Source organism: Musa acuminata, chromosome BXJ3-8 (assembly GCF_036884655.1).
Source record: "Musa acuminata AAA Group cultivar baxijiao chromosome BXJ3-8, Cavendish_Baxijiao_AAA, whole genome shotgun sequence".
NCBI classification, from domain to species: Eukaryota; Viridiplantae; Streptophyta; class Magnoliopsida; order Zingiberales; family Musaceae; genus Musa; species Musa acuminata.
In genome coordinates, this window is record NC_088356.1 from 41,321,572 (window position 1) to 41,382,519 (window position 60,948).

At 40.6% G+C, this 60,948-nt stretch overlaps 7 protein-coding genes and 1 pseudogene across 20 annotated transcripts; 3 read left to right on the top strand and 5 right to left on the bottom strand.

The window, feature by feature from the left end:
• Positions 1-2,550: 2,550 nt before the first annotated feature.
• Positions 2,551-6,069, bottom strand: LOC135586512 (protein IQ-domain 26-like). 2 transcript variants are annotated; one of them, XM_065163493.1, is made up of 4 exons: positions 5,933-6,069; positions 4,216-4,713; positions 3,627-3,833; positions 2,551-3,543 (listed from the first exon to the last, which is right to left on the bottom strand). In XM_065163493.1, exons 2-4 carry the CDS (start codon positions 4,633-4,635, stop codon positions 2,842-2,844), a joined length of 1,329 nt encoding a protein of 442 aa, XP_065019565.1. In that variant the 5' UTR covers positions 4,636-4,713; positions 5,933-6,069; the 3' UTR covers positions 2,551-2,841. The 2 variants fall into 2 exon arrangements, with proteins under 2 accessions (XP_065019565.1, XP_065019564.1); XM_065163492.1 differs by lacking the exon at positions 5,933-6,069 and adding an exon at positions 5,244-5,371.
• A 975-nt stretch (positions 6,070-7,044) lies between these two features.
• Positions 7,045-9,632, bottom strand: LOC135644425 (small ribosomal subunit protein eS24z-like; annotated as a pseudogene). Its single transcript, XR_010498474.1, has 5 exons — positions 9,468-9,632; positions 9,351-9,392; positions 9,123-9,287; positions 7,396-7,482; positions 7,045-7,223 (listed from the first exon to the last, which is right to left on the bottom strand). The product of XR_010498474.1 is annotated as a small ribosomal subunit protein eS24z-like (transcript).
• A 2,830-nt stretch (positions 9,633-12,462) lies between these two features.
• Positions 12,463-17,101, top strand: LOC135584504 (transcription factor MYBS3-like). Its single transcript, XM_065163453.1, has 3 exons — positions 12,463-13,101; positions 16,004-16,212; positions 16,310-17,101. The coding sequence occupies exons 1-3, from the start codon at positions 12,771-12,773 to the stop codon at positions 16,841-16,843; spliced, it is 1,074 nt and encodes a 357-aa protein (XP_065019525.1). The 5' UTR covers positions 12,463-12,770; the 3' UTR covers positions 16,844-17,101.
• Positions 17,102-19,140: 2,039 nt separating this feature from the next.
• LOC135644112 (uncharacterized) lies at positions 19,141-20,066 on the bottom strand. The gene has a single exon (XM_065161567.1). It carries the CDS (start codon positions 19,964-19,966, stop codon positions 19,334-19,336), a length of 633 nt encoding a protein of 210 aa, XP_065017639.1. The 5' UTR covers positions 19,967-20,066; the 3' UTR covers positions 19,141-19,333.
• A 10,968-nt stretch (positions 20,067-31,034) lies between these two features.
• On the bottom strand, positions 31,035-34,948 carry LOC135644844 (uncharacterized). The gene is made up of 7 exons (XM_065162765.1): positions 34,418-34,948; positions 33,383-33,421; positions 33,149-33,219; positions 32,636-32,700; positions 32,455-32,544; positions 32,271-32,363; positions 31,035-31,696 (listed from the first exon to the last, which is right to left on the bottom strand). Exons 1-7 carry the CDS (start codon positions 34,846-34,848, stop codon positions 31,280-31,282), a joined length of 1,206 nt encoding a protein of 401 aa, XP_065018837.1. The 5' UTR covers positions 34,849-34,948; the 3' UTR covers positions 31,035-31,279.
• A 767-nt stretch (positions 34,949-35,715) lies between these two features.
• On the top strand, positions 35,716-43,168 carry LOC103995138 (uncharacterized). 9 transcript variants are annotated; one of them, XR_010498888.1, is made up of 13 exons: positions 35,716-36,103; positions 36,361-36,576; positions 36,690-36,801; positions 38,001-38,279; positions 39,990-40,045; positions 40,552-40,699; positions 40,860-41,033; positions 41,229-41,662; positions 41,775-41,892; positions 41,973-42,067; positions 42,182-42,288; positions 42,384-42,519; positions 42,670-43,168. XR_010498888.1 is itself a non-coding variant. In XM_065164606.1 (13 exons), exons 8-12 carry the CDS (start codon positions 41,486-41,488, stop codon positions 42,454-42,456), a joined length of 570 nt encoding a protein of 189 aa, XP_065020678.1. In that variant the 5' UTR covers positions 35,716-36,103; positions 36,361-36,576; positions 36,690-36,801; positions 38,001-38,279; positions 39,990-40,045; positions 40,552-40,699; positions 40,860-41,033; positions 41,229-41,485; the 3' UTR covers positions 42,457-42,500; positions 42,670-43,168. The 9 variants fall into 9 exon arrangements, 3 of the variants coding, with proteins under 3 accessions (XP_065020678.1, XP_065020677.1, XP_065020679.1); XR_010498889.1 differs by having other exon boundaries at positions 42,428-42,519; XR_010498890.1 differs by having other exon boundaries at positions 42,428-42,500.
• Positions 43,169-43,846: 678 nt separating this feature from the next.
• On the bottom strand, positions 43,847-52,068 carry LOC135645821 (homeobox-leucine zipper protein ATHB-15-like). Of its 2 annotated transcripts, none has more exons than XM_065164604.1 (20): positions 51,712-52,068; positions 51,017-51,612; positions 50,641-50,914; positions 50,396-50,555; positions 50,197-50,297; positions 50,011-50,101; positions 49,696-49,791; positions 49,514-49,627; positions 49,367-49,450; positions 49,098-49,253; positions 48,915-48,989; positions 48,596-48,702; positions 48,313-48,505; positions 47,332-47,478; positions 47,088-47,165; positions 46,475-46,609; positions 46,013-46,338; positions 45,387-45,492; positions 44,598-44,747; positions 43,847-44,121 (listed from the first exon to the last, which is right to left on the bottom strand). In XM_065164604.1, exons 3-20 carry the CDS (start codon positions 50,850-50,852, stop codon positions 43,975-43,977), a joined length of 2,478 nt encoding a protein of 825 aa, XP_065020676.1. In that variant the 5' UTR covers positions 50,853-50,914; positions 51,017-51,612; positions 51,712-52,068; the 3' UTR covers positions 43,847-43,974. The 2 variants fall into 2 exon arrangements, with proteins under 2 accessions (XP_065020676.1, XP_065020675.1); XM_065164603.1 differs by having other exon boundaries at positions 47,293-47,478.
• A 2,937-nt stretch (positions 52,069-55,005) lies between these two features.
• LOC135584489 (uncharacterized) lies at positions 55,006-58,571 on the top strand. Of its 3 annotated transcripts, XM_065163106.1 has the most exons (4): positions 55,007-56,208; positions 57,626-57,712; positions 57,994-58,101; positions 58,188-58,571. In XM_065163106.1, exon 1 carries the CDS (start codon positions 55,063-55,065, stop codon positions 56,152-56,154), a length of 1,092 nt encoding a protein of 363 aa, XP_065019178.1. In that variant the 5' UTR covers positions 55,007-55,062; the 3' UTR covers positions 56,155-56,208; positions 57,626-57,712; positions 57,994-58,101; positions 58,188-58,571. The 3 variants fall into 3 exon arrangements, with proteins under 3 accessions (XP_065019177.1, XP_065019178.1, XP_065019176.1); XM_065163105.1 differs by having other exon boundaries at positions 55,006-56,208; positions 57,116-58,101; XM_065163104.1 differs by having other exon boundaries at positions 57,626-58,101.
• Positions 58,572-60,948: the final 2,377 nt, after the last annotated feature.

Consider the following 60,948-nt stretch of genomic DNA (forward strand, 5'->3'; position numbering starts at 1 on the left):
TTGGATTTAATGGCCCCTATTCCGATGATCCAATACTGTCCTACCGATGAAATCTTCTTTAATATTGTTAATCTCTGAGATCATATCAGTTTAATGCTTTATGTTTGAAATGCAAATAATATATCGCCAATCATACGAGCACAGAGAGGGAAGCCTCGTTTGCCGAGCCGACGAAGCTGTAAATTATTAGCGGACAACAAATGGCCTGCCTCCGAGAGCTAATGGAGGAGTAGTTTACATGAACCTGTGCATGGCATGTCAGTCCTTTTTGTTATCATGTGGTTCAACCTCGATTTTGGTTAAACCAACACGGCACAATAATTCATACAGTACGGAAAAAGAAATTAGTAGTGCAAAGGATCGATTGATACAATCAATTCGAACATCTTTAAGAGCGAGTCATTGTTTTACTTTGGTAATACAAATGGCTTGAGATGCATTTCCACCACCAACAACAACAATAACAAGCAGATGGCTACTCCTGATGAAGGACATGATAAAATTATTGAAGGATCAGAGGAAGGACGGGATCTTCTCCGTTTGGTCCCTTCATGTTTCAGCTGCATCCACAGATCCATTGTGATGTGGCCAACTTCTCCTTTCAGTACACAGAACCGGAATCCTTTCGACTTCATCCACTGGTAGTCTTCCTATCGACAGACCGGAAAGTTGTGTGGGTTTATACCGCTGCGGTTGCTGCGTGTGTGTCTTGATCCGGCGACGGAACATGAGAACAACATCTCCCACGGATGGATGATACCTCTCTCTCTTTTCTCTCTCTCTTACGTGGAAAACTGTGAACGAAAGGACCAAGTACCTGACAAGTCCCGTGGCCGGTGATCGAGGGGAGCCGCTCCTCCTCCTGTGTTAGGTTGCTCGGCCGGTACACATGCAGGGCCACCCATATGGTGGAGGAAGATGGCAGGAAACTTCTCGCAGACGCCAAACATGTTCCTTTCGGAACGAGGGGAAATAGTTTCAGCTCGCTCGACCTCCCATCTACGGGGTTCTTTCGATCCGAAGGTGACACCGATGGTCCTACCGAGCTCGTGGCTCAGCCTCCGAGATAGTAGGCTAGTTATCGCTGTCTCTCTGTGCTTTCCCTAGTCGTCACTGATGGCTCGGCCGAGACATGCATGTGAACCGCACCAGGAGCGAGGCTCGGTGTGCAAGCCATGGTCCCTCGTGCTTTTGGGGGATAGTAGTAGTAGGGCAGACAAGGTTTAGGAAAGGGTGCGTGATGAAGAAGACGGAATATTTCAGGTTGTGTGTGCACACCCTCCAGATAAGGACCAAATGATTACTGAAAAGGCACTTGAAAAGGAGAGGGAGAAGGGTCAGACCAGCTTCATGCATCAGCATCAACCTACTGCTCCATCTCTGGCCTCCCACATGATCATCTGCCTGAAATTAAGTTTCAAATCCAAGGCAACTTTGATCGTCCATACAAACAAGAGTGTCCGAGTCGATTTTGACGTACTGTTGTTGTCTACGTAGAGCCACAGAACTGATATGCACGTACTGCTTGCTGTGCGAGCAGAGATGCAGAGGTAAGGAACACCGACTCGAAGAATAATCTTGGTGATGCAGAATCCCGATACATCTAGACATGCATGCGTATGCAAGAGACAGAGTGCAGCCGAAATTACTTGTTTGAAGCTCTTATCTTCTCGGGAATGAAATGTACTTGGGATACAATCTCATCAAAAATTATTCCACTTAGGTTTACGAGACAGGCAGCCATCTTCCTCTCGAACAAAACACATCGAATACAGCAGCAGTCTGCAGAAAAGATTGTTAATCGAGTAGATGTCTTCATCTCCATGTTTTCCAGTTCTTTCATCATCCAAAGATGTTAGTCTAACACACCGTAACGAGGGAGGAACATGCAGATCTTTGCTCGAGTTGGGTACTTAGATCCGACATACGGAGGCAATTGGATGGATTCTCTCCGGCTATAATTATTATTATTATGATGATGATTCGGATCCAGTTTGGATGAGGCTGTTCGTATTCAAATGATGCTCGGCCAACCTGCGTCGACGGGCGCCAACCGGATAGCTCCAAAGAAAATAAATCAGCTGGGGGATCCACACCCACGCAACGCAAAGAGGGGAACAGAGGATCGCCAACACCCGACCTACTCGGTGTGCCCACCGAAGTGGCCGCTGGAGATTGGAGAAGGACGGTGGGGCCCCGCCGGAGCGATTGTGACCTCCATTCTGGGCCCAGCTAATGTGCAGTGGTGGCTGCTACATCGACATGGACACCAGGTGGGCTGGTCTCCTTGTCTCATGAGATAGCTACTTCATCCGGAGAGCTTTCTTTCAGACATTTTTGCCGAGTTCAAACAAACCACTTGGAGTTCTTCAGTGTGATGATGATTCTCGAGTACGCTATTTGTTTTATATGAGTCAAAATGTTTCGGCTGCATCTCTACAAATAGAGTCCGCCGGCTGCTTCGTGGTTAATGTTTGATGCTTCGCCATTGAATTAGGATGTATAGGTTGGAATCAAGAGTATGCTTTAAATCTCTTGGGACATCCAATCTAAACAGACCAAAAGTCTTGCTTTGATTTCTGCGACTGATGAGCCAAACATGGAGATGATCCCAGAAAGCAAGAAAACCACATTCTTAGCCCCTCGCTCGCTCGCTCGAAGGATTCAGATTCACATTGAGAACACCCACTGAAATGAGTGAATGTGCTAAAAATTTACTCCACACCATGTTATCGATGTTCTCATCCAAATTGTTCGCACAAACAGGAAAAGAAGAAGAAGAAGGCGAAGAGAGCGCTTTGTCTTTCCTCTTGTGCTGAGCTTGTGAACCCCATTGCATCTTCACATTCTCCGCAAGTATACTTCCCTCTCTGCTTCCTTGCCCGGCTCTGAGGACCTATCCAGCCTGCCGATCACTGCTCTCTTGAAGCTGAAAGCAGCCTCTTGAATTTGAGAGCGGGGCTTGTGCATTCCAATACCACCAAAATTAGCCCTGGCCTCCAAGTTTACCTCGCCCAAAGGCTGCCTCTTTCTCGTCTCTGCTGATTCCGGCGGGTGTCTCGGTGCACCCTGAGACCTCACCTTTGCCTTGGATGACTGCGTGTTTGCCATGTAGCTGGGGGAGCTTGTCACGCTCGAGTACGGCCGGAAAACACTCTCAGCACCACACACGCTCTTCGCCGGAGTTACGGCCACGTTGCCGAACGAATTCATGTATCTGGGCGTGCTCTGCGCCGTGGCTGATAACCGGCACTTCTCACCGTTGATGCACCAGTCGTTCTCCTGGAGGTTCCGGCGGCTGGGAATTGAGATCCGCGCTGGAATTTGGCATGGAAGCGGGGAGGAGAATGCATATAGAGGCAGGTCATCTGCCGGATCTACGGCCGGGAGACTGGCTCGGCGAGCGGATCTCGGCTTAGTTCGACACGTATCGATCTCGACGATCTTTGGGCTTCTCGCAAGGATAGGACTATCGATGCTCGTCGAGAACCTCCTGTTCTGGAACGACGACGTTTGCAAGCCTCGCGGATCAGCAAACTTTTCCTGTGACAGAGCAACACAGAAACCGAAGCTTAGTACTGATTGTTTCGTGAGAAATCCAGCTAGAATAAGGATTCGTATCATACTAATGATCTCCGGCGGCGGATCTCCGGCACAAGATTTCCATCATCAGGCAGAAGGTTACGTGCTCTTCGAGCTCGGACGGCGGCCTGAGCTCTCACGAGAGCTTGCATGCTGTGAAGAGTTGCCGCGGCTTGCTTGCGAACAAGAAATCCTCTGACTAAGGCTTGTAATTTGACCAATGCTTTGAGCGCTCTGAGTGCTTTCCTTGCCTTGCAAAGAAGAAAATGGAGGCATTAACGACTGAGCGAGAAAGCTAATACAACAGAAAGCTTTGGCTGTTTCCGTTCTGCGAGGAACAGAGAACGGGAAGAACATTTACACGGATCATCGAATTGGATTCGGGACATGAAACCATCGAGCGTTGTGGATGGAAACCGAGATAAATGATGAAACCGGAGATATCATAGAGAATTAGATAGTACTCATTTGGACAGAGAGCAATAAAAGCTATGCATTCTTTCGACAGATAACAACTAGTCGGCAAAAACAACAGGAAAGATTTTTGGAAAACGAAACGTAAAGGACTGCACAGAGCATCAAAAGAACGGAATTGATGACCAAATCAACATGGAGTCTCGTTAGATTCCATACCAAGTAGCCTCGGAATGCTGTTTGGATCCTGACCGCCGCCAGCCGCTCAACGCCGCCGCCGCCGCCGCTGAACACGGCGTCCACTCCGCTGCTGGTGAGACGCACCATGGCCACTGCTGCCTCGGCGGCAGCTACCGCGGCATCGGCCGCAGCAGCCGTGGCCGCGGCCACGGCGATGGCGTGCTTGCTCTGCTCCTTCTCGCTTTCAGCGTAGAAGGACTTGAACCACGCCGCCTCGATCGCCGCTGCCGTGGAAGCATTCTGGCCCGGCGCCGCATCGCCGGAATCCCTCGACCTTCTAAAGCTCCATCTTTTCTTCTCCGTCCTATCCTCGGCGCCATGACCGGGATAGTCCTTCGGCTCCTTGCTCTGTTTGCTACTGCTCCAGAGTCTCCGCAGCCACCGCGCCGCCCGACCCATCTCCCGGCCGCTGGAATCAAAGGAATTCCTCCTGGGAAACTAATGGTCTCCGGCGACGAAGCTTCCTCCCTCTACGTCCTACAACCAGAGAACAAGAGCGAATTGAATGGGGGATATGTAGAGAGAAAGAAACCTCTTGGAGGTGGTAAAAACACTGAAAAAGGAGCCACGAGTCGCAGAGATGAAAAGATAAAAGAAGGCGCTCGTAATGTATGAGGAGTTCGAAGAAGAACACAAGTCTCAGACCCGCCGCGGTGAACAACTCCAATAGAAGACAAAGGGATGGGGTACACACAGGTGCATTCCCCACCACCCAAACCCGTCGATCGATTCGCAATCGGAGGAAGACCGCACATCGGAAACCCATTACAAAACAAAAAGGAGAAAAGAAAGTAGATGAGGGAGATGGGTAAATGAAGTCAGGATTCAAATGAAGACAGAAGCGAAGGCTTTGGTCGTTTACTTGATATCTGCAGCTGATTTAGAAGCAACAAACGAAAGCACAGCAGGAAACAAACTGCAGGTATTTCCTTATATATCCTCTACACTCCAAAACCCCAGCAGAAGAGACAGGGAGAGATCGTAGGAAGAAGAAGAGAGGAGACAACCTTCCACATGGCGAGAGAATGGTTTTTCCCTGCTCCTCTCTGTACCTTGCCGAGAAGACGAGAAGAGCGCAGCGAGCAAGAGCGCTCATCTGCCACGCACTACTCTCTCTCTCTCTCTCTCTCTCTCTTGTGCATAAACCACGTGAAATGCCCGAAAACCACGGCCGTCACTCCATGAAGAAGGAAAAGAGAGAGAGAGAGAGAGGAACAAGGAAACGGACCGGCCTCGGAGGTTCGAAAGCTCGCGTTTTGCTCCCACAAAAGCTTTGCGAACCAGCGTCCAACCGTCCCAAATCTATAGCTACGGTCACCACAGTGACACTAGTCCCACCTGCGATCGACACTTTTTTGTGCCGTCGTCTCCCTCTCTCTCTCTCTCTCTCTCTCTCTCTACACGCTGACTGTCCCGTGAGTCACCCAGACCTTCACATTTATTACACATGCAGATTACTCTCCGACCCTTCTGTTTTGCGTGCTCTCCTGCTACCCACCATTCCCTAGTTCACAGTTTTTTCTCATTCTTCAAGGAGCCGCTCAGGTCGCAGAACGAACCTTAAGACGGAGAAGGAAGAGAAAGAACACCGAGCGAGCATTCCTCTGTCGTCGATGCTAGCTCGGTCTTTCTCTGCCGTGGCACACGGGCCAGACCTCGAATCTGTAGACGCGAAGAAGAACAAAAGAAAGCTTACTCTTTCACTCGCTGCTCCACTCCGAGGGCGCTGTCTCCTCCGCTCGAAAGCGTGGAATTCGGTGCGGAAAAGGAAAAAGCTTGCCAAAGAAGTGCGACGTGTGGGGTCATCGCATCCTTCTCTCGGCGGATAAACGAGGAAAGATGGCAACTTTCGGGGACGACGACATCGAGAGTTGGCATCGGTCGGCGGTGGAAGAAGGTTTATTTATACACGGAATTATGGATTTGAAAAGCGAATCTTTCCGGATTCTTGTCCAATGATTTAATTTCGAGTTTCCTTAATTGTCAAAGCAAAACATTTATGAGGAGCATTATTTTTAGAATAGGTTCCCTCGTGGGTTCCACGTTTTGTCTCACCTATCTACTAAACCTCCCTAATATACTACTACTCGTTTCCTTGTGGTGAGTCGGAGACGGATGAACAAAGCGTGGGGTGACATCACCGTGATTTAAGTCGTCTAATTAATACTCCCTGGATTTACGGAATTCTGTCAACGGGATCATATGCGAACGTTGTTCCGATGAAGCGAGCGGAGGGAGACCGCTTATGGAATCTTGTGATACACACTGACCGCTGAGATTTTTCTTGAATAATTAATTGGGCTTCATAATAATAAGCAAGAAAACGAAGGACCCGTTCTTCGTGATTAGTGCTAAGACGCCATCTCTTGTTGATGGGCCAAAGGGCGCAATTGATGAGCAACGTGCAAGCTGACGTCAATAAATGCATAGCAGAACAAAATGTATGTCTTCTTCTACCCCCCAGCTTACTTTATTCATGAGAATTAAGTTACCCTATGATAGCAGAACAAAATGTAGCTGATATAGAGAATGCGATGAGAATGTATACGATATCATCGCATAGGGAAGGCAGCAGCAGCAGACTGGATGGACTCTTTTTGCTTTCTTTCTGTCCCAGTAGCAATTGGAAACGATTTTAATTATATTTGCAACTTCAACTCCATTAATTATATTTACAACTCAATTAACTGATGATAAAGCCATGCCAAATCCTTCCATTGAACTCATAGTAATCAATCCAATGATGGATCCACTTTAAAATGAACAGCATAAGTGAAACAGACATGGTGCTGCGAGTGAATGACAAACTGAAGACTAAGAAAGCACCAGACTTGCACATTTCTACACTCAGATGCAAATATCATCTTTGTCCTTGGGATCAAAATCTCGCAACTCAAATATATAAGAGCACATGAATGTCCCGATTCTATGCTAGCAAGTATTATCGACTGGCCGACCCAAGCCTCGGCAGCATCTCCAGCCTTTGTCTGGACACAACATAAAAAATGAACTGTAAGCATTTTTTTCAAGTGCATCAAAATCAGCTCAACAAGTTCTTCTACCAAATGCAATTAACAAGCAAGACAGTTTGCACCGGACAAATGTATCCAAGTACAAACTCATTTGTTTTGGTTGTAGTTGTGAAAATGTTTGGCTCACCTTCTTGACTCCACAAACTTTATTTGCTCTGTTCTTTCTTTCCTTTAATTGCTTCCTTGACTTCTCAACCTTTGTGGCAAGCCCATTCTGCCAACCAAATACTACAGATATCAGGTCATCTTCTCAAGGGGGGAAAAAAAAAAACCACAGTATCAATGAATATCAGCCACTCGGTGCAGCTCAGATCAGTGAATATCAGTTGTCTCTCAGATTCTTTTAGAAACCATTGCCAACAGTATCAATGAATACTCCTGGTCGCTAAGTGCATCAAGTAGGCCACAACACAATGATTTCCAACCTCCAGACAGTACCAGGCCAAAACTGAACTTTAGAACATCTTGTTCTTCCATAAACATGTTGAATCCACGACACACTGGATTATCAAAGTACTCGAGTCCCAAGGCTAAATTAGTTATGATTGAAGTCTAAAATGACTTGTGAAAAATCCACATTATGCCAGTCCCACATCTAATCGTGGTACGTACGCCTCAATGCCCCGGTCACAAACGTAACAAAGTGTGCTATAGTCTCATATAGGTTTAAACCCCCAAGAGCATTGCAAAAGCACATAACATGCTTTGGCTACTATTTAGCATGCGTACCCTGTCAAATATTAAAAAAGAGTGACCTCATTCATGTGAAGTAGATTGCTGGAAGCTCAAATATCAGGTTTAAAGGGAACATCAACATGAACAGATAGAATTTTTTGTAGATGTTAATTGCCAACTCTTCACCCAGAACTGCAAGAAGACTATAGCTGGGCATTTATATGTTTAACAAAAAAAGATGAAAAATATACATGCATTTAATTTTTTTTGTGTTGACTAGAAGAACAGGTAATAAGATGACTTCGAGTCTCAAGATAAACATGACTGTAGTCAGAAGCCAAGAATCAATTCAAGAAATCCTAGATAAAGAACCAGAAGAATGTAATAGAAGAATGAAGGTTCCGATTGGGGAGGTAAACATGTCCCTGCATGCTCCTGAAAGAGAGAGTAGCTACAGAAAGAATGAGAGATCAAGGATGTATCTGATTGCCAAATGAACTGAAGATGATGGAGAAACTATGTACAGATAGGAACTTGAAAACTGAAAGTCAGAGGTGGTGAGAGAGCAAAGTCAGACAAAAAAAAGGTCATGCACCAAAATTAAGATAAGAAGATGGAATATTTGAGGCTTGACTGAGTTTGAATGATCCATTGGGTATCAGATTCCCAACACAACTTGTCATCCCCTGGTGAATTTCAGTAGATCTCAAATCCACTCAAACCAATTGCAAATGCCACAAAACCAACTAGAATATCCTGTGTCTAATTCCACCAATACAGAAACCTTGTTACCACAACTTGATACAGTTAAACCTATGCAATAAAAAACTGGAACTTCTGTAACTTGCCGGTATAAAAAGGGTTGAGTGGAAATCAAATCATAATCCTAGCTATCAGAATGTTGTGTTGGAATAACATTTTGGTATCGATTTGGATCATACGTGCACTAGTCGAAATTGAGTCTACCGCTACAAATTTAGCATGTCAAACACACTTAATATCCAAAAGTAAATCTCCACACAAGGTAATAAGATGGCAAAAACTAAACAGTAAAAAATATACAACGATGGCATTGAAGCAAATTAAATAGTAAAAAAGAAAAGATCAAGCAAACTAAGGAAAACATAAACCAACATGGCAAAGGCAAAGATGGGAAGGGGAATTGATACAAATGCATACCCTGATGAGACGATCTCATACTTCTTTGCATTTTCCACCGTATCATAGATCAAACCAAAAACCGGTGGATTTCCCTCCTCCGAAGTGCGTTCTGAACTTGAACACGAAGATCATGTTCGGATCGTTGACCTCGTACAGCTTCGCCAGCTTCTCCTTCAACTCCGCCTACACAATAACCAAATCATACAAAGTACAGCCAAATCCAAAACCCTAGCCACAAAAACTGACCTTGGAGACATTGACTCTTCCCGGGTGAACAACGTCAATGACCTATAACCAAAGCAATATAAGGACAACAAAACGGTTGTACGAAAACAGGAGAAGTATGCGGGGTTCAAAACTGACGAATTGCTTCCTGGAGAGAAGGCGATTGGTCATAAACTTCCGCGTCCGAATAGTGACCGCCTTCGCGTCCGCCATTTTTTCTTCTTTCTTCGCAGCGGAAGAAGCGAGCTCCCAGCGGTGGCGACGACACGGCGGGCAGCGACGCAAAAGAAGAGAGAGAGAGAGAGAGGGAGTAGAAGGTGTTCGGTAACTGCTTTTACGTAAACCATAGCCCTAGGGAGCGGTGCGCCCGTGGGCCGTCTTTAATCATAGAAGTGGGCTTATAATTGAGTTGGCCCAACAAACTAAATCTTCAATGGGAAGAGACCCACACCCGATCCGTTTGGAATTGGATCGTCGGATCGGATCTGACACTCGACCCGTTTCTACTTTGCTGTTTTTGGTCGAGAAACTTCCTCGGTAATTGCACGAGTCACGCTTGAAATTACGTATGGAGGATTTGGCTATTCCATAAGTTATTTAACCTAAAATCCAATTTTAAATAAAAATATTATTAATTAATTATCATCTGACACATAATTTACCATGTGGGAATGCCATATTAGTGAGGTAAATTTGACGTGTTGGCCAAATAGTAATGAAGCGTGGACAGTTCTTGTGTCATTTACCCCCTAACTTGTGTTGACACAGAGTAAAGTTGAGATATGATGCAAGTTTTAATTGGAGTCTTTGTTAGTGGATTTAACTATACTGTCACATGTGGAGCGTTGTATGACTTGACTCGACCATGCTGTTGCCATTACATAGTGCTTCCCAACCAAGTTAGAAATGATATCATCAAAATGAGCTCTATGGACTCGTTGTCATTTAGCTCATGTTATCATTTAGTATAGTACTTCTTTGTGATTGATTTGATATACGTTATCAACATAAAGGAACGTTTTAACTAATTTGATCATACTGTCATCGTAGAGAAACGTTTTTATAGTCACATCTCGTAGTTATAAAAAAATAAATTTATTTTATGATTCATAATTTATAGAAGACTCTTTTTTATCTTTAAATTTAAATTTATATTTTCACTGTACTAAATAATTTTTAATTGAACCATATTTTCTTAGTAAGGCTAAGTGATGAAAAAATCTCCTCTGCGTAAGTTTCAGATTTATTATAAAGTAATAGAATAGTCTAAAAATAAATATAAAATAAAAATACACTAGCAACTAGGAATCTTCAAGAAAACATAAAAATAATCTTTAATATTTTAATATATATATATATTAATAATTTATATAAAATAATAATATATTAATTTATTATAAAACTCATATAATAAAAAAAATGATAATTCTTATAAATAAATAAAATCATGCATAAATCACATATTTCGATGATATACACAATAGTCATATAACAAAGATGTATATCATATCTAATAATGTACTCTCCCAACATAGAAAGAATGAACGGACATATGTTTTATAGAATGAATTTATTTTAATAGTATATTAAGTGATATCCCTTACATGTTTAAATGGGGATATGTTCCTTCCAACAATAATTGAATAAATTATCTAACCATCTAACAACCTGTTAATCTCTAAAAAGAATCACTTTACTTGCCCTCGATAGAGATACATAATCAACCATGATCATTTATTTATTCATGCATCCAAAATGTTACGAGAGACCATATATGATCTTTTAGATTATGTTCATTGATGACTTTGCATTATAATGGATCTACAATTCATTTAACAAGTTATATGTACTATACGATAATATTCACATCAATATTATTAATTTAATCTAAAAATAAAATATTAATTATTTAAAAAATATATTCAGATAAAAAATTTAAATTTATTAAATCATAAAAATGATACATTAAATATTTTAATAATCCTTAATTAATTAGAATCCTGACTTAAATAACTAAATTGATTTGAATCAAATTCAATTAAATTAGAACTTAGTAGAACCAATCTCAAATAATTAATATAAAATTATTAATTTAATTAATTTTTATTAAATTAAATAGATTTGAACAAATTAAGTTAGTCTGAATTATCTAAAATTGATTTGAATCAATCAAACAAATCAAATCAAATCAATAGCACAATCAGAGATATAAAAAAAAAACTTATGGCACGCACGAGCAGAGATATAAACAACCGTATGCCTTTAAAAGATGGAATTCTTTTGCGTTTTAGGTGGGCAGTCACATACGCTCATCTGACAGATGATAAAGTCGCATGCAGATTCTGAAGCCTCCCATTCAAAGACAATGTATTCTTTTCCTCCTCCGGAGCTCCATAGTACCCCTTCTTTATCAAAAGCTTGGTGGGAGATTACTTGACTCATTGGACCTCCCACCTTCCGTGGCCATCACGATCGCATCGCCCGCCCTTTGCTTCATCCAATCAACCAAAAGGTTGTCAGCCAAGAGAAAGAGCCAATGTCATCGCCCCAAGCGTTGCACCACGTGCTCCTCGTACCCGTCCGTTGCTGTGTCTCCCACTCCACCACCAAGGCGACGATAACATTTATGTGTGACGACTTGACGCCGACGTATCAACTTCCCGGTGACACCACAATATGAAAGTTATTATCTTCGATCACTGCATATTCCCAAGAAATATACATACAATGAAAATAATGCAGGATTATTTCCATACATATATATGCCCACACCCCGCCACCCGCTCTTACCTTTGACCACCTTCTTCATCTACCACGTGTCATGACTGCTACTGTGAGGACGACGGATGGCCGACGGCTCGTGCCTCCATGAGCACCACGTGACTATTCACGTGGCGCAAATTCCACCAACTGGCTGCCACGTCCTCTCCATACCCGCATCTTAGGGCGTTGATCTCAGCTACCCGACACAAAGGTGCCACGTTCCTAAAACAGCAGTCTTTGTTCGACCTGCTCATATTTACCCTGTTTTTCTACCAGCCAGCTCTGTTATTGGTACATATCTATAGGTGGGACCCACAGGAGACGCTTCCGGAGACCGTCAGGGAAATGGCGTTACGTTCTGAAAGTAGAAACCACGGGCGAACACAATCTCATCGAAGCAATCAGGGGTGTGAGAGACGGACGGTAGAGATGATGTGGGTTGCGACCGGTGGCGCTTTTTCCTTGCCGCCATCGCACGGGCATTCTCGGAATTAGCGACGACCCTCGTGGGGGTTACTGGAGCGGTCGCCTTAATACCAAATTGGCCCGTCGCCCCAGCGCGAACGCAGCTCCCTCTGCGGAGACGGAGAGGTCTACGTGACGTGGACGCGTGCACGGGGAACGGCGGCTCCGGAGAGCGGTGGAGGAGGAGACGTCCGTGTACGGGGCGGGGTGGAGATGACGAGGCGATGTTCGCACTGTAGCAACAACGGGCACAACTCGCGGACGTGCCCGGCGCGGGGAGGGGGCGTGCGCCTCTTTGGGGTGCGGCTGATGGAAGGGATGGGGACCATGAAGAAGAGTGCCAGCATGGGGTGCCTCTCCTCTTCCTCGGCGTCCGCCGCGTTGTCCTCCCTCGCCGGCGCTAGCGCCGGCGCCGCCTCGCCGTCCGGCGGTGCGCTTGGTGACCACCACTACAGCACCGTCGCCGCCCCCGCCTCCGGTTACGCTTCCGATGACCCAGCCCGTGCGTCCTGTTCTTCCAATTGCCGCAGCGAGCGCAAGAAAGGTCTGCCTTTTCCCTTCAAGTTTGCGTGGTTGAAAGATTGATTTTTCCCTTTCACTACGTAGTTGCGGTAATTTGCTTGTTGCTTTTTCCAAGTGATATATGTTCATTCAATCCATTCGCTTTCTATACTTCAATTCGCATTCTCCTCTTCTATTTTCTCTTTAAATGATGGACTTTCTTCATCAGTGTGTGCATGTCTCGTTCTCTTTGTGACCTGTGTTCGTTCTATCTGCTTTTTACTTGGATATTGATTTTGGGGTTTCTTGTGCTCCACATGTATTACAGCCGTCTTTTTGGTGGATATGCAAAGAAACCTTGTAATTTCTTCTGCTTTTAAGTTTTGCGGTCACACTGATTTCTTCCGTCTTCACTATGATCAATGGGATGCATATTTTTATACGCTGGAATGCGTGGTTTATTTAGGTCTTTGTCACTTCCCTGTTGTTGTTGTTGATCATCCTCATTAGTGTGGGCTGCTTGGAACCGCCCAATGTGGCCAACACTAGGAAGCATGGCCCATATAATAATATCCAATGGTTTAGCGCCTAATTATGAAACAACAATGGAAAGTGATGAGGCTGACGGTTGATAGTCAACAAAATATAGTTGCTTTGTTTGTGGGTCTTGGCATGGTTGGTCTTCTTTCGTGTGATTGTTTCATCAGGGAATCAATAGTTCACCAGGTCTCTGAGGTGTACTCTCACAGAAGCTGCACTTGCTTTTAAACTGATCTGGTTGTTTCCGACTCTAATCTTTGCGTAGCCTGTGTTTTTATGTCTCCATTTGTCTAAAATTATCCTTCTCAGAGATCAATTCTGACGGGTCAATCTATTTGTTTATTTGTTATTTAAGTTCTTTTACACCATTCTAAACTTTCTTTGGCGTGAGGTCAAAACACATGATCAATTGCATCCGTTGCATGCATTGGTTGATTCCGTCTGGTATTCTTTTTAATTTGAGCAATGTTCATGAGAACTTCATTAAGAAAAGTGCTCTGTCGTGTCGTGTAAAAAGTTCACTTGGTTTACTGTTTTGGCAGATATTGGTATTGACTCTCTAGCTGATCGCCTAGCAACTTCGAAAGCTCAGTGCACAATTTCGGAATCGGGTCCGAGTTTGGAAATCAGATCTTGTCAAAAAGTCATATCTAGTTTGGTTCAGGGTATGGTAGAAATATTTTAGCCCAACCTGGAACCCATCTCATCCTACATTTTGCAACCTGTAACATGAAAACATATGATCTCTAGCAAATTCACCTTGCAAATTGCTACTGTGATTGGCTAGAAAGCTGACCTATATGTAGGTGGGTGTCGATATGCAGGGTGCCTTAATGCATTGGTCCTCTTCTTTCATGTCTTCTTAAAATTTTCTTTGGAATGAGGACTGCCGAGTCCATTTATTGCTTTCTACACTGCTGTTTTACATTGGTTCCTCTTCTTTCATGTCTTCTTAAAATTTTCTTTGGTATGAGGACTGCCAAACCCACTTATTGCTTTCTACACTGCTGTTTTACATTGGTTCCTATTCTTTTATGTCTTCTTAAAATTCTCTTTGGTATGAGGACTGCCAAACCCATTTATTGCTTTCTACACTGCTGTTTTACATTGGTTCCTCTTCTTTCATGTCTTCTTAAAATTTTCTTTGGTATGAGGACTGCCAAACCCATTTATTGCTTTCTACACTGTTGTTTTACATTGGTTCCTCTTCTTTCATGTCTTCTTAAAATTTTCTTTGGTATGAGGACTGCCAAACCCATTTATTGCTTTCTACACTGCTGTTTTACATGTGGGTTGACATACCTCAGCTTTCTCTGACATTTTCCTGTATCTCACTGGTTTGTATCCTCTATTATAGTTCATAAAACCTTGGTAGGAAGTTGTTTCATTTGAGTATTCTTTAAGTTCCTTGCCAAAGGATCTTGTCTCTTGAAGATTGACTTTTCTTTTTTCACTTGAGATGTTGGGCTTCTACAAATATTTTGACGAAGAAATTAAAGGTATGAAAGGTATTATTGCTTTTTTGAATCCAGGACTGACTATTGGAATTTCGATCATTCTCTGTTTGGTTGATTCTTCATCTTTAGTAAACAGTGAGTGGCATGACAAGAGTTTCTACCACATTGCGCCACAGTTTATATCAACTTTATTCAACTAGGTCACTGATTTTTGTTGGCTTCAGTCAGTTGAAAAGAGATGGTCTAGGACATGAGGTTCCCTCCAATATATGGTCCATAGAAGGTTAATGTATGCAGTCTTATCCCTGCAAATGGCTCTTGGCCAAAAGAGAACAAAAGAACTCTCTAGATTACAAGTAAAAGCTAATTATTTCAGCGTCACATGTTCTCCCAGCATTGTGAATCTATTGTTTGTTGCTTTGACTGTTAGGTGAAATGTGTTCTTTCTATCTTCTTATTTAAAGAAATCCAAGAAGGTATTTGAAGATCTGTTGCATAAAGATTCATAACAAATAATGGGTATTTGTCAGTTTCTTTATGTACAAACATCATTCTTGAGACAATTAAGCGTAAATAATCACCCTAGTCGCAGTTGGACGGGTAGTGTAGGTCTTTCTAAGTTTGTCTCCCGGGCTGTTTGACTTTCAGTATATCTTAGTAGGCACTGGTCACAAAACTATTCTTAAGTTTATTTCTGTAGAGAAGAGGCAGATGGCATAACATACGATACGTCGCTTATATGTTTCGAGAGACCCTGACCGATGGGTCTGGAATGGCATCTGATTCTGTTTGTTGGATGAATTCCCTGGGGATATCTGGTCTCAGTTTCTTGTGTAATAAATTAGGGAATTGCATTACCACTGCCTGCTAGATTTCATTTTTGAAGACTGGCAAGTCATACTGAAACTTGGCTTACCAATATGTATACTAACATGCACCGGATTGCAGGGGTCCCTTGGACCGAAAATGAGCATCGGATGTTCTTGATGGGCCTTCAGAAACTGGGGAAAGGTGACTGGCGTGGAATAGCTCGAAATTTTGTTGTGTCTAGGACCCCAACACAAGTTGCAAGCCATGCACAGAAATATTTCATCCGACGGAGTAATGCCTCAAGAAGGAAGAGGCATTCTAGTTTGTTCGACATTGTACCTGAAATGGTATGGCTTCTATGTTGCTTATTTCACTCTTTGTTGATTCTGCATCAGTTGTTTCCTTACATAAGCCTTTTTTTTTTGTGTTTGAATGCACATGCAGCCAATCGACGAGGCTCCTAACCATGAAGAGCAGTTGTTGCCGCATTCTCCTAATGAACTGGAGAGCACCAGTCGGTTGCCAACTTTGCATCTTGGTCTACAAGGACCTGAGCCTGCTGAACCCTCGACAACCATGCATGCTGCGCAACTCATAGAAAACATTCCACGAATACATAACAATCATCCAGTACCAATGCTGCTACCGACATTTTACCGAACCTTCATACCTGTTCCTGGACCTTTCTGGCCGTCGAATCAGATCACCACTGCCAAAGAGGAAATGATGAGGGAAACCCACAAGATCGTAATGCCTACTCCTGTTGTCCCAAAGGAGCCTGTGAATGCGGATGAGGTCGTCAGTATGTCGAAGCTCAGCATTGGTGAGGGCCTCCCACATCACATGGATCCATCTGCTCTCTCCCTCAGACCGAGCGGAACCTCCTCTAGTTCGAGGCAGTCTGCCTTCCACATCGACTCTTCCATTGCTGTGCCTGATCTGAACCAAACTAACAGCAGTCCTATCCATGCAGTCTGAGGCAAGACACAAGTGGTGCATGAGTTTGTTCTCTTTGCTCTCTGACAACATAACTTCTGTTCTAATATCTGTATCAGCCTCTAGTATACCCAATTCTCTTCCAAGTTGTTGTGCTTCTTTTGTTAATATTTGAACTCAAATTCTTACTGAATAAGGGTATCCAGGAAAGTTGTTATTTGTTTGCTAGTTTCAGTTCTTGTCGAAGGGACATACTTTTAAACATAGGGAAGTGATATATCATGCAAGCTTTGGGGTCAACTGATTGTGGTCATTATTCTTACGGATTTTGGAATGCACCATTGTGGAAGCTTTCGAAGATGAGCATTATATGTCATATGTCTTATATGGAAGGTTCCATGATTAGTGTTATCTCGGTGTTTTGGTAGATTTTGAAGTACTTTTAGATGTATTGTTGAATGACAATTTGATTAGTTTTTGTATAACATTCTTGATTAGTTTCATATTGAAAGTGGATAAGATTAAGATTGGTTTATAAGAGTCTGATGAGTGTATTATTATCAACTCTCGCTTAAACATTTTAGTCCATGATTGAAAGATCGAAATAGAGTTATTGACCAAAAGATCGAAATGAAGTTATTGGCCAATTAGCTCATCAGATTCGGATCGTGATATTTGGTATCAAAGTCGATCTAACATTTGGGAATAGTGAGGGAGCTCGAGTGGGGGTGATTGTAACACCCTTGATTAGTTTCACTTCGAAAGTGAGTAAGATTAAGATTGATTTGTATGAGAAGGTATAATATGTGAAGGTTACATTGTGTTGCGAGTAGAAGTTAATAATGTTGTTCATGATGTACGGAGAGAAGGAAATAAAAGACTGACCTCGTGTTAAATGCCCACCGCCTCCACCACCGCCACCACAACCGCCACCAAGTCTTCAAAGAGGTCTTTATGTGGGTCACTGTCTGCCTCTCATTTTCGATGGCCAAATCATGAACCACTTCACACCAATGGAGTTCTAAAGCTTCACTCACGTCCTACCCAACTCGTTGGTCCAAGTGCTGCATGGTAAATGCATTCCTCACAACGCATTAGAGTTTTCCTGTCCTCGTCTTTGCGAGACCATGATGAAATTATAATTTGTATCAATCTAAACGTATCTCAAAGCATTAGCTATAGAAATTTTACTCTAAGAGTTCTTAAGATGGAGTACATTAAACTCCAAAACCAAAAGGGAATTTCCAAGGATTATCAATCAATCAATAAATCAAAATTCGAAAGAAGATTTACATGATTCAATAACTTTTATCTACGTCGATAAAGAAAAAAAAAATCAAATTCTTTATCATAAGGTACAAACCCCCCCTTTTTACACTCGCATTTTAATTTCATTATATATCATCTCATATAAATTTAAAGATTTTTTAATATTTATAAAATAATCGAACCTTAATTTTTATGATTTCTTTCTCACACAGAAGAGTCATTTTCAGATATATTGTATGTATATATCAACCAATAATTTTTAATAAGAAAATATTATATATGTATATATTATATTATGATGCTCGATATTTTGATCCTTTTTTCAAATATATATATTATTTATTTTTCGCTCTTTGAATTGTCAATTGCATGCAACCAATAGGACAAATTTAGGTCAATCATTCTTAGAGGGTAAGCAATGGAAGGACACAGGAGACCCAACCCTCCACGGAAGGAGACTTGTCGTCCACTCGCCTCAAAAGACGTCAAAGTTGGAGGGCAGGTCCTCCGCTAAAGGAGAGGGAAGCCACCAAAGTTAATTGCCTTCGGAGGCTCGGGACGGAGCTTCTCCATAGTAATCATTGAAAGCAGAAACCGAGACGTAAAGTAACGCGGGGTCTCGTCGTTCTGGAATTGGAATACGTGTCCCACGCAGTGTGCAACGACGTGTCTCTCCCGTGAACACCTCTCCATCTCGTCACCGAATTAGGACGACACTTTGATCTCGATGAGATGGAGAGAGAATTGTGTTTTGATCGCGCCGAGGACAGAGGCTATAGATGTGGGATCCCTTTTTCTTTTCGATTTAGTTTTCTTCATTTGTTTCGCCGATCTTTGAACAAGAAAAATAAGATCTGTCTCGTCCGATTTAATGGCAAACATCCCTTTTGATCTGCCGACAGCGAACGAACAAGCGGCGTTGACATTATTCCAGCAAATATTTATTTCATGAGAATTCTTTGTCAGAGCGACAAGAATTAATGTTCTAATCATCACAACCTTGCAACGTCTAAGAACAGAAACACTCTTTGTTTACATGAGTTTACCATATTGGATCGAGTCTCGTAATATATCCACCAGTATTTTTATCCTTTATTGAACAGTAAGGAACACAAAACTAGCATATAGTCCACGAACAGGCACTCTCAGCTTCCCACTACGGACACCAAAGCAGCAAAGAAGCTCTGAACAACGGTAGATTCGTATGCTACCCACTTTATACGGCCTCATCAGTCGCAGCAGATAAGCTCCGTGAAGGCCGCCTCAGGCAGGCTTGCCGAGGCGGCACTGGGATTCCGGCGTCGGCGGGACGCTCTGCTGGAGGCGAAGCTGCTCGTAGAACCTCTTGATGAACTCCTCTGCCTCCCGGTCAACGCGGCCGTCGGCCTCCCCGTCCTCCTCCCTTATCGGGAACGGCGAGTCTGTTATCCTCAGCTGCCTCACCGCTGCCGGGCTCTTCCCGAAGCTCCACATGAGCGCAGGCGACGGCGACGCCACAGCCGACGACTCGGCATCAGATATCTCCGCGTTCAGCTTTTCGAGCTCCCTGGCCATCGCGGCGAAGTCGAGGTCGTGGCCGTGGTGGCGGTTCTTCCGCTTGGCGGAGAGGAGGAAGGAGGGGTAGGAAGGGGTGTTGCTGCAGCTGAACTCCACCTCCTTGATGTCGTAGAGGGAGAGGTCGGGATCCATGGAGCGGCCCGACATGTCGGCGCTAATGTGGCGGTCATGATGGTGATGGAAGGTGACGATGTTTCCGACCGCTTTTCTAGCGAGCTTGCCGCGCTTGAGGAGGAGATGGAGATCCATCATGAGCTTGTGCTTGGATAAGCCCTTGCGCAGCATGTAGTAAGCAGCTCTTATCATGTGCAACAGTCGCTTGGCCAAGGAGGGATCCATTTGGCCGAGTTCGTTTCTCTCGGTGGGGGTTCGTGCAAGTTTTCTCTGAGAATACAAGCGAAGGGAGAGGAGAGGAGAGGAGAGGAGAGGGTTTAACAGTCTTGACGAGTGAGAGAGGAAGGCAGGCGACGAAGGTATTTAAAGGTGAAAGAAGGCACATAAGGTGGCCAACAAAAATGTTGGCGTGCGGGAAATACTTGGAAATTACAACACATGGTGGGTGATCGTCTCTGCAATAATTGATGCTGAAACTACTACCAAGCTCTCGAAACGGCGGCTGTGTCCACAAACTTACATTGTGAAGGGGTCAAACACAACCACTGGAACCTTTAGAACCTGAAACGTGTGTACGAGTGCGAGTGTGTGTGTGTGAAAGAGAGAGAGAGAGAGAGAGAGAGAGATGGACTTGTGATGCAGACCAGGCCACACGTAGCACACATACGAGGCAAGCAATAAATATAAACGAAGTAAAAGAAGAGTCTATATATACAAGTAAAAGAAGAATACATTTATCGATCTATCTCAATGATTGGATATCCACACGTAGCACACATACGAGGTAAGCAATAAATGTAAACGAAGTAAAAGAAGAGTCTTTATATTCAAGTAAAAGAAGAATACATTTATCGATCTATCTCAATGATTGGATATCCACACGTAGCACACATACGAGGCAAGCAATAAATGTAAACGAAGTAAAAGAAGAGTCTGTATATACAAGTAAAAGAAGAATTCATGAATCGATCTATCTCAATGATTGGATATATATCAATATTTAGTGGAGAGTCGAAATAGGTTGATATAAATTTCTGAATGTATCTGACGCTCGTAATCAATAACTACGAGCATAAACCGAACACCAGCAGATTTAGAGCTTCATTTTGTATTAGAAACAAAGCTATTTCACTAATCCGTGGCCAAAGTGTGTCCGTAGGGTAAGACTTCACCTCGAAGAGATCATTAGCTTGGAATCCAAGTCGAAGAGAAATGAGAATGGCTTAAAGTCCGCAGATCAAATTACGGTAATCCAACTTTTGCAAGGGTAGAACGCAGCTGGTCGCTGCATGGTCGGCGGTCAGGTCTTATAACTTAATGGCCAAGTGAAGAACTTTGTCCGCTTCTCCCACCTTTTTCTTTTGGGAAAGTAGGCGAGGCCCAGAGCTCCTGAGCTTTCCCAAGCTTGCTCGGCTTGATCTCCAGGCCAGTATGATTCATGTGGTGAAGAGTTGTTGGGCACTGACCTCTTATTTGACCTCTCTTTCTTTGATGCTTCGTTCGGATCATAGCACTACTACGCAATCTGATTATAATGGAGGCTCGAAACGCACTCACATGAAGATTCTATATATGAAGGTAAATTAATCTATGTTCTACGTTTCAAGCTTATTTTGCTGGGTGGAGCACAGTTGTGACCAACCGAGTTGGTGCTCCTGGCATAGGTCCCTCCCGGTGGCAGTAGAAAGTAGCAACCATTCAGAGAAACCAATTTTAAACGCAGTTGCCATCTTCCACGCTTCCCAATCCTGTGGGTAGGACGCAGATGTTTGCAACGAACCTCTTCGATTCGAGGGATCCCATACCGGACATACATGACATCAATTCCCGAGCTCATGACAGGATGGACTCTCAGACATGCTGCTTGTATGTTTGGAGGTTCGGGCTATGGGCTTTCAGTGTTTGCAGAAGTGCCAGGAGTATCTTTGTTTCTTCTTCCTCCAGCCTACACCATGTGCCGCTCACGAACAAACCACTGAATGCCAATATGTGCTGTAGCGATCAGTTCTACTGCTGCAGTCTTATCCATGAAGAATCCTAAAGCAGAAACAAAGGACCATTGTGTAATCCATTTGGTTTTCCTGAGCAAAGCAAAAGAAAAGAAAAGAAAAGAAAAGAAAAGAAAAGAAATCCTTGGCGTGGTTGATCTTAACCAAAGCGCAAGCGAAAGCCGGCTTTAAGCTCTTGGCATGCAGTGCCTGTATACCTTGATAATGACATTTGTTCCAACGAACAGCTTTTTTCGGCAGATAAGTGAAGGTGGTGTCTTTAGGCCCCTTGGATGCTGAATGGAATATGTTAGACACCTCTTTCCTTCCATTCTTAAAATTTATGATTTTTCAGTAAAACCGCGACGAAGTCATCTTCATCGATCGTGAGAACTGAAATATATTTAAATCATGATCATGCCAAAAAAAAAAATCTGTGGTTTTTTGTTCATGAATTCAGCTCATAATGGGTTCTCATAGCCCATCTTCGATAGAAAAACAAGAAAATGAAAGGGATTATCTCTAGTTTGTTATATGGTTCTTACCCTTCACGTTGGAAGGGGTTTTCATGAAAATTTTGATGTTCTATTTGATTGTGATTCTATTTAATTCCGTTACGTGTTATGACATGTTTGATGGGATATAAAGAGAAATAAACTTTTGTTTATGAATAAATACTAGCAGGCCATAACATGCAGCGGAATTAAATGGAATCGCAATCAAATAGAACACCAAGATTTACGTGAAAACCCCTCTAATATGAAGGATAAAAATCACGGGGCAAACTAGAGATAATCCACTATAAGAATAATGAATATACAAATCTTAATCTCTTGCCCAAAACCCTAGCAACAATCACAAGAGAATAATTGAGATATAAGGATTACGTTACTGTGCACAATATCTAAATTCTCCCTAAGTAATCACAGTAAGAATCTACTGTAAATATGATCTAACCTGAGATGAAAATACTACTAGATGATTGAGAATAGTCTCTCTGTGTTGTCCTTGTCTTCATCCCTTTCTTTCTCTTGTTTTTTACCTTGTTCTCCTCCTTTTCTTTAGAATCACGTGGCTACAGTATTCACCATGTTGCTACAGTTTTCTGCTCATTTTCTGCCTCTAAAACGCAGCCACCCGCACCCCCTAATATGAATTAGGGTTAGGTTAAGTGATGAGGTAGGCTGTGGGCTGATAAAACCCACCATGGGCTGAATGTGGGTTGTCAGCCCAACAACCTCCCCCTTCAGCCCATAAGAGAGGTTGTCCCATGACTCTTTAATGTGAATCCATGCTGACCAGCTGTCGGCATATCTCATGTCTTTCTTTTATGTCTTTGTCAACATGTCTGCTCCGTTATTATTTGTGTGAATTTTCTGAAGCTGTAATTATTTTTCTTCAAATATATTTTGAATCTAATGGTACCTGACATCTATGTGCTTTGACTTGGAATGAAATATTGAGTTCTTACATAAATTGATGGCATTCTGACTGTCACAATGCACAACATAATTTTTCTGTTTCAACCATAATTCTTATAAGAATTCTTTTATCGATAATATTTTTTTGCATACCTCTGTAGCAGCAATATATTCTGCCTCAGTGGTGGAGAGAACAATATACTTTTGCAATCTAGATTACCATGACACAGCTCCCCCTGCAAAAATAAATACATAATATGATGTAGACTTCTTCATATCTATATCTCTTGTCATATCTGCATCTGTGTAACCTGTCAACATAGGTGGTCCACCTCCAAAGCTTAAATAAACTTTAGAGCTCCCTCTGAGATATCTAAAAATCCACTTCACTGTTGCCTAGTGCTTTTTGCTTGGATTTGCTAGAAATTTGCTAGTAACACCTACTGCATATGCGATATCCCACCTCGTACATACCATCGCGTATATTAAACTTCCAATTGCTGAAGCATAAGGAACCTTTTGCATTTTCTCCTTCTCCTCATCACTTGATGGACTCTGTTCTGAGCACAACTTGAAGTGACCTGCAAGATGAGAACCAACTAGCTTTGCATTACTCATACTGAACATTTTCAATATCTTCTCAATGTATTTCTCCTGTGACAACCAAATCTTCTTGTTTTTTCTGTCATGGGAAATCTGCATGCCCAGTATTTGCTTTATTGGCGCCATATCCTTCATTGCAAAAGACTCACTTAGTTCATTCTTCAACATTTCAATTGTAGATATATCTTTCCTAAGAATGAGCATGTCATCAACATAAAGTAAGAGAATAATAAAATTCTCACCAAACCATTTGATGTACACACAATGATCTGAAGCTGTTTTTTTGTATCCATTTTCTATTATAAATGAATCAAACTTTCTATACCTTGGAGCTTGCTTTAGTCCATACAAAATTTTCTTTACCTTTGACTTTGAAGCCTTCTAGTTGCCCCATATAAATTTCCTCCTCTAAATCACCATGAAGGGAAAGTTGTCTTCATATCTAACTGCTCAATCTCCAAGTCCTGACTAGCAGCAATACCAAGAGCAACACGAATAGAAGACATTTTAACAACAGGAGAAAATATCTTTTCAAAGTCAATACCTTTCTTTTGACTAAAGCCTTTCATAACCAATCTAGCTTTGTACTTTGGTTGAGAACAATATTTTTGAGTCTTCAACTTAAAAACCCACTTGTTCTTCAAGACCTTCATTCTATTTAGTAGTAGTACCAAATCATAAGTGTGGTTCTTCTGAAGAGCATCCATCTCTTCCTACATAGCAACTAACCACTTCTCTTTCTGCTTACTTTCAACTGCTTCTTAGTAACTCTTTGGTTCACCTGCATCAGTAAGCATCACATACTAATCCGTAGAGTATCTTTTTGAAGATTGACGTTGTCTAGAAGATCTTCTCAACCGAGGTTCTGCGGGAAGTTGCTCTCTAACTTCTTCTTGCTTAGCATGTCCTGTAGGTAGATCAATATCAAGCTCTATACTATCTTCCTACACATCTCTCCCATCACTCTGATATACTGGAGGAGTAACTACGTCACAATCTGCTAATCCTTCTGCAGAAGTCTTGACTGGTGCCTTCTTCTTCAAATCCTCAAAGGTTTGATCCTCAAAGAAGACTACATCTCTGCTTTTAAACACATTCTGCTTTTCTGGATCCCAAAGCCTATAACCAAACTGATCATATGAGTAGCCAAGAAAAATACATTCTTTAGTCTTACCATCCAGGATCTCTCATTGTCTGGAATATGTGCAAATGCACGACAACCAAACACTCTCAAATGCTTGTAGGAAACATATTTTCCTAACCATACATACTCTGCAACATCACCATCTAGGGTTGTACATGTTGATCACATCAATTGCAGTCCTTAAAGCTTCATCCCAAAACTTTTTGGGTAGCTTGGCGTGTGAAAGCATATATCTGATCTTTTCCATAATGGTGCGGTTTATCCTCTCTGCAATAGCATTATGCTGAGGTGTAGCAGGAATTGTCATCTCATGTTGGATCTTGTGACTTGCAATAATCATTAAATAATCCTATATACTCACCACCATTATATGATCTTATGCATTTCAATTATCTTTTTGTCTCCCTTTCAACCCTGACATGAAACTCTTTGAAGACATTAATAACATGATCTTTGGTCTTCAAAGCATAGGCCCAAACTTTCCTGAAAAAATTATTTATAAAAGCAACAAAATAAAGTGCAACACTTATACCAGGAACATCAACATATCTACCAAGAGTTTTTGTCCTCAAAGGACCACATACATCTGTATAAACACGATCTAAGGCATGTATTTTTCTAGATATAGCAGGACTAGCAAATGAAACTCTATGTTGTTTACCAGCCAAACAATCAATACAAGGGTTCAAATGTATACCTCTGAGATATGATAATATCTCTCTCTTGGAAAGAGCTTGCAGCATCTTCTTGCTCATGTGTCCCAATCGCCTATGCCACAATTCCAAGCTGAAGTCTTTTTCTGTAACATTTAACTACTCACCATAAGCTTTAGCTTGCAACATGTACAAAGTATGACATTTCATTCTACTAGCCACAATAAGAGAACCCTTACAGAGCTTCCATTGCCCTATGTGAAATCTGCTATCATATTCTTCATCATCTAGCCTTCCAACTAAAATTAAATTTAGCTTCAAGTCAATCACATGCATCATATCCTTAAACACCAACTTGCAGCCAAGGTTGGTCTTTAAATGGATATCACCTATGCCAATGATGTCTGTCGTGTCATACTTACCCATCTTGACAACATCAAAATTTTCAGACCTATAGGTAGTAAAAAACTCCCTCCATGGTGTAGCATGATAAGAAGCACTTGTGTCAATCACCCACTTAAGATCCTGATACACACAAGAAAAAATATCATCAGAAGAAGACAAAATCAAATAATCATCACCCTGTAGTTGTGATATTATCTTTTGACTCTGTAGACTCTACTTATTTTTTCTTTTTCTTGCTCTTTTTAGGTTGCTTGCATTGGTTCTTGAAATGTCCTTTCTCACCACAATTATAGCAAACAATATCTTTTCTTGATCTTGACTTACTTCTACCTATGCGTGAACTGTTTCTAGACTTTGACATTCCTTTGTTCTTTCAGATGAGTGCTTGTGAATCATTCTGAGATATTGTTGAATTCTTTTTTCTCAACTCCTTATTCAACAAACTGCTTGTTACTTGATTCATAGTCACAACACCATCTGATGCAGAATTATTGAGGGAAACCACCAATGTCTCCCAACTTTCTGGTAATAAACTGAGAAAGTCTTCTGATAAAAAAAGCTTTATTGCCAACTATTTTTCTCTCATAGAGACTTTCCAACTTTTTTCAAAGAGAATATGCAGAAATTTTAGTAGAAACATGGTGAAAGACACTATCATCAAGCCATTGTCGAATAAACCAAACTATTTTTTGGTCTAACCTCTTCCACTCATCATCGATCATAGTTGTGGGTTTTGCACTATCCCCTTATAAAGGTCCATACAAATCTTTGCAATACAAGATATCTTCTATCCTTGGTTTCCATATTATCTAATTGTTTCTATTCAAACTAATCATGCAAGAAACACTATTGACCTCCATATTCAAATACAAAAATTAAATTACCATAATCCTGCTTTGATACCAGTTGATGGGATATAAAAAGAAATAACCTTTGTATATGAACAAATATTAGCAGGCTATAACACGTAGCGGAATTAAATGGAATTACAATCAAATAGAATACCAAGATTTACGTGAAAAATCCCTTTAATGTGAAGAGTAAAAACCACAGGGTAAATTAGAGATAATCCACTACAAGAATAATGAATATACAAATATCAATCTCTTACCCAAAACCTTAGCAACAATCACAAGAGAATAATTGGGATACAAGGATCATGTCACTATGTACAATATCTAAATACTCCCCAAGTAATCACAATAAGAATCTACTATAGATCTTATTTAACTTGAGATGAAAACAATGCTAGATGATTGAGAACAATTTCTCTGTGTTGTCCTTTTGTGCCTCTAAAACATAGCCGTCCACTCCCCCTAATATGAATTATGGTTAGGTTAAGTGAGGAGGTGGGTTGTGGGCTGAATGTGGGCTGTCAGCCCAATAATATTAGCATTTGTTCATATACAAAAGTTTATTTCTTTTTATATCTCATCCCATAATTTTTCACTACCAGAAACAAAAATCATCATAAATTGGACATGAAAGTATGTTTTTTGGGAGGCATAAATGAAGATGCAATCGATCACCATACCAAAATGAATAAATCTAAGAGTAGATGGTTTGCTTAACGAGGGTCACATGATATAATGTAAGATTAAAATAAATGAAACTTTCTTGTGCTCCTGACCGTAGAATGACAGCACAGCGGTAGAATGATTAAAGCTGTTCTTACACTCCATGAAATGCTTTGCATCTAACTAAGATGACAGGATAAGCTTGACTATTGAAAATGACAAATTACCACCTTGCTTGATTCTTTTGCTGATACGATGGAACTGATTACTGAGTTGAATCCTGCTGTATGGTTGCAATTGTATTCCATCATCCATCTCATCTAAATGATCGAAGGGCATTGCAGTCATGGCGAGCCTTTCTCAAGACTACGGTGCTCCATCTCACTCTATTTTCCTTCGAGTAGAAAAGAGAAATCAGGAGGAAATGAAAGGCTGTTTGATGGTGGCGGAAGGCCTCATTACGATGGACTCGGCAAAGTCGAGAGAGTGCTTCTTCGTTCCTACTCGGCACCTCTGCCTTTCTTTTGACTAATGAGCTCAAGTATTGTAAATATTTCATCTCTCCCTCCTCAATATTTCTCTCTCTGCAGCTCACTTGATGAACCTGTCAACAAATTAGTAAAATTAAAAATTAATATGTATCAGACTTTTCATTTGTTTATTGAAAATTAAGATTCAACTTATCATCAAAAACGGTTCACAGCTTTCATATATTCAATCAACTTCGTGCTACCCTTAAGCTTTAGCTTCCTTAGGTAATAAGAATCTTAATAGTGATGTAAGAATAAATTTGTAATTTAACAACGAATCCAAATTGTCCACATAGATAGTAACGTAGGGATGAAATATATTTTATTTGGCAAAATAAAATATAAACAAAAATATATAAAATATATTACCGAAAAAATCAATAATGTCAACATTATCATCACTATACACCAACCTACATACCAAAAGTAAAAGTGAATCCCTTTGGATTATATAAAACGGATTGACATATAAGGATATTAGAAATAAATAGATTGACATCCCCTAAGGGAAATATATATAATATGCTCATGATTCCTACCACTAGGTTAAAAAAAAACTTAAAATAATGAAATAATGATAATTAACTATGTATTATTGAGGGGGTGATACAAAAGGGGGTGAAGGAGGAGGAATGCATATTTGAAGCTTTTTCTTCTTTAAACCTGAAAAGAAATTTTAATTAGTTGTATATAGATAGATTAATAAAGATTAATATAAATCCTTAAGTTATTATATAGATTACTTGTACTAACAACTTCAGTTGTCTCTTTCCACAAGTCTAAAGGATCTATATAATGTGATGTTACTTTGTATATACCAAAAAAATTAAATATTATAAATATGGGATATTATATCTAAATTTTATGTGATAAAAAGGAAAGATAAATTCATTCATAAGTATATCACAAGATACATTAGAGAGTTTAATATCCTTGTATTCCAATCAAGTAATATGATATTAATTTTAAATGAATTAAAATCAAGTATGTGATGGAGTGTAATTCGAGTGTAACTCTAATGTAACAAAAGTGTAAATAGGAGAATTATCTCCAAAGCTATCCAAGCTTCTAAAAAACTATCATAATTTTAATATGTTTAGTATTATTTTTTATAGTTATCCATCATTTTAGGATTATTAGTTATCAAAATAGAGGATTTCTATATTGAATTTGTGATAGAGTGCATATAACCCATATAACTAAAGTGTATGTATTGAAACTCTTCCAAAATCTATCCAAATTTCTCCAAAGAATAATAACACATTTTTAATATATTTTTTTGAATTTGTCATGTAATATAATTCGAGTGTAATCCGAATATAAATATCTTCAATTATTCTCAAGCATACTCAAATTTCTTTAAGACTATAATAATATTTTTTTTTTATTGATAAAAGAATCACATCATTCACAAAAAGGAGATGAAGTTGTCATTGCTTGTTGATGCCATTGTTGTTATCCGGGAATGATTGGCTTTGTGGCGAAAGTTAGACCACCCAGGATTATTTGGCTTTGAGACAGAGACAAGTTTCTTATGCGAAGTCAGACGCAGTACACGCTGAGTTGTTCTTTTGAGGATCCAAGGAAGAAGGAACTATGATTCAATTGCATTAGGGAATTTTGTAGAATTTGGAATAGTTCTCTGGAATAAATTGTGTAGTGAAGACAGCAATCTATACTAATGTTTACTAAGAGTACAGAGTTTATCCAGTGACTGGTGTGGCGTGACGATTATTGTTGAAAGAAAAATCAATGTGTTTACTGATGTAGGTGTTGGTATTAGAACTGGAACCATGTACAAAGGGTGAGACTTGTTATATGATTTTTGCTTTTTTCATGTAATGGCAATCTTAAAACAAGTTATGTGCATTGTTAGGCTACTTTTAGATGATCATGGTTATGTGGGTTACATGTTCTGCGCCATATGTTTTACAGAAGAAGCAACACATAATTTTGTTGCAAGGTATGGTTGTGATTTTAGTTTCCCCCTTGGAAAGAAACTGTTGTTTTGTTAGCAAAAGAGATATCATCTTTTGTTTTGTTATCAAAAGAAACTTGAATTAGGGGATTTGAAACTATATTTGTTCTCCTGAAGTGCACATGATACATCAAACTTGTGGTATGGTTAGTTGATAAGCTCAGGAAGACTTGAACTTTTGGAATTTGGAGGTATATTTGTTCTAAGTTTGCAAGTTGGTGTGTCGATAAGCTTTGGAAGTCTTGCATCACATTTTCCAAAATCTGGCTTTTAATATCCTTTTAGTTTCTCTTTCAGATTGGTTGCCAAGTAAATTTTTGTTTATCGCCTAACATATCGACTCTTGAAGGGAACAAGGGACTTTAAGTTCTCGTATTTGATTAGTCTGTTTTGGATACTTACATACTCCGAAGAAGAACCATAGTATGTCATCTGGTAGATCTATGAGTCGTATGAAACATGATAGATTAATCTTATCTTAGTTGCCAATGTAAAAATTTGTAGCTAATATCTGAACTCTATGTTGATCCAGTTTGCTACATGGTCAATTGCCTAACCCTTCATACTGGTCGTTAGCTCTGCAGATCGAAAACACTAGCAATGTTGTCTTTGAAGACACAACTGAACCAAATCTTAAAGAAGACACTACATCTGAGCCTGGTAATAGCAATGGCTTTTCTGGTGGTAGTGACAATCCAGATTCATGGAATAATGGTGGCAAAGAGTCGGAATAATGTGGAATTATGGTGGCTGCCCAAAGGATAAGCTTGAAGATCCTAAGATGTAGTAGTTACTTGTATTCAAGTATAGTGATTAGTTGAGCCGTGTGTCTGATTCTGGCACTCTTGCTGTAATTCTAGCGGCTACGTATGTTCCTTTTCTCCTACCACTTTTTTCCAGGCTTCTTTTCAGCTACTCACATTAAATGTTTATATTGACCGAAAGGCCTCTAAAGAGGTTATTTGTTTCCTTCCAACCAGATTACAAACCTGAGGATACTGTGAATTAAATGCTTACCATATGCAATCTCAATTAGGAGCAGCAAGCAAGATGGTTCACTAAAAACCACAATTCATATACAAAACTTGATCAGCTGTCACAATATTGGATGTCAGGACCTGCAATTAGATCCATGCCTCACAACATCATCATACATACAAAGACATTTACTTTATGACAAGACCCAGTCGCTTCTCTCTCAGAAGGGGGAAATGAAGCATAAATGACACTACTGTCAACCATGCATGCCTTTGCCCGGTTTTCTGTCACTCAGTAGCTTTCAGCAACGAACTTGGATGTTCATAAGCTTTGCTGCTCCAACCTCCTCAGCATCCAACCGATTATGTCTGCACCAACTTCATTGCGCTCGGGCTCAAATAGAAGGTCATGTAGAAACCCCTCATAGAGTTTTATATCCTTCTGCCTCGAGGCAGCCACGTTGTACAGATCCTGTGTTGCCATGGGATCGGTGACTCTGTCTGCAGTCCCATGCAGGACTAAGAAAGGTACAGTCACATGCTTCATGTTCTGCATAAGGTAGGACGAGATGCGCAGGATCTCATGGCCTGTTCTAACTCTTATCGGCCCAGTGTAAACTAATGGATCTGAGTACTTGGCCAACAGAGCTGCTGGATCCCTCGACACAGGAATGCCCCTTTTGTTAGCTCCCTTGAATTGCAACTTTGGGAGCACAAGCGAAACTATTGGAGCCACGACCTGCAACAGGTATACATGTACCCCCACTTGAGTGCTCATATAGTTTCGGCCGAGTAGCCTCTTTAACAAACCAAAGCTTGGACAAGCCAAAAATCTATGTTTGACAAATACTGCTCCAGTGCATTTACCTCTAGAAAGATGAGAAAAAGAAAGCTAACATTGTTATTCTTCTTTTTCTTTTGATCTACGCTTTGTCTGTGCACTAATGGTTGACAATAAGTGCTCTCGTTTTTTCTTTCATTATTATCTGCGCCATCAAAGTCTCTTTTGAATTGATTATGAGAAGCACAAAACTCTGGATATCAATAATGACAATGCAAGGATGTCTTAGCTGAATGAAGTGAACGAATAAGGTAAACTCACTCAGATGCTTCTTTATTTAATATTTGCAAATAAGATCCTTGAGCATCTCCATAGTACCAGCTATAGCCATTATGTGCTCTATAATGATCAGATGTATTCTATTCAAGGGAGGTTCCAATAAAACATGAACGCTTAGTTCAATGATGTACATCCAAATGGAACAAATTAACTGCATTGCATATAAAAACAGGCTATGAGAGGAAACAATTACCCCAACTATTGGATGAGCTGGCTTTACACGGAGTGCTGGGGATGTCAGTATTATCCCTTCCACCATAGCCTCAATATAGGGATATGAAGCTGCCTGTCATGCAACAAGTTTATTAACGATATCAGTAATAAATGTGCAATAATGATAAGGATGAGTGGCAGGACCTTTTTATAAATGACATTACCTTTAAAACCACAGCTCCACCAGTTGAGTGGCCAAAAAGGAAACAAGGTACACCAGGATATTCTGATTTGATTTTCTCCAGGAATTTTCCCTGTAAAACATGAAAACAAATCAACTTAAAACCAGCATCAAGTGGATTCATATATACAGGCATCAGGGAAATAACAATAGCTTGCACTTACTGTGTCCTCGACAACATAATCTAATGAAGGCACATATCCATGCAATCCATCACTGCCACCGTGGCCTGCAAAGTAATTTGCTACCGTCAGGTTCATCCAAAATTTATCTATTCTAGATAGGCTTTGAATATCTACCTGGATTTTGAGTATCACAATCATCAATCAGTGCATCTATCATGCAGTCTTGTCATTTCTCAATGGTCAGATAGATGAGAAACTAGTGCTTTTGAGATAACGTATAATTCTTGGACTAAACAACATTTCACTGAACGACACTGATCTCAAGGTCATGGAAAACAATAGTTTCAGTTAAGGAAATGATCCCATACGACTACTCTTAAGTTTAGAAAAGAAGATATTGCTTAAATAATATCCCTACTCATGCTGAACTTTAAGCTTGTTCAGGCATTCAGGTCACCATTCAATTCACTGAAAGCGGGACACATACAGCATGGACAAGCTTTGTGGAAAAAAATAATAGCAGTAAGAAAAAGACTAGCTAAAACCATATACCTATCCAGTCCATCGCGTATACTCCAAAGTTGCATGCCATTAACTGTTTGGCAAAGTGTGAGTATCTTCCACTGTAAAAAAAGAAAAAGAAAAAGCACTGTTATGAAAATTAAACTACAAAGTTGGATGTATTATGACAAAGCTACTTAAAAATTCTGCATACATGCTTCTGTATTCATGTGTGTCATTTTTGTGTAGCTGAAGTAAAAGGGAAGATAATCATCTGCTCCTTACCTGTGTTCATTCAGACCATGTATTATCACCACAATTGCCCTGCAGATGAATAACAACTCTCGTTAAACCCTATCAAGCAATGATCACAAAACAGATTAAAGCACAAATGTCGTAAGCCTTGGATAGAAAAATGACATGATCACAATATAAAGATTTGAATATTTAAAAAACCAAATACTTTTCAACAGAGCTTAGGATATTCCAGCTGGCCTTTCGAAGTCTATAATGCAATGTGAAAGAACAATGTAATCGAGAATTGACACATTACCAAATTATCTAATTACATGTGGAGGAGAAACAAGTAGCCATGCAGAGCAAATTCCACACAAGGAAAAAAACTATGCTACTCCGAGATGTTACAGACATATGTTGTTCCGCTAGTATAAATAAAACATGATTGGACACCAAATTAAAAGGACAATTGGTTTCACATCTCACATCCATAGAAGTCCGAAAACCAGAAGTCCAACTATCACAGCTTATAATGATGAGCTGCTAGCCAATTTGCAATGTTATAGCATTCAGTAAAATAAAATAAGCTGGTCAGCATATCTTGTAAAAGGTCCTTAGTCCTAGCAGAAGCATAAACCGAGGACAAGAATGACCAAAGAAGAAACAAGTGCTCGACGGAAGGGGGAAAGGCCTACTGCTAGAGTTCGCTCTGAAATAACTGCAGCTATTTAGGCCTAATAACTAAATGATCACACGCCAAACGAAGAGTAGCTTGCACTGTATAAACCTACAATTCGATGTTGAACGTCACATCGTTCTCTGTGATCAACAGATTCTACAGAATTAAGCTATACTCCAAAGTCCAAACCCAACAAAGGACCGACTATTTTCCACCGAAAAACACACCAAAAAGGAAGAAAAAAGACGAACAAACTCTAAACATCCCAAACAAATAAAAAATTCTATCATCAGAAGGGGAATACCCAAAAGTCAACAGGATTGACATAAAAGGACGAAGGGTTTCCTAATCCCTCTCCTCTGACGTTGTATATGAAACAAAATAGCATCGGATCGAAACCTCACCTCAGATCCCCTGAGGCAGGCAGCCACGAGCGGCAGAAAAGCGCGCTTCTTCTTGGTCCCATGAACACAAACGTCTCCCAGCGGCACGCACCACCCTCGTCGGCCTCCTCCACGGGGGGCACCATCACCACCTCCTCGGCAAGTTCCCTCCGCCGGCGCACGTCCTCCTCCTCCGCGGCTCTCGACCACCTCCCACCACACGTGCGCCGCCGCGGGGAGGCCGCAGAAGCCGCCGCCGACGCGGTCTTCGATGTGAACGGGCCCCCGCGGCGGAGAAAAAGAAGGAACCACAAGACGAAGGAGTGCAGGAAGAGGAGCACGCGGAGGAGGGAGGCCGGCGACGACACGGACCGCCGTATGTTCCTGAAGACGGGGATGATGCGGCCGCTGGCCCCGGAGGTCAGCTCCTCCATCTGCGCTCCCCTCTCCATCCGTTACCGTCTCTCCTCCCTCCTCTTCCTCCTCGCTCCTTCTCTTCCTTGCGTGCCCGACCATTTCATCAGACGGACATATATAGGGCGAGGGGACGAGGAAAGCAAGAGCTGGCTTTCCTTTGACCATTTTTACAAGTACACCCGACGCCCATGGCACGCAAGGTTTTAATGACCCGTTATGTTCAGATATAACGACACCGAGACCGTCGCATAACTGTTACCAACACATATCAGACAAAAAAGCGATGAGATCACCGGACATTTTCCTTCCAAAACGGCTCACGAGTCGAAAATAACGGGTTGCGAAGTTTGTTTCCGTCCACTCGTACGCGTCGGGACATGTCGTCGTAACGGTAACATATGTCGTTATCCTCGAGCGGTGGCAAGTGTGCGTGGTCCCTCTCTCTCCGACGTGGGCCCCGCGGCCTCGCTTGTGGTTGGGGGTGTGAATATGGGACGGGATTTCCCACACGAAATTGTGATGGTTCCTGGCGACACGTGGACGATGAAGTCACTTTCGTGGACAGATCGTACGGCGCTTATTTGGCTTCCACGTACTATCTCACATCCGCATCCGATAATACGTTTAGATCAGATGCCCGATCCGAATGGTGCAGAACTCTCATTTCGGATTGCAAAATAGGCAGGTAATGGTCTGACTTGAAACCAACCCGTTAACACCACAGCCAAAACTCAAAGCAGCAGTATGTGTACTTGCCTTTCTTGTTACCCCGTGATGATTGGGCAAAAATCTGGGCCATCGTAAACCCCTTTGATGCGGGCCCCTCACTGTCTCACAAGTAGGTCCGATGGGTCTTTCTGCAACCTTCTGTATAAGGATTCCATAGAATGCCTTCGCCGCGGCCTCTTTCTCCCTCTCAAGCTCACACTCGTCTCCTCTGCGGCGCCTCTAGCGAAGCCATCGTCCGCCGTCTTTCGTTGCGCACCACCGAACCCCCGCTTCCGGTCGCGACCAGAATCCATTTTCTTGCGGCCTCATGACGATCCTGCGGCTCGCTCTCACAGCCCACTCTGCCCTTCCTTCCTGTGATCACAAGCCCTTATCATCCTACGACACTTCCGCTCCGTTAATGACCCTTGCATCTGGTGGTGGGAGGAAAACTGCCCTAGGGTTCTCTTTCCAAACTAAGAAGTGTGCGCCGATGTCATTGTCTTCGTCTTCCCCGTCGACTCGCTCGGCTCGTTTCATGGTGTCGAGCCACGAGCATGATGATGAATCTTCCGCGGAGGGGTCCGTACCAAACTTTGATCTTTATTTTGTTTGCAGGAAGTTGTAGCATTAGATGAACAACATCTTTCAGTGGCATTATGTCAAACGGTCGTGCTTCGAACGAACGCATGATGCCTTGATTCCAAAGTGATATCTTTTATGAACAATACCTCGTTGCTAGCCTGCGTTAAAAGAAAAACAAATCTGTTTATCTTTTTCTTCTTTAAACTAGGACGTATTATTTTAATAAATCGATTATTATTTTCTGGTTGCCGCAGGCATGATGGATTGACCATCCGTGGGGTACCGGAGACGGTTGTTGGTGTATTGGGAGGAGGCCAACTAGGTCGAATGCTCTGTCAAGCAGCAAACCAAATCGCAATCAAAGTAGTGACCTTGGATCCTCTTGAATCCTGTCCTGCAAGTGGCATAGCTTATCATCATGTAGTTGGGAGTTTTGATGATGGTGATACAGTTCATGAATTTTCGAAAAGGTTGTCGGTCCTGGATTTTTTTACTAGGGCCTTGGTATCTGTCAGAATCCGTCATTGCTTGCATGTTTGCTTGTTTTCTTGATTGACATAACAGTCTCTTGATTGGCAATTAGGTGTGGAGTGTTGACAGTGGAAATCAAACACGTTGATGCGGTTACTCTTGAGAAACTTGAGCTACTAGGGATAGACTGCCAGCCTAAAGCCTCTACCATAAGGATAATACAGGTAAGTCTCGCTTTCTTCTTGTTTGCCTGTCTTCTCAGGATAGTTATCAGGGTAATTGCTTTTGTGGGTACTATAAGTATGATAGGATTTGTGTTAGACCAACTCTTTCATCTTTCGACCCTGCTATTCTCCGAATGACCTGTCAAGCTGACTTCCATACGTGCTACCTAATTAATGGTGATTACAGAAGTTGCGAAGTTGGTAAGATATTGTCAAGCTTGATCTATGTTATCATAGTAAGATAGGGTACAATAGATCCATGTACAAGCACCTTAGAGAACATGCTTTGTTAACATTCGCTGCATGGATAATATTCCTTTGTCCAAATGGTATAAGTAATGGCAAATTAGGATAAGATAGACAGAATGATTCATGGCACCTGCAAAAATTAGTATCTTGCTGAAATCAGTTGGAAACTTAAGATGTTTTCTTGCATTTTTAGTCCAAAGAGAACCTTATTGGAAGTAATCTAGTCATAAGTGTAAAGTTGCTTCAGTTCTTTCTGTTTCTTAATGTTGAAAATTGAAATGCACTAGTCCAGTGTCTTAATTTTCCGAAGGGTTGTGACATTTTCTTCTTTTCTTGAATCTCATAAATTGGCATCAATAGGAAAAAAAATTTGAGTCTTAAAATTGTTCGTTAACTAACTAAATATACTTAGTGAAATATATTAAGATGTATAGTCTGGCTCTATATTGCATTTTCTGAAGACTGACATATCCTCTTGGTTTCTTCAAAATTGGTTTTAAGACTTTGGTGTAACAAAACCATGTTAGTGGTAGCTACCAAGGCCTCCTTGGTATTTATGTTTTCAAAATGTTGGAGATATTAAATTATGAAAAGAGAAACTTTCTTCCTGAATGATTACTTTTACATCAAGAATATAAAATAACATTATTCTCTTTTTATATGTTGCTTTTTGTAATTTTTTAATTTGTTAGAGACATTATCATCAAGTTTAAATGTTCTTTAATTCTGATAAATATTATATATATACCTATGTATCTTATCTAGATCCGCCTTAGTTGTTTTTCACTGTCAAGGAACACCCTCAATCCATTTCCTTTAGAGGCTTAGTTAGATTTGGAACTGGTTGTATGATGCTTAGCCACTTCACGGCCATTCATGAGCATTCTCAATAAGCTTGGGTCTCTTTTGTGAGATTTTTTTAATTTAAATTTTTTTGTACATTATTGCAGGACAAATATCTTCAGAAGGTTAATTTTTCTCAGCATGGGATTCCACTTCCTGATTTTATGGAGGTTGATTGAACTGGTTGCTTGTTTGCTGAAACAACTTGAAGTTTAACTAGTCCTTTGTTAATTAATAATTCAGTGCAGAAGATAATCTTGCACATGTTGAGAAAGCTGGAGAATTGTTTGGTTATCCTTTAATGATCAAAAGCAAGAGATTGGCTTATGATGGGCGTGGCAATGCTGTTGCTCACACCAAAGAGGAACTTCCTTCAGTTGTGACTGGTAAAATTTCGTGGACAAACGCCAAAGAACTTTTTAATTTTGTAAAAGAAGTTGGTGGATGGAATCATTAAATAGGTTATCTAGTGAAATCCAAAGTGTTTACATTTTTTGTTGATATGTTAGTATCTTTTACAGTAGGTAAGAACTGAAATGCTGTTTTAGGACCATGGGAAGCATGGTAGAAGACAGAAGCACCATGCTGTGCCATGCCGGAAAAATGTCTGGCTATTATCAAGACATATATATATTGAAACTAAAAAGTTCAAGCCATATTGTTCCATGATGGTGTGTGCTCATGTCAACAAACTGTTATCTGCTAACATGGATTAATACACATTTTAAAAGTGCCCATGTCAAGCAATGTCTCATATCAGTCTGCAAGCACCAGCTTGGCCATCCTTGCTCACAGAATAGCCATCCTTGTAAGCTTGTGAGTCAAATTTCAAAGACTGTTATCTTGCTTTCTTTAATGGAAGACAACTGAAACATTAATGCTTGTTATTTAGGGCCATGATCATTGGTCACGAGATGTACTGTAAATCATGTCAAAATTGATTGGTGCTTTGACTGAAGCATGATATTTGTATTTTCAGAATTTCTATTCCATATGGCTTATGTTTATTTTATTAATATAGAACTGTTTAGGTTTTTAACAGTTTCCAATCAGGAAAGAATATTGTACTTGTGCATCTTGGGATGCATTGAGAAGCAAAAGCAATTTCTTAGGAAAACTTTTGAAAGGAGAGACAGAAACACAAGTTACCTGTGTGATTAGGCAGAATGCTTACACATATCTTAGACCAAACGTTCAACATACGTTATAGAAAAAAGGGCTCATCCTAGTCTCTTATTGATTCTGTTTCTTTTGGGATACTGAGCATTTGAGACTGCTCCATGTGGGAGGTACTTAATCTTTTTACTTTTCTTTTATAACTCTGAAGAAGGGCATTTCAAATTTTTTAGTGGAATCACATTCCTGCATCATGGTCTACAACTCTTTATAAATATAGCTTGCAAAAATGTCTAGGCTGTTGTTTGGCTTCCAAATTAATTGATTGGAGGTAAATTCTTGGAGTTCAGAATCTTTTAGTTTCTCGATATCTTCTCAGTAAACTATTATCACTATTATAAAATTTATTTCAGCCTACATTTTATCAAGGTTTTTAATCTCATACTATACCGATATACCGAGCTTTGCTTGGTACGGTATGGTACGACATACCATACGGTACGCCTAAAATAGGTATAAAATCCTTCAAAAATATCTGAAAAATTAAAAAAAGTTAGGATAGGGTTTTAAAGTTAGAAATAAATATATATTTAGTATAGTTTTAGCAAAAATAACTTAAATTAGGTAAGAATAGTGCCACATATCTTTTTGGGGCTTTAAGGAGTAGTCTTGTACTATTACCATTTGGTAATAGTCAAAATTTCGACCGTTACCGTCCGGTACAACACTGTATCGCTCGATACGGGGCCAGATGCCTGATACCGCCCATATCGGATGGTATGGTACAGTATTGCAAACCTTGCATTTTATATGATTTCAGTAAGAAATTTTGTCATCAACAATTTCACACATCTTGATTTGAATTAGTGTGCAATCTTGGTAGCACTTTGTTCTTTTTAGTAGTTTAATGCATAGATCTGTTGCTTTTTCTTAGATCTTGATGTCCATCAACTAATACATGCTTTCATGCTTTGTGGCAGCATTGGGAGGATTCAATCATGGTTTATATGTTGAGAGGTGGATGCCATTTGTGAAGGTTGAGGTTTACTATTTTTTAAGTGACATTGAGGTTTATTATGATTTATTGACTGCAGACATATGTAACTAGTTTATTACGAAACTGACTTTTTTTTTTAGGTTGCCCTTATGCCATGAAAGTCTGAATCTTTCAGTTGAATCTTTGTAATGCTGCATTTTTTTAAATAAATACTGTAATATCATTTGAATTTGCTAGTATTATCATTTGTTTACATGGACAATCAGCCTTGTTTGATTTGAACATTTGATCATATATGTGCTTGCCCATGAATCTGAATATTTGTGCATGAAAATATAAGTATATATATTTTAATATAAACACTTTTGTCATATAGATGCAAACAACTTTATCATTTCTTCTGTGAACTTCATGATGCAAACAAGTTTATATTCTGGAGTAATAATAACAAAATCTGTTGGCCTTGCTAATAGCTGGCCTTATTTTCTAAGCTTTCTCTATCTGCTGCAAAATTTTCTAATCTTTATGGACACCACTTTTTCTAGGGATAACATCTGTCACATAGTTGAAGCTCCCGCCGGTGTACCAGACAAAATAAAAAGACTTTGTGTTGACATTGCTCAAAAAGCTGTCATATCATTGGAGGGAGCAGGTGTATTTGCAGTGGAATTATTTTTAACAAAAGATGGACAGGTTATCCTCTTTCATAACTTGTTTGAACTCTAATATATTAGTCTATCTATTTTACCTTTTGATCTCATGTTAAATTAAATATCTTCTGTCTGCACATTTGATGTTGGTTCTAGATAACATTGCAATTATTGACCCAAACCTTTAGTTTTTTTCTCAATAGGTTTTGCTTAATGAAGTAGCTCCTAGACCGCATAATAGTGGACATCATACGATTGAGTCATGCTATACTTCACAATACGAACAGCATCTACGAGCTATTCTTGGTCTTCCTCTTGGTGATCCATCAATGAATTCCCCAGCTGCAATCATGTACAACATACTAGGTGAAGATGAGGTAATTATCTTGAAAATATTTTTATAAAATATTATTTAAATTCTCAAGAAGTTGAGTTTCTCAGTGCAAAAGAGACTAGTTCATAAGCTTTCATTCCTTTGACCTACATAGAGTTGATGCCAAATAATTCTTTTGCATTCTTGTTTCACGTCCTTTAGCTATTCTTTAATTTTGTTGGAAATTGTCTACTGCTAGGGAGAGCCAGGGTTCTATTTAGCTCATCAACTGATTGGAAAGGCGCTTAAAGGCGTTAAATACATAAGGTTGTTCTATATGCATTTTCTGGATTTCAAATTTTGAGGCCCATAACTTATGGATCATTGTGCATTCCCACAATCTGATTACCTCTCTATTTCTGATGTGTTCAATCATTTTATTTCTTTCACAAGAATAATTTAGTAGTTGGTGTAGTGCTTCATATATTTCAGGTAGCATTGGTGAAAAATAAGTACATGACGAAAGTTTCAGTATATGGTCATCGTTGTTTGGAAGTTCTGATATTTGATTTAAATGTATGCTTAATGGGTGCAGTTACTCCATGTGTTGCTATAATCATGGGTTCTGATTCAGATCTTCCTACAATGAAAGATGCTGCAGAGATCTTAAAAAATTTTGGTGTGCCATATGAGGTAAGTTGTATCACCATGATAAAGCTGCCTTTGATTTCTAGGCACTTCTTAGAAGGTGTATTTCTTGTACTATGCAATAAAATGATTTTGTTACTGTAAAAATTCATTTCAGGTAACAATTGTTTCAGCTCACCGCACACCTGAGAGGATGTACTCTTTTGCATCATCTGCGAAAGAAAGAGGTATTCAGATCATAATAGCTGGTGCTGGTGGTGCGGCACATCTACCAGGTTCATTGCACATTTCTGAGAAGAAATACTCCATTTTGGTTTAAAGCAATGGAGAAATTAAACACAGCATTCTACTGCAGGGATGGTGGCTTCACTGAGTCCACTACCTGTCATTGGAGTCCCGATAAGAGCCTCATCACTGGATGGAATTGATTCCCTGTTATCCATCGTGCAGGTAAATCATGTGGTTTGTGGATGTTGGATTTTTTGTTTCACCAAAGTACTTTAGTTGTGGTGGTTGGTTTAATATCCTGGGCTTGGTGTTTACTTTTTATGTTGCTCCATAAAGAGGCCAAAAGGTATTCCAGTTGCAACAGTCGCAATTGGGAATGCCGCAAATGCAGCTTTATTAGCAGTCAGGATCCTTGCCACTAGCGATGCTGATTTATGGAACAGGTCTGTTTCCGTGTAGTGGACACGTGATCTGAATTTTTTCTGATTTTTATATTTAGGCTCATTGCTTTGCGTTTTTCATTCCACAATTTCTGTAGTGTGATCAAATACCAAAATGAGCTGAAGGATACTGTTTTGGCAGAAGCAACAAAGCTTGAAGCAGAAGGCTAGGAGAGATATCTAAATCTATAACACTCCTCCAGGTGCTCATTCTGGTATATGAGCCTCTCTTGGGTGTGTTTACCTTACCTAATTTTTCCTTATTAGTTACTTTGCCAATCCCAGATTTTAGGCTTAATGACATGAGCTTCCGTTGTTGATTGGTTGTCTTGGTATTTTTCTCATATGCATCTGATCAGGGGATTGAAAGTGTCTTATTTTCAGGCCAAGATCAACTGCTTCTTATCTTGAAGTAGTTGTTGATCTTCAACCTGTATTCTCTGTGATGCTGGGAGTTCCTCCCTCGCGAAATAACTTGAAGAGAAGCAATTTGGCAAGCTTTCCATGTTGTCCAGATATAGAGAAAATGTTTCCATTTGAAAAGAATGAGAAGGCGATCCAATACATACGTTTCTTGATACATGGTCAGAATGAAGATCCCTAGGTGGTCCCCCTCTGGAATCCTGTGTTGACTTTTCTTCACTGATCTTTACAATCTCTTTTGATGGGAAAAGACAAGGAACTTGTGATACCAAGATTTCTGTTTGTGTTGGAGAATTCAGACTGTAGCAGCTTATAATTAAGAAAGAACATCATGTACATCTGCAAATCTACAAGCAACTTCAACTTACACTGTAAATATCATTGTGTTCAGCAAACCTGGCAATGATTTGTTATTTTGTCAGACATAATTATGCTATCCATTTCAACTTGTTTCAGGCTTTTATGAGCCATAGTATGAGCTCAGAGTGCTGAGTGCTTCATATTTCATTTCCTCATAAGCTCAGATTCTTCATTCCACCATGCAGAAGCAGATTGCTTGTGTCTTGATCATGGTGAGAGATTGGTCGAGAAGACACACCCAGCCACCTTTGGTGGCAATGGTGGTGGGTTCAACTTTATTAGGAATTCTAAATGTAGTTTACGATTATTACACCATTCATAAACCTCAAAAGCTAACACACACATGTTTACCATTATTACAGATGATGGGCATCTCACCTTTGGAAGTAACACTACAATCTCTGCGCAATCTGTTTCATTTTTCACTAACATGTGAACTTTCTCAAGAGAGGAGCACATAGATACATGTGATGAACATCATTTATGCACATATCTAAGTTCTAACCGTTGTCGTTCGGAACATGCAAAGATATATCAATCAGACAATCGTATCTTACCATAGAAATAAAAATACAGCCAAGTTTCAAGATCTCAGTTTTCTCCAGGCAAGTTTGAAGCTAAAGAAGACAAAATATGGAACACTAAGAGCATCAGGACTCAAACTGTAATTTAAGATGATGAATGTGGAATGATAAAAAGATGGTCTTAGCCGACACCTCTCCTCCCGATCAACCGTTTGGGGGCGAGATTGATAAGCTAAACTAGAGATGCATAGAACTCCAGAAAATTGAACATTTTTAAGTTTGCATAATGTAAACAGCAATATTAACAAAAACAAAAGAAAAACAAAAAACAAAAGAAAGAAACTATGCAGGGCATCTTTTTTTCTCATCGGAAAGAATATGTTCAAACAAAGGACCAGTTTACAAACATGGAGCATATGCAGTGGACATTGTCTTCGTCATCGAGCACTTTCCATGCGACTGCTCTGTCATAGGAAACAGGCCTACCCATGCTAGATATGCACAGGCCAGCTTGGAAGCAAACGAAACCCTGCAAATGAAACTTAAAATGAGAAATCCGAACATACGAGCAGCACTAAAATCAAATATTAATCTGTCTGCACGTGGAAGTCCAAAACTAGCTCTGTAAATTGCATAGGGTTTCATGTGTAACAGTACAACACAAATTTAAAATAAGACTAATTATAATTCTTTCTATATGAAAGACAAGTCACTCGACATGCTTAATAGGATTGCAAAGACATCAGAAATCCACCCACACAAAAACAGAATTTGACATTTAAAACCAATCAGGTGGAAAATAAACCCACCACTCAACTTGTAGCAATGGTGTATCCTCTAAAATCAAACAAAAACTAGGATTCTGAGCCAATTCAGCTTTCCAAAGAAAAGGAGCTTTCTTTGAATCACTGGTATTGAAAATAGTATACACATGCAATGTGAATATATGTTTTATATTTCTAAAACATGATTCGGTATAAAAAAGATTACTGGGAGGACATGAACCTGTTGAATTATATGAGGGAATTCTGTGCAAAGGGTCTTCCTTCCTTCGTCAACAAAAATCTTCTCCAAGGTGATATCCTGCAAAGCAACCAGTGTAGTCTCTAGCATGTCAAGACCAGCCTGGTTGGCAAAGGTGAAAACTGGAATAGTCTGCAAGAAATCAACCAAGAATTATAAGCATTTTAATGGTATAAAGGTCAATTACTAAATAAATAAGATAAACCATTAAAACGAAAATGACAGGCATATGTCTTTGTTGGATGTTCAGTCTAGAAGTCACAACACACTTTTTTGCTCCTGGGCATTTTACCGGATGGCCATTCACTCACTTTAGCAGACTACAATGTGGTGATGATTACACTGGACATTGAATTATTGTTAAAGAAACAAAACAATGACTCAATTTTACTCTTTTTCTCTATTAGTTCCTATTCGTGTTACTTACTTTTTTGGAGAATCATGTTACTCTGTGTAACTTCTGACAAATAGGTTTAGAGATCCACACATTAATTACCTTGGTAGGCTGGTGCCACCCTAGATAAGGATGGCATATTCAAGTCAGATTTAATGGTGAGAAGATGTTATAGTGGAGACTCATGCACTAACATGGTTAAAAAATAACAACAATCCATAATATATATATTTTTGTACAGCTAGAGTGCACAATGATAATTACGTGAGGTAATTCTTGTAAAACATAGCAGTCAGAAAATTAATAGGGAAGTTTGACGTAGATATCATGAACAAATTTTGGTTACGGCTATAAAAGAACTTAGAAGGAAGGCAGACCTTCATAGAATAGCAAACGATTGCATCTGAATGATGCCATAGCATCTTCAAAAGAGAGTCATTACCATCAGTAGATGGTTTTACAAGTTCTACTCCTGAATGAGCCCTGTAGCAAAGGGACAACAAAGTTAGATGACATTAAATTAAGATGGTATTTATAAATCAGGAAGTCCATGAAATGCAATTTGGGTAGCAATTGAATTACATAAAAATCTTTGTTGGCTTGGCAGTTTGGGAAAATCTGTGAAGCTTCAAATGCCAGTACATGGATGGGACCATGAAAAGCTAAAGACATCTGGTGCTAACACTAATCAATCTCTGGTAATAATTGATTGAGAAAATTTTATGTTTAGAATATAATTTGGATTAGACAGACACATAAGTCATTTTACTGTAACAAATATTATAATGAAAGTATGTGTATGTTGTGAGTTTACATGTATACATAGTTGTCTCAATTCTGCATGCGTGAATATAAACATTGAAAAAATATGAATATGTTCAGCTACATAAACAGCTTGTAATTTATGCAAACAATTTATACCTACTCTTACACTGTGCCATTCATGTGGTATCATGACAGTGTAACATATAGTGCAGTAGTCAATTGCTTATAAAGATGAAACCTGTAGCTGTGACAAATCCGATGAGCAAGTGTGACGGCTTCGGGATTTCCTGGTGGTATCCGGAGGTCAACATGAGAACCAAGGCATGAAGGTGAGAGAGCTAAGGCAAGCCTCTGGACAGAGGCTATGATGTTGCGAATGTATTGTCGAGCCATGGACGCCACATTCTCTTGGAGGTGACTCTCAAAAGCAAACTGAAATGCTATAGTCATTACAGATTTGGTGCTGCCACAATTGCCTGAATAATCATTAGATGCTCGACTGCCTGTTGGTCCAACCTCAAGAACAGAAGCAAGGTCCAAGGTGCGATTGGGACTGGTAGGATCCTGTAAACAGCACCAATAAAATTGAACATATGAAAGTCATTAGTATGATTTAAGTGTCATCTACAGCTCAAAAGATAAAACAAATCATTAAGAAATTTTTATGCAACAATTAATTGTAGAGTCTCAATGTCCTTACCATCTTAAAGTCAAGAGGAATAACACGAAAACCAGAAGGCAATAATGGAGCTTCATCAGCAAAAGATGCATCTATTGGGGCAAATATAAGCTCAGAACAGGTACCAAAAGCATTCCCATCTACTCCATTGCAGAGCTGCAAAGTCCATTGTCATCATGAGTATCACTATACTAATCTGTTTGCTCATTTCCATAAGAGATGAATTTTAAGAAAGAAATGATATCTTATATCGGAAAATGTTAGGATGAGGATAATATGTTTCTGGGTAATATTTCACATTTTCTATATGTCCATAATTCAGTTGTCAAATTTTTACATCTTTTCCATAAAAAATATCCTGAGATTAGGGTGTAACAAATTGACTCCACTGTAAAGCAGCACAAGCCACTTCACTAAATTAAACTTAGATCAACCTGTCATAATGGACAATAGTCTTCACATAAGTATTGCAACCTTATATAAAAAGTGGGCAATGGAAATTGTAGCTTCCAGATGTTCATTTCAATTATATTACTCTCTCTAGATTTTTTCCTTTAAAAAGGAAAAGCCAATATTAAATGATTAGCGTCTTACTGCAGCAGCAAGCAAATTCAGAAGAGAACTGGAGACCTACCTGCAACAGGTACAGATCTTGGGGCATGAGTGTTTCCTGATTATGGCCAAAGTTTTCCAACTTAATTACCTCTAAGAACTGGCAAGAAAAAGAAAGGAATTAGAGATTAATTTCGATCATAATAAAGCTAAAAATGTAAACGAGGTTTAGAGATAAATGAACATCTCCAACTAGCAAAATTAAATTAAAAATGATGGTAGCATACATCTTCATGATCAAGTGTGTGAGCCAAAGGTAGTATGACCTGGCCACCGTAGCATCCAGCGCGAGATACAGGTAAAGCCCAGGGAGTGGCCTTGACAGCTGCAGCAGAGTAGGCATCAATATTTCTGTCTGCCCATTCTGATCGATGCTCCCGAAGAAACTTTAGGAGCATTGGTGGAGATATATTCTACACGTACAAAGAAGCACGAAAATGTCAAAAGAAATGTTGTTTCCAGTGGACCAGAAAGCAAAGCCAAAAGAAAACAGACAAAGAAAAATAGCATTCTAGAAACTAAGCAACAGATATTTGGATGAACCATTTATAAGATGTTAATCATGTAGCAATGTCTTCTTTGGTATAGACAAATTAGAACCGCAGAATGCCTAGCACCATAAGTTAATCATGATAGGCATTGCAAACCTCTCTGGCAATGCTATGAAGATAGTTCATGGAATAACATATTATTTACAAGGATTGTGTCAAGAAATTTATCAATACCAAGCTGCAAGCGGGCAGGCATCACACCCAATATAGGGCTAGCTAGCTTGCTTTTTTGTCATTTGGCCAGCTGTTTCTAGTTTTATGGTAACTTTGTACGCTGAAGGTAAAAAAAAAAACAGTATAGTAGAGGATGCAAAACAGAACAACACTGTATGCTTACTCATGTAAGTCTTCTTATATAATAAATTAAAGAAAACCCTCACAAATTGAAATCTGTCACCAGATCAGAATTCAGAAAGATGGAAATTGCATGTTTGGTTGCATCTCTTATTGTGACTAATACAGATAATACCAGAAGCTGCATATTCTAAATGATATAGAGAAATAGCTTATCGTCTTAGGAAGTGACAATAAGTCAAACATATCATTATTTACATTACTGTCCTGCAAGATAATTGATTTTGTACTGTACATCTTTACTTGGAAAAGGAGAATAGATACATGGATATACATATACATATGTATATGTATATGTGTGTGTGTATATATATATAATAAACGAAAGTTAAGCATACTGACCTGTAAAAGCATGGATGCCTTTGCACAGAGCACAGAACTGCTTGTTGATGCAAATCCATTTATAATACCAAGATTTAAACCCATCATTTTGCTAGTAGATGAGTTTACAAAAACAGTAACATCATCAATGCCATCAGTAGTGACCATAGACCACCCGTCATCTGCAAACCCATTAACAGCTTCATTGAAACCCCTGCAAGCAATCAAGGAGTTTCCCAGTAGAAAATATTCAGAAGACAACACAGAAACAGCAAGTAAAAGCTCAAGAACTAGAAGCTACTACCTGCTCAACCTCTGACTAAGAGCTCTTAGAGCTGCAGGTTGTCTGCCCCATCCAGAGATGGAAGGATGAGAAATTTCATGTGCGATCTGCCTTAGATGGCGTAAAGCCTGAATAAAGCAGCACAATTTGGTAAAAGAGTAAAAATATTCGTAACATCGATTGCTGTATCATGGTCAACAATAACAATTCCATTCAAAGTAGGAGATATTTGCAGGATTATTTCTGTTTCCATGATAAGATAAAACCAATATGAATGAGCATTCTTCTGCAACAAGTTCCATGATGAATCAATAACAAAAAGTGTTGGGAAAAAACTAACCGCCAGTGTTGTCTTCTGAGCAAGCACAATAGATGATTCATACAGTGGCCTTAGAACTTCAGGCACACTCCATGGCTATTTCATGGACAAAATAGTTATGAGACTTGCCAATCATGCAAAACATACAAAGTTTAAGAACAGAAAGGAACAGCAAGTTGGTTCGATCGGCTAAAACTATATTACCTCCAAATCCAAATGATGAACAATGTGAATAACAGACCCACCACCTTCACATGGTCTTATCAAGTAGCCACTAGGCATCATTTCTGCCCTGACGAAAGGTTGCACCAGGGGCATGCTTGGGCCGCCTAGCATGCTAGTGAGAGATCTTTCACAGACCTTACATATTTTGAGATAAATGTCAGATTGTAGAGGGGGGGAAGATCTTAAAATGACAGTGAAGTTATTAAAAGTCTAGCATGGTGCAGGAAACCAGAATAATTGTAGCTTACCACGAGACTTCTGTCTTCAAGAACTGATGTATATCTCACCAACCAGAAGTCCCGAGCAGGTGCCAATGTTGTTGGTGCATAGACCTTCAAAATAAGATATGTTAGTTTGCCAAAACACTTTCATCTGGTGACACAAGCTATAGTTACCTGCATGTACAGCAGCTCAATGGTTCCATTATTTGCAGTTGGCAGTACGTTAATGACATCCACAGATCGACATTCATGAAACCACGATACCCGATCCTTCAGGATTTCTGCAACCTGAAACAAGCAAATTAATTAGACAAAAATATTGACCAGAGAGTAGTCATCTAGCAATTTGAACATACCTTTGTAGGCTCAAGGCCTACCAGGCCACAAGCTCGTGCTGCTACACCAGTGCAACCATGTGAGATAGCAATGATTCCTATGGAATCCGGACCAGGCTGTTCAGTAAAAGAGAAGATCAAAGGAGCAAATTAATCAACTCATTTCAAATTTGAAAAGAAAATTCACAAGCACTGAAGAAACCGAGATAAGATGGGGATATTGTCATTAAAGATTAGGATGATACATAGACATGAACATGGTTTCATTGCATCCACGCCTAAGAAAAGAAATCAAGGTAAAAGACAAACAAGCAAATCAAAGAGGGATGTCCACACCTTCATCCCAGGCATTTGGACCCACTCAACAGCAGTTCCGGTAGCCTTTGATAGAAACTCTGATAAAGTTTCCTCTGCGATGGATATAATTCTGCAACAAGCACAACAAACTCTGTTGGCATCGACCATGAAGAAGTCTTTAAAGAAGACAGTGTACACTGGAGATCAGAGCAATTTCTGACAGACCCAGCAGGGCTAGCATCCCTTGGCGGGTGCTGAGGTGTCAAATGGTGCTGACCATTCGTCACCACTGATTCACAGCTTGTATCTGTTGTCGCTAATGCAGTCTGTCAAATTGGAAGAACCAAATTAAAACTAGTAGAATATGCAGGACGAAAACATCGTGAGGAATCCTTTGCTTTAAGAAATTTAATCCGAAGCTTACATTTTGCGTCTGTTGACGGAAGTAGCCATTCTCGTATACCAACTGAGAGACCTGCTTCTGTAACCGATCGTTTTCTTCCATCAAAAGCTTATTCATTGCTGTCAGCTTCCTGTTGACGGTCTGAAGCTGTGCAGATTCCTTTCGCTGTTTCTCTCGGCACCTTAAACGACAAGGCAAAGCAAGAAAAGTGTGAACAAACGGACAAGAAGTGCGACAAGCATCGATTGGCTACGAAACATCTATACCTCCTGTTCTGAAACCAAACTTTAATCTGCTTCGGCTCAATGTTGGAGAGGATGGGGCACTCCCTAATGAGCTGCTGCCGCCGAAGTGAACTCGGCTTGGGACATTCATGGTATAGTCTCTCGAGAGCCTCTACCTGCTCCGGAGTGTATCGGACATACTTCCCCTGATCGATCCCCATCTTCCCCTCCTTGCAAGAAGTCACAGGTATCATCTCTCGAACACCGGCAGTCAAAGAGAAAGGCTCTCCACCAGCTACCACAGAGCGCACCTTTTCTGTGGATATTATCAGGAGTGGGTACAAATCAGCGACCTTTCATCAACCACTCGACAAAATCACCACTTCAATCACAAAAAGCTCGGAAATTTAAGCCTAACCCGTTGTGCGCTCCCAAATTCCGGTGCTCCTTTCTTCATATATCCGGACAACAGCAAGCACAAGAAAGACGAGGTCTTTTCGAGATTGGAGATCTCTAAAGAGAGCTCAACTCCAAAGACCAGTGTCGAACAGGTACTGCGGTAGGCGCAACAAGCAAGTATACGAGCGCGCAACCTCAAATAATTGAGAGCTTTGTTAGATGCCTTTTGGAGATTCTTCGAAGCTTTTCTTTTGCTCTAAATAAGATTTCCTCTTTCTTTGTCACTTGTTATATTGAAGAATCTTCTATCTTTTTTGTGCTTTTAGTTTTCTAAGCCTTGCGGCCGAAGACATTCCCAGCTTTGACCTCTCGTTCTCCGAAGCTATACCAAAAGGAACAAAAAAAAAAAAGAAACAGGAAAAAGATGGTGGTTTCCTCCTCGAGATTTGAAGCCTCTGTTGATTGGCGAGACGCGAGCGAGTCACCGAGTCGAGCCGGACTCGCTCCTCGACTCTTTTCAAGGATCTCCGGAAAAAGAAAGCGAGCAGGGGCGACTTCTCGACATCCGGAGCTCGATCAAAGGCCAGCGGCGAGTTATCTCACAAGATCCGCAGCCTTCCCACGGATCGGCGCCGAGAAATCCAATCTTTGTCAACAACAAAGCGAAGCAAATACTAGTAAAAGCAAAAGACGGGCGGTGGCAGCGATTCGTACCCGCAATCCTCGATCCACGGCTCCACCCGCCACAACAGTACCCAACGTTGCGGCCGTACGACAAGGCAGCAATCCTTTCTTGCGGCGTTATCGGCGGACAGCTCCGGAGCTTAGCTACATTCCATCAGGGTATTTCGAATAGGGGGGGACAGAGAGAAATCAGGAGTTCATTCGACAACCGCTTCGAACTAAGGAAGCTCGAATTCGACAGAAGAAAGAGAAGAAGGAAAAAAAAATGCGATCTTTGATCGAAATACGAGCACGGCGGGTCTCCAAGAGCCAATTTCCTCCTCCAAAGAAGAGGAGTAGGGGCTCAATTTGCGTGGATTAAACGCTGTCTCTATTTCCCTCGTCGGGTCTTCGGACGAGCGACCGCAGGGGAAGGCGAGCAGGAGCTTATTTATATGGGATAAAATGCTTTGACGAAACTAACCTCGCCATGTTCGCAAAATTTAAGGAACTGCCCCCACATCGCCTTAGCCTCCCTTTGGTGGTTCAGCTTGGATCCAATAATGGAGGTCGAAGTTTTTATGTCGTCATAAATATTTTTTATTTTTCAAAATAATTTAAATATATAATATTATTATGGTATACAAAAATTCAGACGTTACTCGAACATAAGGAATATATCGAACTATCATCATAAGTGATGTGATATTTGGATTTTTTTTTTTGTATGATAGATTCTTATATGGAATGTTTTAGAATTTACTGTTATGATAAATCACATCATTTTAGGATAATTTTATTTATTCTTATACATGGAAATTCTCGATTTATAAATAGAATAATTTTTCTTCCTTTGGTAATTTCACAAGTGATAATTATGATAAAATAAAAAATAATTAAAATAAGTAGTAAATATAATTTTCGCATGTCGTGAAATATAGTGAGTAATATGCGCGAGGCTACAATATTTGCTAAGCTAAGTGTAATCACTCGATTAACATTTTAATTAAATATAAATTAAGACATCACATAGTGCACATAATAAAAACGACATGTCAATAATTTAATTTGGATTATTATCTCCAATAATTGGATGTCAAGTGAAAAGATGAGCTATTGGACGATGACTTGCTACTTGTAAGAGCAGCCGCCACATTATATATGGGTCCATTGACTCAAACACTAGGAATATTGTAGAGAAAATGATGTAAAAATCCAACTACTCTGTTTTCATGATCACATATTTATATGGACAAAACATATATCTCTCTCAAAATTAAGCTGCAAAATGGACAACTTAAACAGCTCTTAAAGCATTATATATATATATATATATATATATATATATATATATATATATATATATATATATATATATATATATATATATATATATATATATATATATATATATATATATATATATATATATATATATAATGCTATTAACTCATTGCCTTAAAGTGGGCAAACAATTTGGATATGAAACCTGAGAGAAGTCCAACGTATGTGTTTTTGGCGATTATATATTTATATAGAGAAAGCAAGCAAGCAAGGAAGCAGTGGGCGTGGAGGGATGTGTGGGCACATAGAGGACAGAATTATGAGGGGTTTCTTGCATGCGCCTCGGTTACTTCCTCTTCACTACTACATGTATAAAATACCTCAGGTAGGACCATGTATGATCGCCATAAAGTAGTAGAGACCATGAGTGCGATGCAGGTGTTTGCAGAGTTCAGCCATGCATGAGTTCATGGAGATCAGCATGTTGTCATCTTTGATGTCATGGCAACGTTTCTTCCTTCCCGTTCAGCAGCAGCAGCAGCAGCAGCAAGTATGAGTTCCAGTTGGATGTTGGATTAGTATGAGTCTGCAGCTGATAAGATCAAATTGTGATCTTTCGATCGGAAAGACAAGTTCCCGATCAGAAATGCAAATGTTTTATGAGCTCTGCATTTTGTGTTGTGTGATTGACAAGACTCTGACACTGTTCTGCCTCCAACATTCGTAGAGAACTTACATGACCGCATTATGATATTATCAGACATGGACCAAGCACATCATCAAGATTGTTGTCAAGCTGATAAAGATGGTAAAGTGTCCAGGGAGAAAAACCAGGGGCTTGATGTGACCGGGTGATGGTGATCGGAGCCTTAGCAGTGGGACTCAGATCGGCAGGCGAGAAGGCCTGAGCAGAATAATGCCTAATGCCTTGGGTATGTCTCTGATGCGGCCTTGTTTGGTACCTCCCCCCCCAAGTTGGCTTTTAGTCTTATCAGTCTAATGGAGGAGCAGAGATCAGCTGCAGACTCCAAACTGGGTGCTTCTGCTTCATGGCGAATCAGTAGGAAACAGGATCTTGGTTAGTACACAAAGGGGAGACCCAAACGAGAGAGAGAGAGAGAGGAGGTTTCACGCTGGTATTTATGGTATGGTGCCCGCCACTTCACGCGTGCGGTCCACTTCCTCGTACGGCGAGGAGGTGGACCATAGGCGTGGCCTTTGCTCTGCTTCGCCATGGCGTGCAAGCAGAGAGAGGGAGAGAGCGTTCCTTCTCTTGAACTCTCTTGGTTGGTACCAAGAGAGTTCTTTTCACCAAACCCGGTGCATAACTAAGAGGGTAGGATCATGCATCAACGTGGGCATTCCAAAAGGTAATCTTTGGAGGACTGGAGGAGGGAGCGAAGGGGACGAATGAGAATTCGCCAGTGCAGCAGCAACAGCAGCGTCTCCGGCAGCAGAAAGGGGGCAGGGAAGCAGGAAAAGCTTGCACTCGTCGCCTCCATCCACTTGGATGCTAATGTACATGTGCAGGTCTCACTTCAGTCCCCGGATTCGGCTTCTCCAAATATTCTATCCGATTCGGCGTTTAAAGCGGATTACATATTCTACCAAGGTGGCGCCATGGCAGAGGTGGTGGTGATGGTGGAGGGTGCACCGATCAGGAAAAGGAAGCAACTGGCGTTCTAGTTTAGCTTATCCACCTTGCACTCCCCTGCTTTTATTTACTTCATGTTCGAATGGTCCGGCATTTCACTTTTGCTCCCCCCACTACTCTCTTTATTTCTTTCGTTTCGAGCTTTATATAATATATATATATATATAACCCACCCACCAACATAACATAGATATCTTCCATTAGATTATTTAACTACATGCTTCATCACAACGGTACCACTAACAGTCGTGCAACCGTTAGTTAGCCCACGGGCTGTTGTTCAACGATGAATCATGACTCGGCTCGCATTCCATAACCATGACATCGCGACGATTATTTGGGCTATAATTGGGCTGGTCTTTTCAGGCCTGTGTTCGTTAAACTTGACACGTGTTAATTTTAGTCGCCATTTCATGGTCACCTGCTCAGCTTTGTGACTCGTGGTTAAGCAATCGTCGTGGGTGATGGAGAGACTCGGCGACGACGAGTTGGGGCTGGTGCTGAGAAGCGTCGTCCGTTGGCGCGACCGCAAGTCCTGCGCCCGCGTCTGCCGGCGGTGGCGCCGCGTCGAGGCTCTCACCCGCTCCGCCCTCCGCGTCCTCGACCCCCATTACCTCCCCCGATTCCTTCCCCGCTTCCCCAATCTCACCGCCCTCGAGGCCGCCACGCCCATCTCCGACGCCGACCTCGACCTCATCGCTCGATCCTGCCCTGACCTTGAATCCCTGAACCTCAACGCCCACCGCAGCCGGATCGAGCTCGACGAAGAGCCCCAAGGCGTCGAACCGCCTGACGTCACTGACGCCGGCTTGTGCGCCATCTCCATCTGCTGCCGGAAACTTAAAAACATCTCTTTGAGGAGGAGGAAGGGAGTCGGCGACGTGGGTGCCATCGAATTGGCGAAGCACGCCAAGGGTTTATCTTCTCTTGATTTGTCCTGGTGTAGTAAGGTCACGGACCGGGCGGTCGGAGCGTTCTGCGCCTTGAACTCGCTGATGGTCTTGTGCCTCCGGGGCTGCCCCTTGGTCACCGACTCCGGATTGGCTTGTCTGGCCAACGGGCCATTGTCGAGATCCCTGAGAGTGTTGGACGTCTCTGAATGCGATCAGATTACAGACCTCGGTGTTTGCTTGTTGCGGCACATCCCGTGCTTGGAAGAATTGAGTCTTGCAGACTGCGGGCCGATGATTACGGATGTGGGAGGCATCGCCATTGCGTCTATCGTTGGCCTTCAGAGTCTTGATCTTTCGTGGCTAATCAATTTGTCCGATGCCACACTTATTGCGCTGGCTCGGAACTGCAGGAACATGGTTGAGATCAACGTGACGGGTTGTGAATTGGTTACTGGTGTGGGGATTCTTTCCTACTCGAACCACCCGGCACTAAAGATCCTTGTCTTAGCTTCGTGTTATGGTATCTCTGCCAACGATGTCGAGCGGATGATGCTGGCAAGTCCATCTCTGAGGTGTGTCGGGTTGGACAAATCATTGAGGGGTTGGATGCCATCTTCGGTACAGGAGAACCTGTCTCATATCTGCAGGATAGATTGGCTTTGAGATGTCGATGCAATGGACAATGTTGGTAGGTGAACTCAGATTTGGAACCTCAAGGTATGATGCCTCATGTTTCCGCAATTAATGATGGTTATGCTTGGTTTTATCCTGTCTACGTAAGTACATAATTAATTCAATCACCTGAACGCTTTTGGTGCCAAGTGACTGTTTTCTTTTGAGCTCGGCACAAAACCTCTATCTTTTCAAACTTTGAATTGATTGGTACTTGTTCACCTAACCAGCTGAATGGCTCTCTATCTTTGGTCTTTCCTTATTGGGGGCAGCTGCATTAGTTGTAAATCCTAATATGTTTGTGATGAATCAGATCACAAAGCATGCATGATAACTTCAATAATTTGGATGGGACATGAATCTTTGTTGGTGTTGTTCTGTGAAGCTAAAATTGGAAGCTGTTGCTGAAGAATAGTGAAACAAATTATGGCGCAGATTGTTAATAGGTAATGATGTGGCCTTTCTTGTTGGTGTCTGTATGGGTTAACTCAGATTCGGTGCATGGTAACACAGGATGTGAATTGAAGTCTCCCTGGTTCCTTCAGAATCATTATAAAGATTGTAACATAGGATGCACATAGATAGGGAAGCTAGCAACAAGCTCACAAGTTTGCTAATCTCACAAGAACTACTAGCCTTAACCATGTTTAGAGTCCTAACAATGTTCAGGCTTTTGGCAGAATTATATCATCCTTATCCTCTTGAGCGAAGTGATTCTTTTTGTTTAATTAAAAAAATTTTGGTAAAGAAGTAATGTTACTGTAACTATTTTGTTTCTATTCTTATAGTCAACAAAGAACAACCAGCTATGCAAACTACATCGAGGATGTCCGGTAACTTATATAATTCATCAATTTGAACCTCTAAGCTGGATGGTCTTTGTTTCATTACGCAATGATAAATGTGCTATTCATTTACTTAATATAAATATTAAGCTTGCAATGTGTTACAGCACGAAGCAACTAGCTATGCTGTTATAGGATTGATCATCGCTCAAATGAGATGGTCAATCCAAGTGGAACTCGGAGCTTCTCTAGGCTGTCCTATTCCATGGGAAAATGGAACTGGTCCGAGGGGTTTTTTTTTATTTTTTATGGTGAGTGAAGTTTGTCTTGCCTGTTTAACTTATTGAACCCTTATAGATGGTTTTGATAATGAACATCAACTCAACATTGAAGGAGTAATAACTTTGTTGTTGACATTTTATCAAATATTACTTCTGTGAACACATAGTTGAGGTTTTATCTTTGCAGACAATAACGAGGAGCCTATTGATCATGTGTAGCTTGAGGATGATGGCAATAACAATGATAAGCAATAGAAATAATAAAGTCAAAGAAATCACTCAATCATTTTGATACCACACTTTATACACCCAAAAGTATGTTCATTTATGGCTGTATAATTGGCTGCAGAGCCACTGTAATTATCGCAATATTCAGGAGTTATGCTCTTTGCACAGGTAGATTGTCACACATCTGGGAGCACGCAGGAAATTGGTCTCTGATGTTGAATTGGATTGGCAAATTTTACAGCATGGAGATTGTTGGTATCTTTTTAATGTTGCTCCGTGTCTTAGTGCACATGTATTGATCATGGAGATTGTAAATTTTACATGGCTTTGGGAAGATGTGGTTGTGGTGTAAGAGACGTCTGAGAGCTTCAAATTTTACCGATAGAAGTTACAAAATTAGATAATCCTGAGGTTACGGGACTTGAAACGCTTCCTATTTTGATATTTCTGTTCTTCTCCAGTCTCATTTTCTTCTGTGCGCCTCTTTGGAGCTTAGCTTGCATAATTCCTTAACAAGATTATTATGTGAATGCAAGTGTTGCTGCACATCAACTTTGTGCTCGCTGTATAGGAGAGTTTTCATAGTCTCTGGGCAAAGTGCATGAATTTGTCTGCATACAACATCCTCAGAGGGGAAGATGTCGGTATGAATGATTTCTTCGTCTTATTGTAGGATTTGACTTGATATGAATAGTGTAGTCTGTTACTCACAGAGCTTTGATCATTTCAGATGGGAATGCTTTGCCAGTGTAAGATGTGGCTCCGCAACATTGTCTTAGGCAAAGAAGACTGATATCTGAGCTGCTTGTTTCTTCCCTCCTCCCTTCTTGGTGGAAGATAAGACTTCAGCACCTTCCACGGACTCTGTTCTGGAGGACTATGCATATTTATGTGCACACGAACGCTCTGATCTCTGGGTTTGTGAAGACCCAGCTAAGTTATATTAACTATTTCAATGATACGCAAAGGGCTCGCTTTGACCGTCAGGAGTAGGTAATCCGTTCAGTCTTTGTTTCTATTGCATTCTATTTCAAAAGACATTTTGCCTTCTATCATTTTTGAAAAAATTGATAGACTAGGCTGAGATATAAAAGATATTATTTGTTTTGTTAAATATTAAAATAAATTTAAAATTAACTTAACTCTTGCATGTCTCGCAAAAGTCAAAGTCGGATTGTCGAATTTGTGACCATACATCGAGGATATCCAGTAACTTATATAATTCTCCCAATTTGTGAACTACCGAATTCACAAAATCAGATTGCCTGTATATTTTTAAAATTTCTGTTCATTTTAAATTTACAGTTTAACTATTTGTTGTAGAGCCTCACCTACCGATTAAATCCCGCTTAATTGTAGATTAAATTTATAGAATCTTGTCTAGTTGGTAAAGAGTTAGGGCAGTGAGGAAAGCGGATCGGTTGACACAATCTGTGAAGTTTGGAAGGTGAAAGAATCGTGCATTTGTTTTGTTTATTTTTAGATTGCTAGTTATATAGCTCTGTTTTATCAGCCTTGTCGGCTTTCTTTTCTCTCTTGTTTCTTCCTTTGCTTTTCTTGGACGACCACCCACTCCTATCGGTTTCATCTTCTTCACCTTAGGTCATGCGTCCTTATGGTCTAATTGTTTTCTTCTGATGATGGGACAAATATAAACTTGATTCTTGGTTCTGCAGCAAAGGCTTCTTAAGATTTCTATGTTTAATCTAATGATGCAGCGTACATGTACGTGTTGTGATTGTGATTCTCGACAATAAGATTATTTGATGGGTTTTGTCTCTTGACGAAGTGCAAACCGCATCTTTCAGTACGTAGTGCCAACATCATGAGACGATGATTTCGAGTCTTTCTTGAGCACAAGACTACATCGATCGAGAGTCCAATCTCTCTGCATCAAGCAAGTCACCATCAGAGAGTTAGAAAGGAAGATGTAGTAATCAACGCAACAAAGACAGCTAGCCGTAGAATTCTACAATTTCTTAGCTATCAGGTAACTCGTTCTATGGTGTGTTCTACTTGTCGGATTCTTGTTCTCCCGTCTTGGACATCTTACCAAGATGAAAGATCAGGTGTGGATCTCAGATCGGGCGCAAATCTGCAACATAATTTGCTGTTTTCAAGTTACGCATGATCCGACATAGGTGTGCCGACAAGAGCTATAGCTTATAAAGATCTGCAGGAATCAACTTCGATTAACATAAAGATTAGCGGCATTAGGTATGAGAAAGGATTGCATCAGCTCTCTTGGATCCTTCTTATGACTCTTGGCAAAGAAAGTTGCAGAAGATGATGAGAGCCCGATTATGGAAAATGATGATGATGATGATGATCGTATATTGTAAACAAACACCGAAAAATCTGTATCAATCTTCGCAAGCTCCGGACATATACGGCGACGGCGACGGGTGGAATAGGTGTGCTTACGGATCGAGATCAGTTGAAGTGCTTCATATCTGGGGAGAAATCATCCAGTTGATCCTGTCATTCGCGTTATCCAGGGATCCGAATGGCTGCCGAATCCATAGAGGTGATCCTATCGTCCACGATATATATCTACGTTGACGTGGTTGCAGAACTAATTGTCGCGTGAATCAACGGATTGTCTCCTTTCCTTCGAGGAATGCTGCCTCCTCGGAGGTGAGTTCGTGTGTGCGCTGCCTCATTTCCACGAAGAAAGGAGGAAGAGGTAGGTGTCGGCCGTCTCTTTTCCGTGCATCGATCCGACATGATCTTTCCGCAGTCGCAGATCTTGGAAGGGCGCCGAGGGCCTCGCTTTGACCTGCGGGCCCGGACGCGTGTAGCTCCTTCAAGCTGCCGACAGTCGCTTTCGAATCTACACTCGACGTCGCTAGCTTTTCCGTCGTCGGACATCGACTCCGACGCGACATGTCTTTAATTTAGCGGAGTAATAAGACCACCACCGAGAAATTAATCAATCCTCCTTGTCACGGTGGTCGATGGGATGGGCGGCTTTAAGGATTCGCTGCGAATGGGAGATCATGCGATGTTGGCCGAACACAGTGTATATCATTCCGCTCGTCACGAAGCAAAATTAAATGCCATACTTGCTCGTGATATTATATAGGGAATACGAGAGCAACAATGAGTTGCATGGACAGATCTTCTTAATAATGACCAGAAAACACTTTCTTACTTTACACGAGCATATGCGGGAATCGCATTTCATTGTTCTTTGTCATCGATCTTCCATATATTAGCTATCGCAGAGCACAACAGTGCTCGAAGCAAAAGATCAGACGACAAGTTGTAATATGTTTGTTGTTGCTTCACTGCCACCATTGGCCCATATTTTGGAACTAATCGAATAGTACGTGTGATATCTTTCAGTGTAGCTCGGACGATAGTTGTCAGAAATATCATCTCCTTAGAGGGAGCCACAGCGACTTCGGAAGAGATCAAGGTTTATCGACATAGAATCAATCGTACGAGAAATACCAAATCGATGTGACCTCCTAACATTCGGAATAGTA

What these genes read in the sequence shown, in the direction of transcription:
- LOC135586512 (XM_065163493.1), bottom strand. Translation starts at nt 4,635, where the DNA reads ATGGGTCGGGCGGCGCGGTGGCTGCGGAGACTCTGGAGCAGTAGCAAA. An exon ending in CAGCATTCCGAGGCTACTTG is followed by an intron (nt 3,834 to 4,215) that starts GTATGGAATCTA and finishes CTTCTTTGCAAG; the next exon opens with GCAAGGAAAGCACTCAGAGC. An exon ending in TCCGCCGCCGGAGATCATTA is followed by an intron (nt 3,544 to 3,626) that starts GTATGATACGAA and finishes GCTCTGTCACAG; the next exon opens with GAAAAGTTTGCTGATCCGCG.
- LOC135584504 (XM_065163453.1), top strand. Translation starts at nt 12,771, where the DNA reads ATGACGAGGCGATGTTCGCACTGTAGCAACAACGGGCACAACTCGCGG. An exon ending in CCGCAGCGAGCGCAAGAAAG is followed by an intron (nt 13,102 to 16,003) that starts GTCTGCCTTTTC and finishes ACCGGATTGCAG; the next exon opens with GGGTCCCTTGGACCGAAAAT. An exon ending in TCGACATTGTACCTGAAATG is followed by an intron (nt 16,213 to 16,309) that starts GTATGGCTTCTA and finishes ATGCACATGCAG; the next exon opens with CCAATCGACGAGGCTCCTAA.
- LOC135644112 (XM_065161567.1), bottom strand. Translation starts at nt 19,966, where the DNA reads ATGGATCCCTCCTTGGCCAAGCGACTGTTGCACATGATAAGAGCTGCT.
- LOC135644844 (XM_065162765.1), bottom strand. Translation starts at nt 34,848, where the DNA reads ATGGAGAGGGGAGCGCAGATGGAGGAGCTGACCTCCGGGGCCAGCGGC. An exon ending in CATGGTCTGAATGAACACAG is followed by an intron (nt 33,220 to 33,382) that starts GTAAGGAGCAGA and finishes CTTTTTTTACAG; the next exon opens with TGGAAGATACTCACACTTTG. An exon ending in ATACGCGATGGACTGGATAG is followed by an intron (nt 32,701 to 33,148) that starts GTATATGGTTTT and finishes ATTACTTTGCAG; the next exon opens with GCCACGGTGGCAGTGATGGA.
- LOC103995138 (XM_065164605.1), top strand. Translation starts at nt 41,486, where the DNA reads ATGACGAAAGTTTCAGTATATGGTCATCGTTGTTTGGAAGTTCTGATA. An exon ending in ATTTTGGTGTGCCATATGAG is followed by an intron (nt 41,663 to 41,774) that starts GTAAGTTGTATC and finishes AATTCATTTCAG; the next exon opens with GTAACAATTGTTTCAGCTCA. An exon ending in GATGCTGATTTATGGAACAG is followed by an intron (nt 42,289 to 42,383) that starts GTCTGTTTCCGT and finishes CAATTTCTGTAG; the next exon opens with TGTGATCAAATACCAAAATG.
- LOC135645821 (XM_065164603.1), bottom strand. Translation starts at nt 50,852, where the DNA reads ATGATACCTGTGACTTCTTGCAAGGAGGGGAAGATGGGGATCGATCAG. An exon ending in ACACACTTGATCATGAAGAT is followed by an intron (nt 47,166 to 47,292) that starts GTATGCTACCAT and finishes TTTTCTTGCCAG; the next exon opens with TTCTTAGAGGTAATTAAGTT. An exon ending in TCGTTTGCTATTCTATGAAG is followed by an intron (nt 44,748 to 45,386) that starts GTCTGCCTTCCT and finishes GATTTCTTGCAG; the next exon opens with ACTATTCCAGTTTTCACCTT.
- LOC135584489 (XM_065163105.1), top strand. Translation starts at nt 55,063, where the DNA reads ATGGAGAGACTCGGCGACGACGAGTTGGGGCTGGTGCTGAGAAGCGTC.